We start from the raw sequence: 72,089 nt of genomic DNA, 5'->3' as shown, positions 1-72,089 counted from the left end.
GTCAGGGGTGGAGGGGTGGGTAGATACCTGAAGAAATAAAAGCCAAAAGGTTTCCTAATTTGATAAAAATTATCAACTCACAGATCTAAGACACTAAGGTGGTAGAATCAATGAATTAAAGGCCTTAGTGAAGCTAGATTACTGGACTAAGAACATTAAAATGAGTCAGAAAGACAGGGGGTAATCAGAGTAGGATGCTTGACACTGACATTATAGAAGGGTGAAATTAAAAAAACTTCTCATTATATTTTTATTGTTTTTGTTTAATCATTCCCTTACAATATTTTGTACCATTTCTTTCATTGCAAATATATGGCACTTAACTAATCTGGGGTTACAGTCAATAAATTTTTTACATGTGATAACTGTGATTCGAAAGATGATTTCCTTTTGCTTATCTCTAAATAGCTTCCTTTACATTTTGATGGGTAATTTGAATATCCAATAACTGTAAACAAATTTGAGTTCAGCTATTTATAACTTCTACTATTTAAGTTCAGTATAATCTTCAATGTAGCTCATTCCATCAACTTTGATTGTTTTACTTTATAATATCTGACTACTAATTATGTGTCAGGTACTGTTTTAAATATTACAAGTATTAATTCATTTAATCTTTATAACTACTCTCTGCGTTTGGTGATATTATTATCACTTTATAGATGAAAAAAACTGTACACTATAACCTGAGATTAGGTTAGGTTATTTCCCTAAGATTATAGACAATAAGTGGCAGAGCTGGGGTTCAAATGCAAGCAGTTTATTCCGGTTAGAGCCTCATTCTTTTCTTTTTTTTTCTTTTTTAAGATTTTATTATTTTTTTAAAGTAATCTCTACACCCAACATGGGGCTTGAACTCCTGACCCCAAGGATCAAGAGTCGCATGCTCTTGTGAACGAGCCAGCCAGGTGCCCCTGTTACAGCCTTATTCTTAACTATTCCTTGGGTGTTTCCTGAATGAGTAATGGAGGAACTTGCAACCTATGGGCAGAATACAACCCCTGACTTAATTTCACTAAAAAAAAAAAAAAAAAAAAAAGGCAGGAAAAAAAAATCCATGATTATAAAAATTCAGTGGTAATCATCTAAAAACCACAACGCAGAAGCACCACTACATGAAAGACATATTTATCTTTAAACATGGTGCAAAAGAGAACACTTTTCCAAAAAGCTAAACATCTTCTTCCAGTGAAATGAGAAATTTCAAACTAAACTTCCCTTTAAAACCTTTAGGTTTCTTTTATAGAGGAAAAAAATGTTTAAACAAATTCTGAGAGTGCCTAAATTTTTAGAAATGCAAGCAGCTAATTTTAAGGAAAAAAACAGCAACAAAACTTACAGGACTGGTGAAAGAGTCTGAACTTATTTGGAGGGCTTCATCATTCCTTTGTTCCATTTACTCATTCAACAAATATCTTGATTGCCTAATGTACTTGAAGAATTATGCTAGTCATTGGGACTTACAAATGAAAGTCTTCAAGGAAATCACACTCTAATATAGCATTTCTTAAATTGTGATTAATGGACTCCTAGAAGGGTCCCAAGATATATTTTTGTGGCTCAAAAGTATAACAATAAATTCTTCATTTTGTTTTTGTTTTAAAAAATTAAGTAAGATATTAACACAAGCAGAGTCTGGATCATTTGCATGACCTTATAACCAAGCACTAGCCATAAAGAAAAATTTGGGTAAACTGTACAATATTAAAAATAAGAACTTTTGAATATTAAAAATAAGAACTTTTGTTCCTTAAAAGATACCATTAAGGAGGTGAAAAAGCTGCCCACAGAGTGGAAGAAATTATTTCTAATACATATATCCAAGAAAGGCTCTTATCCAAATTATGTAAAGATTCCTAAAAATCAGTAAGAGAGGAAAAACAATCCAATCCAATTCCTGGCACAACACTTGAACAGACCCTCCACAAAGCCAATATCTAAATGGCCAATAACCATATGAAAAAGTACCCATCATCATTAATCATCATGGAAATACATATTAAAACCTCAATGAAATATCACTACACACAAAACGCTAAAATTGAAAAGAATGACAATACCAAGTATTAGAGAAAATTTAGAGAAACCCGAACTCTCATCCTTCTGGTGAGTGTAAACTCGTATAACTGTTTTAGGAAACTACTTAGCAGTATCCACGAAAGCTAAACATATGTATGTCATGTGGCACACTAACTTCACTTCTGGGTAGTCTTCCAACGGAACTGCATACATACATCTACCAAAGACCCATACAAGAAAGCGCATTGTATCTCTATTCTCAAGAGTAAAAAACTATTAACAACCCAAATGTCCATCAACAATAAGATGAATAAACTGTGAAATATTCCTAATAGTGGCATACTATACAGCAACAAAAATTTAACATGTAGTAATATAGAGGAACCTCACAGACATAATGTTGAGCAAAAAAGTCACAAGAGTACACACTAGTTCATGAACAGAGAAAGCACATCTACAGTTACTAGAAGTCAGCATAGTGATTACCCTGGGCTTGGGGGTTCCAAATTAGAGACTAGGACAGGGCAAGAGTGAGGGGGCTTTTAGGGGTACTGTTAATATTCTATTTCTAGATATGGGTGCTGATTATACAGGTATGTTTGCTTTATAAAAAATGTATCCAGCTACACATGTATGATTTATAGGCATTTCTGTCTATAGGTCATATTTCAATAAATCTTGCTTTAAAAATTGTTATGCTAGTGCTGTTCATTTAAATATTACTGAGTTTTTAGTGTTGTATTTAATTGGTAACTATCTTTTAATTGTTAAAGAATTCTGAGTTTAAGGAATTTATAGTTGGTTTTACATCTAAACATGTTAAAAATGTAATAGCTTCCTCCCTTCTTTCCTTCCTTCCTGAATAACTCAGTCCGAAAGCCAGTGTCAATGAGATTTCTCACTGTCAGAGAAAGAAGTCACATTATATGGAAAGGGAAAAGGACAGAAATGAGTTTACTGGAATTGGAAGGACTGCGGTGAACTCACTGATGTCTACAGAATACAGAAACGAGCACAGGGTGTGTGCATGCGCACACATGCACGTGGGGGCATGTGTGTCCCAGCTCCGCCCAACGCGGGCCTCGGAGGAACAATACCCCAGTAGCAATTAGCATACCTAGCATCCAGATTCTGATTTCTCAATACCATACTCCATGAAAAGGTTCCTTGGAGAAAATGTTAATTCCAAGGTTGGGGCAGAGATGATCCTGGAACACCTTTTTGTGTCAGAAAGTAAGAAAGTATTGGGGCACCTGGGTGGCACAGCGGTTAAGCGTCTGCCTTCGGCTCAGGGTGTGATCCCAGCGTTCTGGGATCGAGCCCCACATCAGGCTCCTCCACTAGGATCCTGCTTCTTCCTCTCCCACTCCCCCTGCTTGTGTTCCCTCTCCCGCTGGCTGTCTGTCTCTATCTCTGTCAAATAAATAAATAAAATCTTTAAAAAAAAAAAAAAGTAAGAAAGTATTTAAGCAAAAAAAATACAGTAACGGATTATAACACATTAAATAAAATTCTTTAGCTGGGGGGAAAGGTAGCCACTGGCTATTGGCATGATTACATTCAACTTCTAAATGATCACCTATAAATTAATTGAAGGAAAAATTAGAACAGTCTAACAGGAAGCCTCCACAACAGTCCATACAAGCAATACATGACGAGCCCTACACGGAGGCAAGGTGCTGCTGGTGAGATGTTCATGAAGCGTTTTGTAAGAATTACAACTTAGCCATTCACCAACCATGTGACCTGGAGTAAGTTACTTCAACTCTCTGTGCTTCAGTTTCATCTAAGTCAAATGGATTTAACAAAGTTATCTACGTGCAAGGGTTATTACAGGATTTAATAAGACATCTAAAATGCTGAGAGACATGAATGAAATAATTAAACATGATATAAGTGCTGGCTATCTTTATTACATTGGGGACACCTACCATAACTACTATTCCTTCTAATTCTCCTACAGTGACAGGATTTGGTGGTAGTTAGATATAGGAATGAGAGAAAGCTGAAAATGACTCAACAAAAGCAATATTAAGGCACTAAGCTCTTAAATGACTTATCAGTCACTCCCCCTCACTGGTACTCCCCAATATAATTCAAAATACAAAGGATATTAATTTTAGAATTTAGATTAGAGGTCCAATATAGATTAATAAATAGGTCTAAAACATTTTCTTTAAAAAAATCATATATAACCCCACACACACTTTTTTCTCATTTTTTTTTAATGGGACTAGGGTACCTAAACATGTGTTTGTTCTTTCTACGGCACTCAGATTTCTGACTTGAGTGAGTAACTGACAGAACGCTGACCATAGAAGAAATGCCAGGGGAGGAATGCACTTGAGCTGAATGATTTGGAAGAAATGGTAGGTTGTTTGGGATGTACAGTCCAATAAAAGCAAATGCTGAAGTTCTAACTCAACTCTTGGCCTCATTTCTTTTTTCTTGTGTTCACTGTTCCTCTTTATTTTAAATAAGGTAAAAGTATATACTACTAAATTGTTCTTTACTTAATGTCTCCCCCACAAGGCTGAGGGAAAAAAAAAGCATCAGTGTGAAGTTTCTCAGAAACAAGAGGATAGGATGAAAACAGTAAGAAAAAAAAAGATGATAGAAAAATAGGTGAACAGGGGCGCCTGGGTGGACAGCGGTTAAGCGTCTGCCTTCGGCTCAGGGCGTGATCCCAGCGTTGTGGGATTGAGCCCCACATCAGGCTCCTCCGCTATGAGCCTGCTTCTTCCTCTCCCACTCCCCCTGCTTGTGTTCCCTCTCTCACTGGCTATCTCTATCTCTGTCGAATAAATAAATAAAATCTTTAAAAAAAAAAAAAAAGAAAGAAAGAAAAATAGGTGAACAAAGGCTTACCTCCCTTTCCTACTCTAATCAATACAAAGAAATCAGGATCTCTTAATAGAACATGTTGGTTACTCAGGACCAATAAAATACGTTCAGCTGTATCTATAAAGTACCCCTTAATGGAATAATCAGTTCTAAAACAAATTGAAGGTCAAATCCTACGATCTCTTATCTATAGCCATGGTGATTACTTCAAAGAAAAACAAGCATGCATTACAAAGAAAGCAAAGTTTAATTTTCTGTAATATGTTTGGGGTGGGGGGATGTTATAGTGCAGTAATGAAAAATGCCATATAGGGGCGCCTGGGTGGCACAGCGGTTAAGCATCTGCCTTCGGCTCAGGGCGTGATCCCGGCGTTATGGGATCGAGCCCCACATCAGGCTCCTCCGCTGTGAGCCTGCTTCTTCCTCTCCCACTCCCCCTGCTTGTGTTCCCTCTCTCACTGGCTATCTCTATCTCTGTCGAATAAATAAATAAAATCTTTAAAAAAAAAAAAAAAGAAAGAAAGAAAAATAGGTGAACAAAGGCTTACCTCCCTTTCCTACTCTAATCAATACAAAGAAATCAGGATCTCTTAATAGAACATGTTGGTTACTCAGGACCAATAAAATACGTTCAGCTGTATCTATAAAGTACCCCTTAATGGAATAATCAGTTCTAAAACAAATTGAAGGTCAAATCCTACGATCTCTTATCTATAGCCATGGTGATTACTTCAAAGAAAAACAAGCATGCATTACAAAGAAAGCAAAGTTTAATTTTTTGTAATATGTTTGGGGTGGGGGATGTTATAGTGCAGTAATGAAAAATGCCATATAAATCTTTCTAGAATATGTTATTTAAAAAGTTCTGCACACTTCTGTTGAAATTCAAGAGTGGTTTTTCAAACAATGGGTTCATCTGTAACAATTCCATTTTATTTAATCCCAAGAAAAAGGTAGGTACATAATTCCTTGTGTGCACATATAAAATGTGATACCATGCTAAAAAAATTAGTAATGCTTAAACACAGGAGAGTAAACAAAAACAGAAAAGTCCACTAGCTTGCAAAATGTACTTAGAATCATTTTTAAATTACTCAATTTACAACAAAATAACACAAATACTGACCGATTGGTTTGCCCTGAAATGTCCAGAAATCCCTACATAACATATGGGACAAAACATATGACATCAAACTGTAGAAGCAATCCTATGACAACAATTTATGATATCAAATGTTGCATTTGGGGGCGCCTGGCTGGCTCAGTCAGTGGAGCGAGCAACTCTTGATCTCAGGCTGTGAGTTCGAGCCCCATAGTGGGTGTAGAGCTTACAAAAAAAAAAAAAAAAGAAAAAAAACCCAAACAATCTTAAAACAAACAAACAAACTTGCATTTGGAAGAAAACAGAAAATTTAGTTATTATTACTGTACATGTTCTTGTAACATCCTTGTGATGACAAAGGAACAAGAAAAGTTAAAGGACAAGTTGAGGCAAGGCCAAAAATAATGATATGGACACAATTAGTAGCAATTACTTTTATCACCTGCACACTTTCATGCCTGTAACATTCTGACTGCATCACAGGGAGGTTGTATGATTTAAGATGTGCATCTGTTCCCTCTGTGAAGTTCCTATCCTATTGATTATGGATTTTATCCAATGATGGCGTTCTAATTACTTTACAAAAGGAATCCAATTCGTGTATTTTGTGTCTTCCGTGTAAATCATGAGGCTATTTGAATGTGTGGGTTCCTATATAGTCTATGACCCACTAGCATTCCCAGTTATGGGATTTTAAACCCACATCTGCAATCCCCATTAACCAAAAGAACCACAAAACTCCAGTATATATTTGAATCCTGGCAATTCTCACTAGGTTCCAGCCACACCACCCTTTTAAACGTGTTCCTCAAGTAAGCCAAGCTCACCACAGCACCTCAAGACCTTTGCCTAGAATAGAGTGCAGATCACTCAGGTCTACCATCAATGTCACCTCCCAGAGGCCTTCCTAAACCAACCTAAGAAGACCGCCTTTACCCCATTCCTCTCTGCAGATCTGAAGCCAAGGGCTTAAGCGTATAGATTTAATTTGGCTTTGAGATTGAAATTCTTAATGTAGACTAACAGGACTTTTTTTCTAAAAAACCAGAAAGCTAGGAGACGGGGTTGAAATGTCATCAAGTGGCAGGGAAGGAAAATTCAACAGAACACAGTTGAAAGCAGTATTGAGGGGAAAAAGATAAAATTATTTTGTTGTAAATAAGTAAAATAGTGCCCCCATCTTCTGAACACTCTTGATTATACTGTTTCCATCATAGCTCTCATTTCTACAAAAACTACCCAATGTGTTACTTCTTTAGTGTCAGTATTTACAAGTCTGAATATAAGCCCCAAAGACCAGGGACCTTGTCTGTCATATCCACTAGTCTACCATACTTAGACTAGTATCCAGCACAGAATAAATGCCTACATATTTGTAGAGTGAACAAACCCCATTACAAAGATCACACATCCAGGGCATCACCTGTACTACATGCATCATGACCAATGTTCTAACCCGAGTTGTCACCTGGTCACTTGTGTAGAGTCCATCAGGCACCAACTCACTCTCCATCTCCTACACCGAGGCACAAGTCAGAAGGCTTTCTGTGACACAACTGGGTTCACCAGGACACCTAGCAAAATATCCAATAAGAAACACCTGTCTTTATCTCTCTTCTCCACCCTTCTTCTCTGCCCCCAAGAAGGATGTCTAGTGTCCTCTTGATACCCTCCTGCAGTCTAAAATTTCCCTTTTCTAACCCACTGATAAACGATTGATGTCTCAAAGTTTATCCTAAACTGTCACTTCCTGTCAGAGCATTAATAAACATCACTGCCAGATTATTAACTGCTCATTTATTTTCACAGAACATGAACAAGGCTCACATCGGTATTTATCACAGACTTATAGTAACTAATTTAGTCCACCAACATACATAACCCTGAGTTCCTTTTCTCCCTAGGCCATGCAGAATGTAACCATGTCTAAAGGACGGGGCACTGGAGGGGCGCCTGGGTGGCACAGCGGTTAAGCGTCTGCCTTCGGCTCAGGGCGTGATCCCGGCGTTACGGGATCGAGCCCCACATCAGGCTCCTCTGCTGGGAGCCCTGCTTCTTCCTCTCCCACTCCCCCTGCTTGTGTTCCCTCTCTCGCTGGCTGTCCTATCTCTGTCAAATAAATAAATAAAATCTTTTAAAAAATAAAAAAATAAATAAATAAATAAATAAATAAATAAAAAATAAAGGACGGGGCACTGGAGGGAGGGCAGGTGGCTCGAAGGATCATGTGCCTCTCACACGCCCATTTGGAAGGGCAATTCCCCTCAACTCAATGAAAAATGACAAGGTAGCTTCTAAATAAGGCTCTCACTTATGTTCAAATAGAAATTAAAAAGAATCACTCAGTTGTGTATCTTATCCATTTACTGACAACATTCACATCCATAGTTTTTTGCCAAGCATGTTCCTGACTTAATGCCTCTATGCTGGCCGCTCCTGTTCCCTCTACCTGGAAATCTTCTCCAAAATATGTACATGGCATGTGCCCTTGCTTCATTCAGGTCTCACATCAAATGTCACCTCCTCAGAGGCCTTCCCCTATCAACCCATCAAAAATAACATTGATCCCTCTCTACCCTTACCCTAATTGTTTTTTTTCATAGAATATCTGACCTATTTATTTTTGGTAAATAAACATGTATGTTTATTTGCCTCTCTCCCCAACAGAAAAATATACGTGGGCAGGAATTTGCCTAAATCACCAGGTAGAATTAGAAAATGCTGAATACTTCTTGAATGAATTGATTTTCCAGAGACTTACTGACTCCCTGTTAAGGTTCCAATGAACACGGTGTCCCTGGCACAAATGCCCCTCATTCATGACCACCCCACGAGTCAAGATTTTAAATACACATAAAATAAAAGTAATGCTAAGTAATGGGTTTTATGAGGAAGAGCCAAGAATAAATTGAGGGCTTCACAAGATCTCCGCTCACATATTTTTCAAATATTCCTCATCATCTACAGGACTTTATTTCAAACTCCTTTGCCTTGTATTGAAGACCTTTCACAGCCCAGGACTTTCCCTCATCCTCTTGTTTCCTCGCGTTTCCCCTATTCTGGGCCACTGGGCTCCAACAATTTCAAGGAACACCATTCACCAGCATGCAACACAGCAGGCAGTCCTGCTTCCAGCACAGCCAAACCAATCTCCTCTCCATTCCCACCAAACTTTACCCTAATCACCACCTATAAAAAGTCTACTCTGTCTTCAAAATCCAACTCCAATGCTTGATCAATCCACCAGAAATGATCTCCCCAATCTGTGAAGGACCACACAAGTGTTAACACTCCTTACGTTCTTGCCTTGGAAAAAATCATTAGTGCCTTTTAATCTCCTGTAGTATATGGTGAATTCCCAAAGAGGATAGATGTTTTACACATCATTGTATCATTCACGGTGCCTAGTACATATGTGTCTAATGAATCATTTTAATAATGAATTCTAGAGACACTTTAAATCACTCCTTTATTATTTCCATTTTCTTTCCTCTCAAAAAATAAAAAAGTTTCCTCCAGGAATGGTAGCGTGCCTATTTCTGTTTCAAGTCTGGATTCTCTAATGGATTGGCTTCTATACTTCTCCCTTCTCTTCCCCTCTCTCTAGATCTAATTGCAAGGGAACAGAATCAGAAATTCCTCCTTTAACCAATCAACACTCATTTAATGAATATCTACAATGCACAGATACCGCACTAGACTTCTTTTTTTTTTTTTTAAAGATTTTATTTATTTATTTGACAGAGATAGAGACAGACAGCCAGCGAGAGAGGGAACACAAGCAGGGGGAGTGGGAGAGGAAGAAGCAGGCTCACAGCAGAGGAGCCTGATGTGGGGCTCGAACCCATAACACCGGGATTACGCCCTGAGCCAAAGGCAGACGCTTAACCGCTGTGCCACCCAGGCGCCCCTAGACTTCTCTTCTGAAGCAACTATTACTCACTCACGGAGCACCTACCGTGAGTGATCACCACACTTGATAGTTAAGGCATCAAAAGATCAATAAAATAAAGACCCCGCAATAATGGAGCTTACAATCCTGAAAGGGAGTTAGATATGCAAATAGACTATGCAACTAATATATAAGGCATAAAGCAAGTGCTAAAAGAATGTGATGCGGTGCTCTGGCTGTACACAGCAGGCAACAAGTTCAAATGAGAGCACTAAGAAGGGAGGAATATGGGCTGGATCTTACTGACTAAACAGATTTTAAGAGGCCAGTACTGAGATAGTGGTATACTAGTGAACCAACAAGAAACCAGGCAGGTAGAAGTAGGGGTGTGTGAGAGAAAAAGGGGGAGAAGGGGACAGAGAGGAAAGAGAGCAGGAGGGGGCAGGGGAGGCAGACAGAGAGATATTAGGGAGAAGACCCAACTGGAAAGATATCAAAGAATTTGAACCATCAAAGGTATCTGAGCAGGAAAGTGATACGGTCAGAACTGTATTTTGGTCCAGAGCTCAGATCAGAGTTAAGAGATAAAAATAGTGAAATCATGGGAGTTAGGACTGCCCCAGAAACAGAAGTACAAAGATAGAATAGGGCCGAAGATTAACTCCTGAGAATAATCACACTGGGGAGGACAGGAGGGAGGTCAGTGAAAAACACTGGTGATTTGAGAGAGAGGACACGACAGAGAGAATCTCATAAAAATCAAAAGGGAAGCAGAGATACTCATCAATAATATCGGAGAAAAATCTCATTTGGCAATCAGGAAGTTGCCACTGCTCTCAAAACTAGCAGCTTCGCTTTAAGTAGGTGGGGGTCAGGGGAGTAGAGTCACGGTAAGTTAAGCAAGAAGGTGAAGAACTATAAAGGCAGCAAGTGGGGGCTGCCTTTCAAACAACCTGGGGAATGAATGGCAAGAGGAAAAAGGGTCAAAGTTTTATATGAGGAAATACATGAACCTTTTTACTCCACGGAAGCCAGAATAAGGGGACTGAAACAAAATAACAGGGAATGTGCTGCCAGGTCCTGCAGGTGAAATGAAGGCTGAAGAACAAGCCAGGAAGCAACACAGCAGGTGCCTTGAAAAAGAGAATATAGGGAAACTGGAAGAATGTGTGGTACTGACCACAGTGAAGGGCACTCCAAATACCTACATACAGTATTGGCTAAGAATTAAATGGGGTTGAGACTCAGTGAAATAAGATTTAAACAACTGCTATTTGGGATAGGATACTCAACTAGAAATGAAGAAAATAGCACTTAGGGCCTAGATACTGCCAAAGCAAAGGAACCAGAATTATATGTTAAAAAAAACAAACTTAAAGTAGTAATACTAAAAGGTTTGGGGAGATATAACTCCCCCCCCCAAGCAACTGATAACTGTTCACGACAAAATATACAACACAAATCTTTGTATATTAGATTTCCAAAATCTAGTCATAGTCCACTTGCTTTAAATAGACAATACAATCATTATTATATCAAATTCCAATATTAAAAATGTAGGTGGTTTTTACTGCTTTGCCCTCTGACTTGTAAGTTTCCTATCAAAGTTCTGAATCTTGTTATCTTTCATAACATATTAGCTATCCCTCCAAACTGTCATCCAGAAACTCAATAAACTTAACTCCACCCAAGTTACTGGCAAATAGGAAGAAAACTTATTTTTTCAGCAGGACACTACAGGCCTACTTCAGGGTTGATGATTTATCACTTCAGGTACAGCTGTTTATGATCATGAATCCAGTTCTAACTATATTCTCATCTAGCCCACGTTTCTCCATTTTGACCACAGGACACGATAATTCTGTCAAATATACTCTGGTGAAACCTAATTGCACAATGTCTAAGGCATTTCTCTTATGAACCGGTCTATTAGTCCTGTCAAAAAAGCAAACAAGGCTAATCTGACCACATCCCACTCAGCTCTATCTTTACTCAAGGTACCACCAGACCTGAATTTAAGTGATCCTACGAATTATGTTATGGGTCTACCCTGGCAGGGTCTCACTACATTTCTCCAAAACAACAAACTTTTCACTTTTTAATTAGCTGCTTCTTTAAGTATTAACATGAGACAACCCCCCACCCTACTCCCAATACGGAAAGAAAAAAGAAAAAAAGAAAAAGATTTTTCTGGCCAACTTGAACATGTAAACCTTCGGAGATACAGATAGAAGAATCAAATGCCTATGTATAATGTCCATTATATGATGTTAGTTATATGCATTTAAAATCACATACTACGTAAAATAACATTCAGAAAGTATTTCTCCCCCTTTCGATACTTCATAAAACAATCTGAAAATTTTTCAGTGTATCTTTGGCATCTGTCTTCATGTTCACTAGAGTGAATGAGTCCTTCACCTGTTTTTTTCAAAGCATTATCACCTTCCTTTATTTTATAAAAGTCGTCTGAGTTACAGAACTTTTTGAATCCTTGTGAACTTTTTAACCTAAGTCCTAAATGCCCACTTTCTATATATTCAAGCAGATTTTTCCTTCTATAGCTGTAAATTGGATGCACAGATTCATAATCTCTACAAAGTAAGCACTCACTGGTATTTACTCAAGCAGCTTCAAACATGCACCTTCTCCAGACAATCCTTTGTAAGGCTTCCTAGGGCGTGAAATAAAGTGACTTGATCTTCTCTGAGAGAGAATTCTTGCGGGAATAAGACCTTGCTTAACATCCAAGTAATCAAGTCCAAAAAAAAAAAAATCACAAAACAATCATGAACCCAATTATTTCTTAAACACATTTTGACAAGTAACATTAGCTACTGCTTATGTAAACATGTGGGAAGCACTAACAGGAGTCTTCAGAAGGTAAACAAGTTTTCTTTCTGAATCTATTAGAACTTTGCTATCCTGTTCTAAGAGAGTAGGATGGCTTACTCCATTCCCATGAATTCGTTTTCTCAGAGAAAGTAGCAGTAGTCAGTAGTCAGTCTGGTTATTTGCATGCATCGTGCACTAATTCAGTGCTTTAGGCATTTTACATACGTTGACTCGATCTTAACAATGCTCCTACGAGATAGATGCTATTGATAACGCCGTATTATTGATAAGGACACCTGGGCACGGAGAAGTTAAGAAACTTGCCCAAAGTGACACAGCTTCTAAGTGGCAGACTGAGTTTCGTTCTAGGCCCCTCCCCCTTTTAAAAGAAGATATATTGCCTCTTAAATTAGTAAAATTTGGTCTGCATTTCATAAGACAGTCCCATCTGTTAGGCAGTTAGTACTGGTGGTGTAAGAAGACATAAGTGAGGTTCCAGCATATTTCAACGTATTTTCCATTATTTTCTATTATGCATGTGCCATGTGTTCCTCATTCTCCTCCCAGCTTTCTGAGGGCAGCGAATACGCCCCTCTGGGCCTGCATCTCCCTTGCCATCCCACAGATCCAAAACTAATTTCAACCATTGTCTTGGATCCGGTAACTTTGCGGAGCGCTTCCTCGGCACTCAGCGGACTGTGCGCTGCACCGGGGCTGCGGAGCAGTTTCCCAAGGAAAAACATGAAAAATGGGAACTCAGGAATGGGAGGACAGGAGCGAAGGTGCAGCGAGCAGAAAAGGAAGGGCGCGAGCGGGATGGAAGGCACCGCTTGCTGTCTGACCCGGAATTTCGTGCACACAAGAGGAGGCCAACAGAGATTAAGAAGGCGGGGGTCAGTCGGGCCGTTGAGACCGACTGGACAGCATTCTCTCGGATTTCCCGTTCACGCGTCTTGGGCTCTCGCCGCACCGTAGACCCCCAGGGTACCGCGGCACGCGGGGCCGGCGCACAGCACCACCACGCGCCCGCGGCCCCGGCCCACAGAGGCTCCCCAGCCAGCCGCGTTCGCCGCCTGCCCTCGGCCGGGCCCTGCATACCCCGGGCCGGCCGGAGGACGGACAGCCGGAGCCTCCCGACCCCAAGGCCACAGACCAGCGTTCCGGTCCCCGGAGGCCGCCTCCCCGGCCTCCCCCGAGGCGGACAACCCCCAAGCACTCCCACACTTGGCCGCCGAACCCGAACCGGGCCTCTCCCGAAGCGCCAGAGCCGGCGGGCGCGAAGTCCAAGCCGGGCTGGACGGAGGGTCTTACCTTTAACAGATTCGACGTCGCCATGTTCCTGCAACTTCGCCTCTCGCGAGACGGCGCGAGATTTCGTAGCGCTCCGGGCCAGGCCACAGGCGGAGGCCCGGCTTCCCAGCAGGGCCGAGTGGCCCGCCGGCCTGCACTGGGGGTGTGCTGGGCGCCGCGGAGGCGTGCCAACAGCGCTGACCTCGTCCCAGGCACCTGGAGCTTCCTCGCTCTTTCCGCCTACATGGTCACCGGCGTTTCCCCACACCAGAGAGCTCATGCACACGCTCGGGCAGTCGGCAGCGGCGAACGGGGAGGAGATAGCGGGAGCCGACCTGAATTGGAAGAGGAAGCATCGACTCCGCGAGCCTCCCCAGTCTTTCGGATTAGCCTTTGTGGTTGCACCCGCGGAGGCCACCCGCAACGAATTTAGCTCGGCTTAGGCCCGGCAGCTCAGGTTCCGCGGCCGCATCACGTGACGCGGCGGGCGGGGGCGCGCTCGGGAGCGAGCGTGGGAGCAGGGACGCCTCGGTGGGTCGGGAGGCTGCGGAGAGGGCGGCAGCGCGCCCTCTGCTGGCGGGACTGGATTCCCTGGTCCCCCCCACCCCCACCCCAAATCCCGGGACTGGGTGTGCTGGGGAGCGCCGTGATCCCGAAGGAGACGCTTGTGACAGCTCGGCTTGGGTCCGGCAGCTCAGTCAGTAAGAACTGGCACATCGAAGGCGTCCAATAAATGTTTGTTGAATGACTGCATGAATCAGTGGAGGCGCAAAAGTGTTAATATTTGCAGTCCAGAGTGCCTGGCGCCAAAATAATCCATGCAAGGTTGTTCAGACAATGAATATTAATCTTGGATTTCCTGAAGGCACATGATCCTAGAAGGTACTCACCGTAAACCCCCAAGCTTAGCCCTTCAGACCACTAACCACTGGCCCGGGGAAGAGAATCTAACACAGTAGAAATGATGGTGTACCTGGTATTATACTATGCATGTGTACAAACCATATCCGTTCCTACATTCATTATATTTTTTAAAGATTTTATTTATTTGAGAGAGAGCATGAGCAGGGGGAGGGTCAGAGGGATAGGGAGACTCCCCCTGAGCAGGGAGCCCCATGTGGGACTCCATCCCAGGACCCCGGTATTATGAACTGAGCCAAAGGCAGATGCTTAACCAACTGAGCTACCCAGGTGCCCTATATTCATATTTTAGGGAGAAAAAATCATAAGATCTCTGGAGGAAAATGCAGCCCGGAAGGGGCATGAAGTTTGTACTTTGCAAAGAGTGACCCCAGCAGGTGTCACCGTCACCATCACCAAGAAGATGGCATTTGAGCAAAGACGTGAAGGAGATGGGGGGCGAGGCCAGGCTGTGTGTAGAGGAGCATTCCAGCCAGGGGGAAGCCGGGGTGGCAGGTTGCCCAGAGAGTGAGAATAGCAGTGAGAAGGTTGGTGTGTGGACAGCAGAGAGGGGAAGGAGAGCCTAAGATCATTCAGGGCCTTGTGGACCACTGTGATTAAGGACGGGCTCTGATTCTGGGGGAGGTGAGCAATCACCTTGGGCTTCTGAACAGAGACCAGCATGACCAAACTCCTGCCTCCACGTGCTCCCTCTACTGTGTAAATAGTAAACAAGCAGAAGGGTAATGTAGGGAGCTTCCCTAATGTCTTCTTAAATTGACTCAACAACCATGCCACCTAGGCGTCCCCACTTTACAAATGCTTTATTAGAGCGATCTAGGCACGATTAAACAGTGACTGGGTAACAGACCAAGGACTCAGAGCCACTGTGCCTGGGATATCCTGGCCAAGTGTTAGCAGAGGGCTGATCCTCCATTATCGGAGGTTATCTGACTTGCAGGGTGATCTGGCCAACGTCACTCAACTGGGTCAGAGAAAAGGCCTCGTCCAGGACAAACTTGATGTAATTACGGTTCCCTTTTCCAGGGAAACTGGATTTTCTCTTCAACCCCAGGCCAACTCCACTGCTTAATTTAAGGTGTAAATTGATTACATTATCGTCAACCTGATGTATCTTTAAAAAAGATGACAGATTGGTAAAGTAATTGCATTGATTAATGGCTAACACTGCTTTAGAATCCAATTAAGTATTTCATACTTGTTTGAGTGCCTATTATGTACTAGGCACCGGAAATATAGGATTAAATGAGGCAAAGAACACCCGTGCCATCTTGAAGCTTATCGTCTCATAAAGGAGCTGGATATTAAGTGTAGTTACACAAATTAATTGTTACCTAATTGAGGGCATCTGGCTGGCTCAGTCAGTGGAGCCTGCAATTCTTGATCTTGGGGTTGTGAGTTCGAGCCCCACTTTGGGTATAGAGGTTACTTAATAAAATCTTTTAAAAAGTTGCTTAATTGTGGTTGTGATAAATAGCGCAAAGGAAAAACACTGTGCACTTCAGAGCATATGGTAGGGAGGGACACTAATACCCTAACTGCCACCATTGCCATGTCCACAGCATGGACCCTATGACTGCTCTTCAAAACTCAGCTGCAGGGGCGCCTGGGTGGCTCAGTCGTTGAGCGTCTGCCTTGGGCTCAGGGTGTGATCCCGACGTTCCGGGATTGAGCCCCACATCAGGCTCCTCTGCTGGGAGCCTGCTTCTTCCTCTCCCACTCCCCCTGCTTATTCCCTCTCTCGCTGGCTGTCTCTCTCTCTCTGTCAGATAAATAAATAAAATCTTTAGGAAAAAAACAAAACAAAACTCAGCTGCAAACATCCCACTGACTAACAGGATATTTCATCCCCCCCTCACTTGTCGCGGCAACACTTCTACAAGCTGTCCCCATCTTCCCGTGAACTCTCCTTACCACGGGCTCCACCACTTCCTTGTTGCCTAGCATTCCCCGTTTTCACTGTCTTCCCCTTCCTATTTTGATTTGATGGCCCATCATTAGAGAAATGTTTAAATATTTTAAATGCTTAAATATTTCATTTATTTTAAAATAGAGATCACAAGCACGTGGTACAAAATTCAGAATGTGCTAAAAGGAACACAGCTAAAAGTAAGCCTCCTTCCTGGAGTCATGTTCTAGACTGTGGTAGAGATTTGGGTTATTCAGGTGTATGTATTTGTCAAAACTTAGCTGTGTGCCCTTAAGGTTTTTGCATCACATTCAAAAGGAAAAAATAGTAAATGGTTTGAAATTTGGTTAATGGTATTCATGCTGAAGGCTTTAGGAGTAAGTGAGGATGTGTTTACAGTTTACTTTGAAATGTTTTCAAAATAACATGGTTTGGGGCTCCTGGTGGCTCAGCCTGTGAAGCGACTGCCTTCAGCTCAGGTCATGATCCCAGGGTCCTGGGATCAAACCCCACGTTGGGCTCCTTGCTCAGTGGAGAGTGTGCTTCTCCCTCTCCCTCTACCCCTCCCCTCCACTCGTGCTCTCTCTCTCAAATAAATAAATAAAATCTTAAAAAATATATATAACAGGGATTGATGGTTGCATGGAAAGGTTGACCAAGCAAGTATAATAAAATGTTAATGACAGCATCTAGGTGGTGGGTATACTAGTGTTCAATGTGTAAAATATCTCAGCTTGTCTATACGTTTGAAATTTTTCATAATTAAATGTTGGAGGAAATTTTTTTTTAATAGGCCTCCCTTCCTCCACAGTCCCCCAGCCCACCCATGATCCCTCATTCAGAGACAAACACAGTTACCAATTTCTTGTGGAACCCTAGGACATTCTGTGTCCACGCAAGCATTTGTGTACGTGTTCCCTTTTCTCTCCCCACAAATGATGGCGTCCTAGTTATACTCTCTTATGTCTTTTTCCCCCACTCAGTTGTATGATATAAATTACTGAAAAATACGTTCCTGCTCTTTTTTTTTCTCATACTTCTTGACAGACATTCAAACAATTATTGCCAGGCTCTAATGCAGCCATTGCCCCCAGCGTGTTTAGGATTATTCCTTCAAAATTAGGCTCTTGCATTCCCTTTTAAACATAATAGCTATAAAGTCAAAGCTTTTGATTTGTAGGAAGCAAAAAACAAAAAGTTTCTGCACATAAAAAAGATAACATGTAAAGTTTAATCGATCTATTGATTGATAAGAGAATTGGTGAAAACCTGGAGGGACACCAAGAGTTTACAAGATTTTGGAGCAAGAGAGGGAGGAGAGAAACAGACCCAAGAGGAGGGGGATGGCCATGGGCTTCCCAGATCTCTGTACAGCACCTGGAGAAAAAAAGTCCACCTCAAGACTGCTTGCACCCCCCCACCCCCGCCCAGCACCAGGAAGACCCATGGGAGCCAACCCTAAGCCTAAGCCAAACTTGAATTTAACCATAGCCCGATATCCATTTCTATTCTTATCCCTAAGCCAGAAGATCCTTCCTCACTCTGCCGGGGACTGTCACACATCACCAGTGCTGAGCCATCTGTTAGCTGTCTTTCTTCGGAAGGCTATGTCAGAGGGAGCTGCCTTCTCCATATTGCTTATAAGACAGTTGTCCCCCGCTCGGCCCATGGCACTACTTTATATGGGTGACTCCCTCTTCCATGGCCCCAAACACTTCTAAGCTCCATGCCCACCTCCAGGAAGTGGGGCCCTGGACAAGATGCGTGGCCAGGGACTGGGGTTGGGGGGTGGGGGAGGAAATGAAAACCCTGCTAGCAGCTGTGTGAAACTAAGGAGAACCATCCTGAGATTTTCACATGGGACCAGGTCAGGGGGGAAACTTCCACAGCCCCCTTTCTACATGTCACATGATCACTTTTCTTGCAAGTGTCTTCAACAAAACTTGTCCCTTTCCCCGTCCATCAAACATAAGTAACCCAGTCACAACCTTGAATAAACCCTTCCATCTTTTTCACGCCTACACCCAAGGAGTGAAACAACACCAGAGAAAAGCCTGGAACCAAGGTCAGTGGTTTCTCTCTAAACTCCCAGACTTAGACCGCGAATGAGCATTGAACACAAGCCAATAATCCTGGCGTGTGTTTCTCCAGTGGGCTCGCTCTTCCACCCCATTCCCTGGTACACCCATTCATTTCAGACCTCCTCAGTGCATTACCTCCATCCAGACTTCACTGCAAACATAAACAGCAGCTTTCTTTTCTTCCCGCAGCCCATCTTCAAACCTCTGTCCCCGCATTTGTAATTCATCTCCCCGGTTGCAGTATACTGGCTGGGCCCCTGCTCCAGCTCAGTACCATTGCTTCTGCTCTCACTCTGGGTCCTGTCCCAAGAACTCCCTTCCTCCAGCAGGCTTTTACCTCGCCTGTTGTCTGGTGTTCCCCTCTCTCCCATATCGTTCCCACCCCCATAAAAAACCCCACTCGTCAGCATCTATCACCTTAGAAGAAATGAATCCCTGCTTTGACTCTCTTGCCAATTCTGATGGTCACCGCCCTGGTCTTACTGCTCAGCCCGTCTCAGTCCCAATCTCCACCCTCCCGGTCCCGAAGCACTTTCCTCACTTGGCCTCCACGACACCAAATCCTCCCCGGGTCTGTCTCTCTCACCGTGATCTGCCTTCAGGGGCGTCATGAACCTCGAGTCCCAGGCTCCCTGCTTAGCGGGAGGGAGTCTGCTTCTCCCTCTGACCCTCCCCCCTTTCATGCTCTCTCTCTCAAATAAATAAATAAATAAATAAATAAATAAATAAATAAATAAAATCTTTTAAAAAATAGCATCTGCATCATAGGGGAGTTTTTCTTTTTCATGGAGTTATTTTAAAGATTAAATATGGGGGCGCCTGAGTGGCTCAGTGGGTTAAGCCTCCGACTCTGGGTTTGGGCTCAGTCATGATCTCAGAGTTGTGGGATCGAGCCCTCGGTGGACTCCCCGCCGGGCAGAGTCTGTCTGTCCCTCTCCCTCTGCCCCTCCCCCGCTCGAGCGCGTGTGCAAGCACACACAGTCCCTCTCCCAGATGAGTAAAATATTCAAGAAAAAATTAGAAATAAAGACTAAATATGATAAGGCGTGTAGAGCATAATGTATCACACACGTGAGCAGTCCTGCGCAGTAAGAGCTCTACGTACAGCACGTCAGGCCCTGTGCGCTTTACAAAGATGAGGGCTCGCACTGCTGCAAGTCTTCCCTCCTCGTGGAGACTCGCGCAGCATTTAAACTTCACGTCTGGCTGATTCAATCTGGTAGGAGGGAACAAACGAAGATGCAGAAGGTGGAAGGGGGGAAGCTGCCAGAACCATTGTCCTGATGAGGAGCGGGGATGGCGGTGGCCAGGAGCAGCAACCGTCCCACGCAGCAGCCGGAGGGGCACGACGCCTAGATGGGCTGTTGGAAGTGAACGTTCTCTTCTGATGGCTCTGCTGCCCAAGTTGCAAGCCTGACAGGGAGGGCATTGTGAGAAAAGAAGGTGGGGAATTATGATTTGCGATGGAGGGGGAGTGAAGGGACTGAGGAAGTGCATTGTGACTTCTCTTCTCGGCAGCCCCAAGGACGCCCTTGAGACGACTGGTCCTGAATTTTAGTTGAGACTGCTCAGCATAACTGAGGAAACTAAGACTCGGCAGGAGTAGGTGATGTGCCCACGGTCCCGCAGCTTGTGAGTGGCAGGATCTGTTTGGTTTTAAACCCACATTCAGCTGCTCAGATGCAAAGAGCGAATGGGTAGAGAACGCGATGGGACCAAGGCTGGGGCTGTGCTGAGGGAAGATGATGCAGGAAGTTGAGCACACATGTGAAAGAGTAAGTGTGATGATTGACCGTGGGAGTAAAGCTGAATCGGGATGGGGGACGGTGAAGAATAGTGATGAGACAGAAGGATCAAAGAACTGGGATTCTAAGGATTGTTGGAGTCAAGACACAATAGGGGACCGAGTTGATAGGAAAGATATGAGCAGGTGGTTGGGGGTGAAATAGAGCTCAGGCTGTGAGTGGTTGCAGGAGAGTGGGGAGTTGAGGTAGGGTGGAGGACAGGATCCCTGGGAAAGAGGAAGGTAGGGAACTGAGAAGCCAGGCATTCCTGATGCTTTTGGGATCCTAGTCACATTCCTTAACCCACTTCTGATTTCAGCAGCATTTATGGTGGAAAGAATTTCAATCTCCCCCTGATAGCTTCCCACTTGAAAAGGGCACCTCTCTTCTCTGCTTTCACTTCAGGGTCTTCTCCCAGACCCCAGGAGCCTACTAGGTTCACAAGCAAATGTAGCAAGTATGAGGAAGATAATGCTTCAAGGAAAACCTTCAACCAGTAGGGTCAGAAGCCAGTGAGTAAGTGACCCAGCCTCCAGTGCTTTGGTAGACAACGTTGTGGGGCACTCAGGAGGCTTCCCAGAGGTCTCAGTGGACTTGAGTCTCTGGGGTTCATGGTAGTGGCCTTGATGCCACACGTTTACAGAGGCTTTTCCGCCTTCCCTATCTTATTCTCCTTGCTCCGTAGTTCCTGATTCCTGGATCATCTCCCAAATAAACCACTGGTATGTCCAGTCCTTGTTTCAGGAGAAATCTTACTAAAACAGCAGAGTGTTAGTAATCTTATGTTAATATTGAAATCACTAAGAATTATGACAGGGGTCATGTTGGAGAGAATGATAGTGAGTCAGCACTTTAAGGAATGAGAGTATGACCTCAGGGGTCGATACATGATGGCGACAAGGAGAGTTCATGGATGGATAGTCCATTGACACCCAACTCAAAACAGAGTGTTTCTAGGAAGGAAGTGAGAAGATGATTTGGAACTGGGAATGGGAGGCAGAGAAGACCAGCACAGGAGCTCCAGGCCCAGGGTACATCAACCATCTTGTGAGAGACGCAGGAGAGGCAGTGACTTCAGGGCTGAATCAAGCTTCACGGAGAATAAGAAAGTAAAGAGAAGAGTTTGAGGGTATAGAGGATTTTACTGCCTGTCCAGAGGCTTGGAGGTTGGGGAAATGGGAGATGAAATCAGATGGGGTAAGTGCCCAGGGGTAACCTTCTTGTGGATACAGACATAACAAGGGTAAAGTCATAATGAGGTTGGTTTTAATAGTGTAAGAGCAGATAGTGGAGGTGTGTCAGGCAGTAGGGCTGGGTGGGGATCTTGCCAGAAACACACAGAGTTCTAGGGTCCCCTCTCCTCTGTTACAGTTGAAAGTGTGGAAGCTGGGGAACGGCGCTCCTACTCCATTCAAATCCAGAGGATTCTTGGGAATTCTATTTCTCTCTCTCTCTCTCTCTCTCTTTTTTTTTTTTTTTTTTTTAAAGATTTTAAAGTAATCTCTACACCCAGTACGGGGCTTGAACTCACAACCCTGAGATAAAGAGTAGCACACACTCCACCAACTGAGCCCGTCAGGGGCCCCAGGGATTCTCTTGATTCTTATTAGAAGGAGGAGGGAACCCAGGGAGAAAGACAGGTTTAACCAAAGTACTGAGAATTCTGGGGAACAAATTTTAATAACTAGTCTTAAGCTGGTGTTCTCAAAGCAACCGATGAATTGTCACCATTCTTTCCAGCTTCTTCATTAACAATTGTTAGCTAACACCTGAAGCTTATGCTTTAATTGTGTTTTCTAGACAAAGATGAATTAAATAATATGGGGTTTATGATATTTTATTTATATAATGGAAAATAACCCCAAATCCTGAAAAACAGAAAAAGTGTCTAAAGATGAAAAATATTGCAAAACAACACTGTGAGACCCCAGAATTGTCAATTCTTGAAAAACCAGTGATTGGGTATACGATTTCTGGAGCAAACAGATATTTTAACCAACTTGATGGGTTGACCAACTTGTATCCTATGAATGTGCTTGGAGTCAAGTTATTTTCCACCATAGTAGCTAGTGTTGGTGATTGACACTAGATCCAAGTCTTCAGATTTGGAATTTAATGTTCCTCTTGTCTGAAGGATGATTTCACAGAAAAATATCAACGGAAATAGCTCAAGGCATGTTTTGCTTGAACTGTGGGGTTGAGTCTTCACTTCTAGACCTGATTCTTCCTACCTTCTCTGAGGCTGCCTCACCAAAGACTCAGACTCTAGATCTTCTTTGCACCTGTCACATCCGCAGATCTCTCCTTACTCTCACGATATACCCTAACTCTTCTTCTCGTAAGAGAGTAGCGGTTAACCTGCAGATGGCTCCAAGTTTTCTGACATTTTTGCTGGACTTGTTTGTTCCGGTGCCCAAGTCAACCTCATCCTCTTCCCCTTCCTCTCCCACTGAATATTCCCCAGAATGAATAGTTCCCCAGCAGGTAGAAATCTTCCTTCTTGGAAAAAGAAGACTGACAGGTTTGAAGTCTGGGCTCCTTAACTTTGCAGTCTGGTGCCCTCCAGCGACCACTGTTGGAGTTGCAGCCGCTGGGATGGGGAGTGTTCAACGCTCTGTCTCACGGCTCCCTCTAGTGGCACATCAGTTAACTACAGGAGCAGGAGATGCCGTTTGAGACGAAGTTGATCTGGGGCTTAAGGGGGATTTCAAAGAACCTGGAAAAAAACACACACACACACCCTAATACTTCTAATACTTGTTTCATTATCTATAATTACACAGGCAATTATTCACTTTCCCAGTACCAGAAAAAACAAGAAACTTTATCTTGCCTAATTAGCGCTAAGTGGAAAAAACAAATTAACAGCTGTTGGCCAATTATAACATTTTTATTCATGCTATCACTTGGAGACCTCATCTAATTAGAATTTTATTTTACAATTCTATAATAGTACTTTTACTCAAGCTAGTATCATTCAAAAGCCTTATCCAATTTATTTTTAAATTCTCTGTTTAGACAGTTGACAAGATAAGGATGAATGATGAAAATAATATCTTAGTAATAGAATTTACAGACTTTCTACATGAAACTCAATTTCCTGATTGAATTAAACCCGAAGTAAATTGTCAGAGAATTTTTCTGTGCCAAAGCAATCCAGTTGTTGGAGCATGAAGGATGTGTCTGCTTTATTTTGCTTAATAAATTACTTATGACTTATGAAATTAAAACAACCCCAGGCTTCGCAAGACTAGGCAATGAAGTCACATCAGTATATTTTTTAAGTTCACTTCTTTTAGTAATCCCTACACCCAACGTGGGGCTCAAACTCACAGCCCCAAGATCAAGAGTCACGTGCTCTTCTGACTGAGCCAGCCAAGCACCCCAGTGTCATATCAAAATATCAAAACCACACTTTTGCCACCTTGTCCACCAACCTCCGCTTCTCCCCTTCACTCTTTCTGTTTTGTTTTATTCTGTTAGTCTCCAGGGCATCCTTCAAAATGCTCAGGATCAATGCAGCTCGTACTTGGCTTCACTTAGCCCCGTCATTTACAATATATTGATGAATTCAGATAATACAGTTAGAAACTAATTCTGAGCCAACGGACGACACACATAAGGGGACGAGTAGGGCATAAAATATTTACACTATAGTCTAAAGCTGTGCTGGAGAATATGTCTTGAAAGGGAGGCCCAATGTCTTTTTTCTTCCCTCTTCTCTCTGAATAGAACTCACCCGCTCAATTGTCGATGGGGTGGCTGGAATAGGACAGCCCTCCTTCGACTGGTGCAATTTACAAGGTACCATAGCTGGAGCCCATCCACTGGACACACGCAAGAGTCAGCTCAGACTGGCAGGGACATCTGGTTACACTTACCTTTGATATGGTTTCCCCTAAACTAATTTGTATATTTGATAAAATGCTGATAAAATGCTTACCTGATTTTGTTTGTTTGTTTACAGAAACATGACAAGCCAATTGAAAATGTATTTGGAAGAAATATGTGGAAGAATGGCAAAAAAAAAAAAAAAACTAAAAAAAGGAGAAAAAAACCAAAAAATAAATTAAAAAAAAGGAGGACTTGCTCAACTACATATCAACCCATATTACATTTACTTTTTCTTTTTCAAGATTTTATTTATTTATTTGAGAGAGAGGGAGAGAGAGCATGAGAGCAGGGTGAGGGGCAGAGGGAGAAGCAGACTCCCCACTGAGCAGGGGGCCCGATGTGGGACTCGATCCCAGGACCCTGAGATCATGACCTGAGATGAAGACAGATGCTTAACCGACTGAGCCACCCAGGTGCCTCCTGACTTTGCAATTCATCTGCAACATTGACTTTTCTTGATTTTACAGCAGGTGGCCTCCAGACTCAAGCTGGCATTCTGGTTCTCCTGCCAACCGATCCTGCGGATTCTGGACTTGTCAGACGCCATAATCTAATGGCCAAATTGCCCATAATGAATCTCTTCGATATCTATGTCTTATTGGTTCTCTGGAACTAATTCACTAATACAATGGCTCTGCTTCTAGAAGATGGGCAGCCAGTGGAACACGTCACTCTATACCATCAAAAAAAAATCAAGGATGTATGATGAGGAGGGCAGCCACTCCCAAAAAAAGTCCCACATTCCCAGAACCTATTGCCTTTAGAAGAAGTTGGGTCCCCAGAAGGAAGGACCCCACAACATCTCAGCGAGTGGGCATAGTGATGATTTCTCCTGTTCTTTGCCAAAGAGACTTACAGTCATTTACTTTGGTAACTATGCACTTGGGAAAGGGGAATACCCACATATTTCAAGGACCATTTGACACAGGGTACAAGTTGACTTTGAGATTCAGAGACCTAAAGTGTCATCATGGTCCCACTGTTAAAATGGGGACATATGGGAACCAGGTATTAAATGATACACTTGACTGGTTCCAGCTCTCAGTGGGTCCACTGCATCTACAGACCCACCTGGTGGTCCTCTCCCCCGTCCTCCAATGCAGAATCGAAACAGACATGCCTGGTACCTTACCCGCCATACCGGGGAATCAGCCTGTGAACTAAATAAAAGCTAGAATAGTGGGGAAGGCCAAAGTCTCTGCCCCGGCAGTAGAAGAAATATATCCTGAGGGAAATGGTGGAAATTAAGGCTATTCTTAAAGATTTCTAGAATTCAGGGGTGATAATCTTCATCACATCTCCATGTGATTCACCAGTCTTGCCCTCATTTTGGAGGACAGTAGACAACCAAACCCAACCAACTGCAGCACCAACAGGTCCACATTGTGGTGCAAGTGACTGTACTACGTGGACCCCAAATCGGCAGACCCTCTGCCGTTGGTGGTTAGGAAAGACGTATGGCAGAGTCTACGGGGAGACCCAATGGGAGAAGCACAAGCAGCCCCTCGGGTCCCTGATCACAGTCATTCCATCTAGAGCAGAGAATTATATGCCTTTTTATTTTATTATTATTTTACATTTTTACAAGATCGTATTTATTCATTTGGGGGGGCGAGAATCTGAAGCAGACTCCCCACTGAGCGCGGAGCCACACATGGGGCTCGATCTCACAATCCGTGAGATCGTAACCTGAGCCAAAATCACGTGTCGGTTGTAACCGGCTGAGCCACCCAGGCGCCGCTCTATGCTTTTTAAAAACAACTCTGGCATAACACTGGGCACTGGCAGAGGTGAAGAGCCTGACCATGCAGCAGCAAGCGTCCATGCGGCCATGACTCCCCTTCCTGAGTTGGTTTCCTTGAAAGCCGCCAAGCACAGCCACACTCCTTTAGAAGACAGACGTGGACTATCCAGGGCTGAGCACTGGGTGTGGTGCTGGGGATCCCCTAGGCAGGGGCCCACCAGGCCCCCACTGCAGGATAATTGCACTGAACCTTTTCCATCTTGGAAGGTGCCGGGGTTTGCTCTTACTGGAATAGATGCATAGTCTGGATACGGTGTTACCTTCATCGTCCGCAGTGCTTTCGGCTGCACTGCCAACCCTGAACTCACAGGATGCCTTATCCCGCCGATGGCATCCCCACAGCACCGTGTCTGATCAAGAAACCAATTTCACAGCTAAGGCAGTACCGCAGGAGGCCCAGGATTCTGGAATCATTTGGTTCTACCACCTACTTTATGACCAGAAGCAGCTGGCCTAACTGAAAGGTGAACTAGCTTACTGAAGGCTCAGGTACAGCGCCATGTAGGAGCTAAAGCCTGAAGTATGGGGTTCTGTCTCACACAGGGCAGTATGCACTCTGGATCAGGGACTGCTCTATGCTCCAGGCGCCACTACAGCCTGAAAACACATGTCTGGGAATCATGGAATCGAAACAGGAGTTTTGTGGGGTTTTTTAAAGATTTATTTGAGAGCAAGAGCGTGAGCAAACACGAATGGGGGGGAGGGACAGAGGAGAGAATCCGCACCCAGACTCCGCACTGAGTTCAGAGCCTGATTTAGGGCTCAACCCCAGGACGCATGAGATCACGACCCATGAGATCAGGACCTGAACTGAAACAAAGAGTCAGATGCTTAACCAACTGAGCCACCCAGGCGCCCCAAAAATACAAATTTTTCTTACTGTCATTCGAACTCATAGACTTAAAAATATTTAATGCTATTTTACTCCACTATTTTTCATTTTGATGCTCACATTATTCCAGCTTTGGCCTTTCCAGGTTTGCTTCTATGTTCTTTTGGTACGTCCATAGTATTCTTGAATTGCTTCCTTACCTTCTGGTGTGACAAGATGTCCAGGCTCATTGTGCTCATTTCTTGCTCCAGACCTAGAAGTAGCCATTTCACCAAAGAGCCCTGGTGCCTTTTCTTTTGAAAGGGAAATAGTATTGAGAGACCACACAGTCTGGGCGCTGATGGGCATGGGAGGGGCTTATAGCAATTGGGTTAGTCACTCTGACACCCTATTTTAAAACGTCAATAAATGATTCGGGGTGCCTGGCTGGCTTAGTCGGTGCAGCATATGACTTATTTTATTTTATTTTATTTATTTATTTGAACGAGAGTGATGGAGAGACAGAGGGGGAGAGTGAGCATGAGCCCAGGTAGGAGAGGCAGAGGGAGAGGGAGAAGCAGACTCCCCTCTGAGCAGGGAGCCCCACATGGGGCTCGATCCCAAGATCCCAGGATCACCACCCGAGCAGACAGCAGATGCTCAACTGACTGGGCCACCCAGGTGCCCCTAGCATGTGAGTCTTGATCTGGGAATCCTGAGTTCGAGCCCCACGTGGGGTGCAGAGATTACTTAAAATTGTAAAAATAAAAAAACTTCCAGGGGGGTCTGGCTGCCTCAGTCGGTTAAGCATCTGACTATTGATCTCGGCTCGGGTCTTGACCTCAGGGCTGTGAGTTTGAGCCCCACATTGGGCTCCGTGCTGGGCATGGAGCCTACTTAAAAAACTAAGCTAATAAAAAACTCAACAAATGAAAGTGTGGTATTAGCTCAATAATAGACAATCAGTGGAACTGAAGTCTGGAAACAGATTCTGTACAGACACAGAGAAGCTAAACTATAGAAAAGTAAATCTTTTGTGATAAAGATGTTAATTCAAATGTTTGGAGAAAGGAACACAGGACATTGGAACAACAGACTATTCAGAAAAAATTCCTACGTCACACCATGTTCAAATAAATTCTGACATATAAAAGTGGTAACATAAAAAGCAAAACGTACGACAGTGTTCTGTAATTTGGGGCTAGGGAAGAAGTTCCCAATCAAGACATAAATCCTAGAAGACAGGAAGAAAAATGAAAACTTTAAACAGAAGATAACTTACACAAGCTAGTCCTGGCTGTAAGAGAATAATCTCAAAACACAAAACAAAGTGTTTCTGTCCATATTATAGAAAATAGTCGTAAAAAAATCAATAAGAAAAATTCTAATAATCCAACTGAAAATTGGCAAAGGATATTAATACATAGTTCAGCAAGGAAATACAAATGATCAATAAATTTATGAATGCAGCTTAGCCTCAGAACAGAAAAATGCAAATTAAAGAGAATATTTTTTTAAAAAATAAAATAAAATGAGAATATTTTTGCCCATCATTTGTCAATTTGTACTACCGTAAAAACATGCCATCGGAAGGAAGCCAGTCACAAAAGACCATGTATTATTTGATTCCATTTATATAAAATGTCCAAGTACAGGCAAAGAGAGACACAAAGTAGATTCCGTGGTTGTTTAAGACTCAGGTGGTGTGAAGTGGGAGGGTGTTGGGAGCGATCACTAAAGGGTGTGGGGATTTCTTTTCAAGGTGACAAGAGTGTTCTAAAACTGTGGTGATCGCTGCACATTTCGGAGTATGTGAAAAACCACCTAATGATACATCTTACATGGGTGAATTGTACGGTACGTGAATTCTATGTCAATAAAGCCATTTCCAAAAAATCTTTTAAAAAACAACGCTACCGATAATCATTTCATACATAACTAAGAAGCCCAGTCCCTTGGCCCAGGTCCTGTTCTGGTGATGACTGTTTCTAGCGCAGCTAGGGCAAGACACGAAGGCTACACTTATTTGAGCCCCTGTCCATTGGGTCAGATGCTGTCGGGGAGCGCCAGCCATCCCCAAGACCTGTATCATCTTCTGTTTGTCCTGCTAAAGCGTGCTCCCCTGATTCTAAGAATGAGACCATTTCGGAGAGTCATGACCCTTTGCAATGATCTGTAAGACTGCCATTATCAACAATTAGTTTCCAGGACACCTTGGGGATTAAAACTGGCTTCCTGGCAATTCGGTGGTTGCAAGAATACCACTAAAAACAAAAATAAAAGGTGACATTTATTAGGTACTTACTACGAGCCAAGCATTGTAAATATTTTACATGTGTAACTGGTTTTCTGTGCAGAAGCTATGAAATCTTTTTCCGTGTGATCGAACAGCTCGATTCAAAATTTAATGCGCTCTTGCTATGTGCAAGGTTGAAGTATGACAAAGATGAACTAACTAGAGAAAAGTCACAAATTCTGAATTATCTGTTAAGGCATAATAAAAGACCATGATCCTTTTTCGAAATTCTGAAACCCAAAAGGCTCTGAAAATCTGCAATTCTCTTGATAACTCATTTGGCAGCCAAAAAAAAAAAAAAAAAATCTGACCTCAATTGATGACAGGTCATTTATAGACATTTTTCAGTGTATATATTCATACATTTTGCTGTACGTATATAAATGTTTGATTATGGGGTTCTGCCCCACACTTCACCAGGGCATTATGTAATATAGATGGGATTTCAGATCTGATTCTTATTTGCATTTCATTTGTAAATACACACACATGGACATGTTTAATTGCATTAAATAGTTGCTTCTGTTTTGAAAGCACCACTAAAGATGGATAATATAACAGTCCTGTGACGACCACAGTTCTCGTTCTCATTCTTTTTATTCATTATTTAAAATCAAATAACACTAATAACATACTTCAAAAAATGTATACCATGTCTTTCTTCCATTGGCTGTCATTCTAAAAAAAAAAAAAACTGGCAAGAGGATTGTAGCAAAACATGTTTGTTTCTCCATGGAATGTAGAAATTAAAACCACGTATATGGAATCCACATTTAATAGGATTAATTCAACATAATCATCATTAATTACTAGTCACCAAAGAGCACATCGACAATGCTTTAGGCACTATTTAAAAAAAAAACAAAAAAATTTTCCAGAGAGACGTAACAATAAGGAGCACTAATTTAAAATACAATCTTTAAAAGTTTTCTTTTCTCTTCATTTATTCTATATCATGATTATGCGTAGGAAGTGAATCAGAGTCTGTAATGATTGATATAGATTGTCACAGCTCAACATTCATGTGTCTACTTTCATCAGTGATTAGGATTATAGGAATACCAAGTCACGTAGCAGTTCGTCCACGTTGGGGAGAAAAGTTTGTTAGTTATCTTAAGATCAGGTGAAGATTGGTTGCTCAGGAAAGTTTAGTGAAAACAGTGGGATTTAGAAAAATTTTGTAGCAGAGATGGCTATTTATCAGCTGTGGAATTTCCAAGAGCTAGCTTATTGTTGGGAATGTATTCTATATTAAAATACAAAGGATCTAACTTTAAAGCTTTTATAGTCTTTCTTCTTCTTCTTTTTTTTTTCCCTTAAAGATTACATATTTCCTTTGCATTTCCAGCTTAATCTCTCCAGGCAGTTACTGGGCAACAAATGAATTAGCTTCCGGAATGGGTCTTTAGTCTTCCAAATCCATGTCACTGTCAGACCTAAAGAAATTATTCAAATACAGTGCACTCTTTGATGTCAGTGGAAGCTTTGTACTTGATTGAAACAAAGGCAATATAAAATCAAAAGCACTCTTAAAAGGATTTTATTAATCTATAGATTCAGTTTTTGAATACTGTAAAGTTGGATAAATAGATTTGGGAAACTTATCTTAACAATAATAAAGGCTGCTTTGGTTGCCACTAAAAAAAATCACGGAGGACTTGGAGGCTTTTGGAAACCTAGTGTAAACTCTCAAAGAAATCTTGATTGCTACTCTTACATATAGAAAGACGACATTTAAAAGCATTCTGTTTATAAAATCATTTTGGCTTAAGCTTACCATTCAATGAACCATCACTTTACCACGTGCACTGAAAGTGTTAACGCAACTCAAGATGAAAAGTGTTTGTCAGGGACAAGTGTATTATATGATCAGATAGTTTTTCATTTCTTCTTTATCATATTTATTTAAAATATTTAGTAACTAGCAACATCATCCATTAGTTTTGAATTTTAAGTTTAAGTAGGTTTAAATTTAAATTAAGTAAATTTTAAATTAAATAATTTCAATTATAACTGATTCAAGTATATATGACTTGTAAGACACTTAGTCAAAACGTTTTGCCTGGAGAAAATATTTTTACTATTTTGGCGTGATTATCCATCTTCTCCATAATTATGTATAAGAAAATAGGTCAGTTATTTTATATGTATATATATACATGGATAAAAATATCTGGCTAAGGTTATACAGACGTTTGGCAATCTTGCATAAGAACTCAGATCTTTGTAGTTATTTTTCATTTTAGTATTGTTACACCACAAGCAACTCTTCTATAACCTCAAAATGCCATGGCCCAGTTTTAGTATTTTGTGGATTCAGCTAGATCATATTTTCCCTTTGCTTTACCACACACACACACACACACACACACACCCCTGACACAGCAGGGTAATGGGAAAGAACCCTGACCAGGCAGAGTTCTAGGCTTGCTTCTGCTTTTGTGCAACCTTGGTGCAGTATCAATTTTGGGGGGCCCTGCATTTTCATCTGTTTCTTATGACTCTCTGGCACTATTCTAAATCTTGGAACACATCATACCCTCTAGGCCAAATATTAGTCTTACCCCAATGTTAGTATTATAAAGGGCATCCACTGAAAGTTAAATCATATTTTATAGCTTAGCTGTTTCTTTACAAGTAGGCACAGGGGGGCATACTTTAAATTGTTGTTAGATACTCAGTTTCTGAGTTGGTGCTATTTTGGACTGATGGAAAATTGTAATACAAGATTTAAAATTGTAGCAGTAAAAACAGATGACTTCACATTTGGGGGGGACAGCTATTCTCATCTGATCAATTACAGTTTGAACTCACTCGATTGAAATTAATACAAGGGTATCAAGAAAATGTTGACAACAGAACTATTCACAATCTTACACTGATGTTACAATTTATATTCTTCTCTCCATAAGCACTATTAAAAATACTTCCATGAACCTAGAAAATGTACAAGTATTTAAAATATAATTAAATAACTACTTCAAAGACGCACAAAAACCACATTCAAACAGGACTTCTGATTGAATTAAGTCTCCCGTGATTTCCCTCCCTATCTTTTCCACCTTGGAGGAGCGGTGTTTCCGAGCAAGAGGGCAGAGGGCATACCTGAAATCAAGAGATCCCCCAGGTCCCTGAAAGCATGCACCTTTCTGCTCCCTCTGCAGAATGTGGGGACGAGGGGAAAGAACATGAGAAAACAAAATTCTCAACCGTTGTAAATATAATAGTATGCCCGCAAGCCGCTGATACAACACTCATATTTGCATCATGCTTTCTCTATTTACGAAGCTTTTTCACATGACACACTTGATTCTCAAAATAATTCCATGAAGCACAATAAATGGGGCTATTAGCCTCATTTTACAGTTAAGAGCAATGATGCTTAATGAGGGTAAGTGACTCACTCATGCTTTACTGGTACAGCAAAGGCAAGCTTAGGACCCAGGTTTTCTGGTTTCTCATTAAATATTCTTTCTACTATATCACTTTGGTTTTCAAACAAATGGAGCTACTATTTTAACAGTAAAACCCATGATTTCAAAAAGGGGGCTGCATTTGGTGCCCCGTTGTGATTAGGGAAGCATAACAGAACAGAAATGTAGGTTATAAAATATTTGGCTTTGTGATCAAATATTCCAGGAGGATAATTTAATCAATAAGTTAAAAATTAGAAAACTCAGAAGTCACTTTATAGCCCTAACTCATTATTCTCTCTTTAATTTTACTGAAATACAATTTGAATGCTAAATACATCGAACGTCTAACCAATCTTCCTTGCCCAAAAATCTTTCCTGTACATTTCTTGTACAAGAAATGGGGAAATTCAGAAACTTACTTGGACAGAGCGATCACTAAAAATATTCCATATTTACCTATGTTGATAATTTTGACAATAGTTCAAGGTAAACTGCATTTACTTTCTCTGAAAATGTCTGTATTATATAAATCAATTTGTTTCTCTTGTCTAAATAAGGACAATATACTCTAACATCAAAACATTTGCTGATGAATGGTCCTTCATTTTATTTTTATAAATATTCGCAATAAAATATTTTGTTTGGATCCTTAGTTATCTTTACAAAACATAAAATTATCAAGAACAATAAATCAGAGAACAAAAGTGAGTATAAAACTTATTTTCTTATGTTTGGGCAAATTAAGGGAGGATAGCTATTTTAAAGAATGGTTAAAAACGCGGTACCTTCTACAAGGAATTGTTACTTTAGTCCTAGTTGATGACGCCTCTGAGATTATTGACTTTGTAAGCAAACAATGCACTTTTAAACCCACTTCACTCTTCAGCATTAACAAATTAACTCATGAGAATGTAATGCCAGATAAAATCTTTTCGATCAGACTACATGTGTACAAAAAAACCCATTTCAAACTGTCAAGAAAAATGAGTAATATTGATATACGTGGACATTCAGGTCAGCTATATGCTAACAAAGTGAGAATGGGAGTAATTCTGTAGACACTCACGTTTCAAGAAGAAGTTGTCTGCTTTGCCTGATAATTGAGCAAAATACCCAACTGGTAGTGTAGCAGGTGAGCATAGGACTAGCTCTGAATTAAATACCTCACAAAAGAGCGTTAGCACGGGCTCGAAACTGTTTCTCAAATGCTTTCGCTGCACCGTTCTGCCGTTAACGTTGGCATTTATCCTGAGATGACACCCAACCTGTTCATGTGAGTTCTTTGGCCTGTTTGAACTCAGCAGAAGCACTCTTTCCTGGGCTTTACCGCTTCCTCGGAAGAATGCACAGTATTTGGGACAAAACCACTTTTAACCCCTTCCCAGCCGTCTTGAATACAAATTTCCCCCCTTTTAATAAGTTCATAAATGTCTCTTGTCAAGATCGTGAAGGACTCCTCGACATTGGTGGCATCCTTTGCAGACGTTTCTATATACTTCATGCCACAGTCTGCGGACAGTTTTTCGGCTTCTTCCCTTGTCACCTGACGTCGTGAAGCCAAGTCACACTTGTGTCCCACCAGCAGAAACACAATCCGAAACGGCTGCACGTGCATTTTTGCCTCTTCTAGCCAATCTTTCACGTGTTCGAAAGATCGTCGGTTGGTGATGTCAAACACTAAAAATCCACCAACTGAGTTGCGGTAGTAAGATCGAGTTATTGATCTGAAAATAAGTAGAAAAACAGGTTGTCAAAGGACACGTTGTTCTTTCAAACAATGTAGCACCGTGATAAAACGTGACGGTAACTTGATGTGACTTAACCCAAATTTATAAATCAAATATGACATGTTTTAAGTGGATAAAAATATTCTGAAGCTAATGGCGAGCTGGTTTCATCCACTGACAGAACAGTAGTGTCGTTTCTTAGACAAAAGGACTTAACAGTGTATGTCGTCTCACACTTAGGATGATTTGTTTTTATTTTCAAGTATCTGAGAGAGTAATTATTACATTACTGGGATTAAAAATAGGCATATAGAAATTTTTGGTGAAGGGCAAAGGTTGCCCCGTTGCAGGGAGGCCCAGCCAAAGGAAGAACCATCTGGAGACCGGAGGGAAGATGTTGGGTATCTACCCTTCTCTTTGTCTCCGCCAGACCGTGGCTTAGTAGCAGCTGTGTTCCTGGTTTTGGTCATGGTTCCTGCTGGGTAAGCGCCTTTCTTGTGGGTTCCACTGGGTTCGGGTAATCCCATTCTCTTTCCTGTCTCTTTTGGCCAGGTGGTGAATGGCTTCTCATCATTGCTAACTCCAAATGCCTCACCATCCTTTGTTGACGCCCTTCACCTTGTCCACATTTCCAGAAATGGTCACTTCATTAAACTTTCCGTTAACTCTTCAAGTGTGCTGCTTGTTTCCTGACTGAATCATGACACAAGGTGGCAAGGCCATACTGTTTTACATTTCTTGCCTTTACTATGTTATTGTTTCTACCTAGAATGTATTCTACCCTTTTCTGCCTAGCAAACTCCTATTTCTCCTTCAAGAATCAGTTCAAAAATCACATATATGAGAAGCCTTCCCTGCCATTGGCCTCTTGTTCTGCACCCCTCTTAGGGAATCCTCTTAGAATTCCATGGAGCCTTTGGCATAATGCCATTATGATTGTGTCCGTTTTCACAATGTGCTGATTAGATTGGTTGGTATGTCTTCCACTCAATTCAAGGCGCCTCGAGGGTCATGTTTTCTCTAAGTATCTAACAATCATACTGCCTGGCAGAAGACAGATGTCACTTAATATTTGTTATACTGGATTGATCAATCTTATTGGAGAGGGGAAGTACTAAGTGTTGTATGAGGCAGAGATGGCATGTGTCTCAGTTTCTAAGCTGTCAATGATCTTGAGCATTGAGATGATCCTAAACTAAGCCCATCTGACCCCCAGAGATCTTTGTGGGAGGTCAGTAGGGCACCTGGTACACTCCCACCTCTTGTAGACCTTCATTATCCTTACTGCTGAAATCACAGCTCAGTTCAGTGACCCGACACCGCAAGCACACTTGCTGTGGAAGTGTGAAGAAAGTACTTCACTTCTTTTTTTCTTTCCCTTTCGTTTGCTTCCCTGCTTCTCCTCAGAATTCTTTTTTTTCCCAAGATTTTATCTATTTATTTGAGAGAGAGAGAAAGAGAGAGAGCACAAGGAGGGGGAGTAGCAGGCAGAGGGAGAGGGAGAAGCAGGCTCCCTGCTGAGCAAGGAGCCTGACGTGGAACTCGATCCAAGGATCCTAGGATCATGACCCGACCTGAAGGCAGATGCTTAAACAACTGAGCCACCCAGGTGCCCCAGAATTCTTTTTTTTTAAAGATTTATTTACCTTAGAGAGAGCGAGAGTGCATGAGAGAGGGGGAGGGGCAGAGGGAGAGGGAGAGAACCCCCAGCAGACTCCCCTGACTCGGGGCTCGATCTCATGACCCTGAGATCACGACCTGAGCCGAAATCAAGAATTGGATGCTTAACCAACTGGGCCACCCAGGCGCCTCCTCCTCAGAATTCTTAGTAGAGAGATTCTCAAGTGACTATTTTAGGAATGTTTTCTCAAGGACTACTGTATTACACAGCCACCGACAATAAGAAAAATCTCCCACTATCTTTGGCAGGCTTCAACTAATGTAGTTCATTTAAGTTGCTGCTTTTTTTAAAAAAATTGAGGGATAATTTGTTATTGCTTTGCTACTTATCTTTATATGTGTGAATTTAGGCAGATGTGCAGTGCCTTTTAAAACACAATTAAGGCTATGTTATTAGACTGAAAGCTTAATTTACTCAGCACCAAGTTTGCATTACTTTTATTCCCCCTCCTATTGAATCTACCATTAGTTTAATTTATAAAGACATGCTTTTGTGGTTGAGCACTCAATGCTGAAATGCTGGTATATTAGGCAGAGGCATATCTTACAGTGTGGAAAATGCCATGTTTTCTAGCCCTTTGTATTTAGTTTTGCAAACACATTGGGAATACAGTTGGCAAATTAATCTACAGAACGTAATTAGAGCCAAGTATACACCATGTACACTACAAGACAGCCCTTATTAATGATTAGTTGGAATAAATGGTCTCAATATGACATCGGTCATTTTCTATACAATAACTTGATCTTCAGTTTCTCTGTGTGGGTATGGATATGAGGTTTAGAATCCTGATACGGTTAGGCTTCAGATTCAGATAGGGTTGTCCCAGGGGGGTAGGTTTCCCCTAAAACAGTTGGGCATCCCTGCTGTCAATTATTTAGGGGACAAGCCAGGCCCACAGACCGAAAACTGGAACTTGAAAGGCAGGTCTTACAGAAGGGTAAGAGGAGCATCTGTCTTTCTTTGGACCTGCTCTCCTGGGTCACACTTAGGTCTCCAGAAGTTCTCGGAAGTGTTGTAAGAAGTAGGGTACAGATCCTAGAAGAACTATATAGGTCAGCCTCCCTACCGAATACCAGAGTTGATGATGAGTACAAATTCTTTGTAAGCAACAACATCACTTTAACTATTTCCTTCTGAGCTTTGCAAGTCTCATGGAATGAACGGATGATTTAAAGAAAGGGAAAAAATATTAGGGGAGTGGGAAGTGTAAGGAAAGAAGAGAAGGAAGGGAGAGAGAATTGAATGGATTCCAATCTGGTCTCAGGTGTGTTATGGGAAAATTAAGAGTTATGAGGTTACCCTCTGGCAAGACCAGAGAGGGGATACAGCACCCCCTAAATCCAGCATGATGCTGGTATAATGGGGAAGGTGAATCATGGGTGATAGCTTCAGGGATACAAGTTCTCAGCAGACCCTTGTCCCTCCCAAGTAGATCTGTTTTTTGGTTTTCTTTTTTTTAAGATTTTATTTTTGGGGCGTCTGGGTGGCTCAGTCAGTTGAGCGTCTGCCTTCAGCTCAGGTCATGATCCCAGGGTCCTGGGATCGAGCCCCACTTTGGGGTCCCTGCTCAGTGGGGAGTCTGCCTCTCCCCCAGCTCATGCTCTCTCTCTCAAATAAAGTCCTTAAAAAAAAAAGATTTTATTTTTGAGTAATCTCTACATCCGACGTAGGGCTCAAAGTCACAACCCTGAGATCAAGAGTGGTACAGTCTACTGACTGAGCCAGTTGGCATCCCAATCTGGTTCTGAGTATGAAAGAAACCTACTGGGTCTTTTACACCTTGAAAGCACACTGTTAGCAATTCCTATCCCATATTCAAAGACTAGTCTCCTGGCAGAATGTTTTCCCCGCCTCCTCGCCTCTACTGAGCCCTGCTGTATGTAATTGCATTTCCTGATCGCACGGCTTCCCCTGCAGCGTGCTCAGGCTGCTCATTCTATAGGCGGCTTCTGCTTCCCCAGTGCCACTTCCAGATAATTCTCTCCCAAACCCTGTCGTGAAAAACAAAACAAAACAAAAAACCGGAAAAAAAAAAAAGGGAAAAACCCCCAAACTCCACTGCTCCTTTGAGGCGTAGGCCATCTGGCTCTATCATCTACTGTCATCGGCCAAGTGCTTGGTCATCCTCCATGTGCTGAAGACTTTAGCACTTTGCTTTGTGTTTCTTTCCATCTCAATGCCTGTCATTCTGCTCACTCATTTGGATGGGCTGTCTGCTGACATCCCTGTTACTCCACTTCCTTGTGCTAATGAACTATCCCCTCCACTCTGCCTTTCTCATCTCCTTTTCATCAGCAGAGATTCACCACTTCCAAACCTGTGGATTTACAGCCTACTTTTTGATCAAAATCTCGCAGCCTGCAGCCTATTTTTAGTGACAATTTTAAAATTTTATCCACATTTGTAATCTACTGAGTAATTCTATTACTTTCTACCCAGTACATTAATACCCTCCTATATTTACCTCCTTCCTTGTTCTGTGAGACATCACTATAATTGGTCTCTTGGAAATTTCTAAGTTCCCAAGCTATACTCATCGGGGAAAACTCTATCTCTGGATCAGTCCAGCACGCCACTGAATGTTTCTGGGGAAAATCACTCAGCCAGGCAGCCTGGTGTCCCTGTGAATTAATTATAACCAATCCCAAGTAGACACTCAACACTGCCAAGGAACACTGCTGGTATCAGGAGAAACTCCTCTCCCCTCTCCCTTACACTTAGACCTCTACTATAGAAAGAAATAGGATTTCCCTCTCAACCCTTTTCTCTCCGCAAAAGAGAACTGGAGGAACACTTCACTCCTTTTATGGAATACCCCCATTGAAGGAAAAATGGCGGTCGCTCGGGTAGAATCTGTTTCTCAGGTTGGTGGGCAGAACTAACCGTGTTCAAGGTTAGTAACTCTTGCAAATACTTCCATCCTTCTCCACCTCTTTCCACTTTCTGAATTCAGGATATTGGTTTGCTAATTGTGAAAGGTAGGCAGGTGCCATGTCTATGCTCGTCACTCGATATCCAGTGATTCTCAAGTGCCTGGCACACAGTGGGCACTCAATACATTCTTAGTGAGGGAATAAGTGGTTGATTTGGTAAAGCCATGAACACAGCATAGGCGAAACAGGGAAATGGCAGCGAGAATGAGGAAGTTTGAGGGAAAGATACTAGCAGTGCAAAAAAAGAAAGGTGCCCAATATTAAGATCTATCAGCAGTGTGTTATACTCTCACACCAAGGTCACTGAGATTCTATGAGCATGTCAGTGGCTAGAGAAGAGTGGGTAAATCAAAGAGAGATATGATTGATAAATAGATAGATAGATAGATATCATCCTAAACACATATCCCATGAAAATACAGTCAGTAATTTCTGTGAAGTTTCTTGGGGGAGGATGGTCCCTTAATCTGAGGCATCATGTTAAAACCTATCCAGAGATAAGCTGTGGTATTTTATGCCCCCTACCTAAAAGAAAAAAGCCTAATACTTGGTGGGCCTTTTTGCATCATGGAGGACACTTGTATAGTATTTGAATGTACTTCTCTGACCCACTAAGTGGGAGAACCAAAGGCTACCAGCTTAATGGGGCTGAAAGCAAAGGTCCCTTCACCTAGTCCAACCAAGCTCCAATGCAAGCAGCTTGGCTACATGGCCTATGGTCCGTCAGATCTAACGGTGCCTTCCAGAAGTGTCCATAGCAGACTGGGATGCTCTGTCAAGCCTGGAGAAGGTTCCACTGGACAATTACAGGAGTGGCATTTTGGAATAAAGGTGTGCTCTCTTTGTCAAGAGCTATTATTCTTTTGAGAAATAGTTCTTGGTGTTACAAGCTGGCTTTGATAGAGACTAAATGCTTGGAACGCCAAGCGACTATACAATCTGAGCGCTCATTGAGAGCTAGGTGTTCTCTGTTTCACCAGGCTGGAACTTTGCCACCAAGCAGAAGCTGTATATATGGGCAAGACGGGGGTGGAACCTGAGGGGACCCAGAGTAACAAGGCTCACACACCCAGCACGCCTACTTCTGCAGGACCCTCTCAACCTGCAGCCTTATCGGGATTTCCCCGTAACTAAAGAGGAGAAAACTCACGCCTGCCTTACAGATGGCTGTGCACGGTCGTATGCTGGCATTGGTCAGCCCCACTCAGTAGTGCGCTTGAAGGCTCATGGAAAATAGAGTCCCTCCCATTTGTGGACTTCTAGTGGTACTTTTTCCAGAGAAAGAGATGGAAAGATGTAGGTAACGGTCTACACCAATTCATAAGCAGAGGCTAAGGGTTTAGAACGGTGGAAAAAGCAAGATCGGAGTTCTGATAAGGTCTGGGGAGAGGTATGCTGATGGGTCTAGAGCATGAGAAGACCTGTGTTCTATGTGAACCCTCCCCCCCACCCAACCTCCCTCTGTGGAGAGTTCCTAATAACTGGTGAAACAAAATATCCTGTCATGCAATTATCAGTCTGTATTTTTACCCCAGTCTGGACTCAAAGTGATCATGGCAGAGAGATGGAGGCTGTGACTGGGCTCAACAAAGACACTCTCTTCCCTGGACTGTCACTGTTCAATAGTGCACTTTCCAGCAGCGACGTCAGATATGGTACCTTTCTCTGGGGGGACCATCATGGAGGGGACACTGATGTGTCCCCACTGTAACAGACGTTGAATCTGGACTCAAACCATGCTGGCACCACCATCCATGAACTTATAGAATCCCTTATATATAGATGTGGCGTTCCACACTTTGCTACGGACCAACAATTTCACTCAGCAGAGGCAGAGACAGGGAAATGGCTGATGCCACGGGATTCGTTGATCTTACCATGTCAGTATCATCTGGAGGCATCTGGCCCTATGAAACTGTGGAATGGGTTAAGATTCAGTTACACCTACATCCAGGAGGTAACAGCTTGGAAGATTTTGGGTGGATGATTCAGGATGTACATGTTTTAAACTAGTGAGGGACAGAGTAGGAGGTAGTTTTCCTCATAAACAGATGCTGTGGTTTGGGAGACAAAGGGTGGAAGTGGGGTGATGGTGCCTCTCACAATTACACTTAATGAGTCACTACAATTTTTTGTTGCTTCTAATCCCCGTGACTCTGAATTCTGCTGATGTAAAGGTTTTGGTATCCCAGGGAGAAATGCTTTCACGAGACAACCCTGGGATGCTTCCTACTGAGTTAGCTAAGACCGTCAGTGGGTCATCTGGGGCTTCTTATGGCAGTGGGCTGCCAGGTGACAAAGGGGCGACAAATTGGCCTCCTGTGGTTCTTGTTGCCCAGAACTCCTGGGATCTTGATTCATTCCAAGCCTGGTCCGTCCAGTTTCCAGTCAAGGCTCTGTGTCTCAGATGTGCTTCCAGAAACTTCTGTTTCGTGTAGATTTACATTTCCTCAAGCTGGTTTTGGTGGTGGCAACCAAACACCAGACAGATAGAGTCCACATATATTTTGCAAGAGAAGAATGACATAAAACAAAGTCACAAACGTCTTATAACCTTCAATGTCGTTTCGCGAGGCCGAAACGCATTCTTTTTTGAAATTATTGTGGTAAAAATATGAGCTCCACCTCTTATTTTTGAAGTGTAAGCACAATGCTGTACACCCCATCTCTAGAACTTTCTCATGTTGCATGACTGAAACTTCATGCCCAGTGAACTGCAACTCACTTCCTTCTCCCTGCTCCCAGCCCCTGGCAACCACTCTTCTTTCTGACTCCCTCTGTCTGATCACTTTAGATGCCTCATATACGTAGAATCATGCAGTATCTGTCCTTCTGTAACTGGCTATTTTCATGTAGCATAACGTCCTCAAAATTCACCCACGTTGTTGCATGTAACAGAATTTCCTTTTTTTTTTAAATGACTGAATACTATTCAATTGTACGTATATACCACATTTTCTCTTAACCATTCATCTGCACAGTTGATTTTTTAAAAAAGATTTTATTTATCCATTTGAGAGTGAGAGAGAGCACACAAGCAGGGGGAATGGGAGAGGGAGAAGCGGACTCCCTGCGGAGCAGGGTGTCAGACGCAGGGCTCCATCCCAGGATCCTGGGATCATGACCTGAGCCAAAGGCAGATGCTAACCGACTGAGCCCCCCAGATGCCCCTGCAAAGTTGATTCTTACAGTATTTTTGCTTTAGAAAAGAAAAATGGCCAACTAATTTATGTTAATCCTCCTCTTAATTTTTTTTCCTGAAACAATATGCAGACAAGTGATACTGAGAGAACCGGGGTTTGCTTGCATTTACAACGAATTACTTAATACAGGAGCAATGCAATCAAGTGTGAATGATAAGCCTTGGGGAATCTGGAATTTTTTTGACCCAAATGACATGACTACTGAGATTCTAAAAAATGTAAATAGCTTCAATTAAACAGTTACCTAGTTTCCTGGAGGACACTGAAAACAAGATGCTGCTCTCCCATGAAGGACAAAAATCCACAGGTCTTAGAATGCACATGATTATTTATATTATATTTACTTAATATAAAATTTCATCTGAAAGTGGCCAGATTACCTAAATCTTATGTGCTGTTAATATGAAATTCGTTGGATGTGCACAGGTCCCTTAAAAAAGCAGCAAGATATAGAGCCCTTGCTGACTTGCTTCGGTCAAACAAACCAGATGTTCCACCCTGGAAATGCCCTTCCCATGGCTTTGCCAATTATAAAGTAGGCGTTTAGAGGACAGAAGCACTTCGATGCCAAAGGCTGCTGGCAGCGGACAGTGTATGAATGCATTAGCCTCGGGAGCACTCCCCACCATGACATGACATTCCGGCCGCCCTGCTGGGAACAGTCATTGTGTCGATGCTGTATTTACCTGCTTCACTTGCCTTGTGATCCAGACCCTTAGGACTGCTTTCAAGAGACGAAAACACAGGTTTCTCCTCTCCTTTTATTATTACTGATTCTAACAGGCCCTCTCTGCCCTGAGACTCTGAAACTTGGACTCATAACTTAAGATACCTTTCTTTATACACACCAACATTAAAACTCTTCTTCTTTGTGTGATCCCAGGGTCTTGGCATTAAAAAATCAAGTCTGTGGTTGCAGCCCAGCTACATCTTTGACAAGACCTAATGGGCCATGTTTTCTTTGTACGTAACTCCCACGACCACCTTCTATTTCCTTCTTTGACAGATCACCACTTGATGATAGTGAGGTCTTCCCACGTCCTAGCACGCTCTATTCACCTCTTACCTTCTATTTTCCTCCACAGCACTTAACACTGAGAGCCCACATAATTTTTAAAGCTTTTCTGGTTATAACCTGACTCCTCCCATTATCGGATAAGCTCCACAAAAACAAGGATTATTGTCAGTTTTTCTGGAATGCTGTATCCCCAGTGTCTACCACGGAACTGGGCACGATGAGTCCTGGCAATATTTGTAAAGGAATACATAAACAGCTGAGCAAGTTCATACTGTCGGACTGTGCCCAGGCAGCATGCAAATGCCGAGCAAATGGGAGAATAACAGAGAAATACCAAAAAGCTTTTCTCCTTTCGATGTTTATGTAGTAGGGATTTGTGAAGCTAAAAGGAGAGAAATGGGCTGAATAACTGCATATACTTATAAGCATATAGGTGAAATCAACCACATTTTCTAAAGAACTGCTGTTTTAAAGTTGGTAGTAATTCAGGGGCACCTGGGTAGCTCAGTCGTTAAGCATCTGCCTTTGGCTCAGGGCGTGATCCCAGTGTTCTGGGATCGAGCCCCACATCAGGCTCCTCTGTTTGGTAGTAATTCAAATTGTACTTAGCAGTGGATTCTGGAAGGGAGAACAGGTCATGTGTGAAAATCGAACAGTTTGTTCGGAAATCAATGGGAACTGTTTCTAGCTTTGCTAATTGTCTGCAAGGTGATAATGAAAGGATGCTTATTTTCTACTCCGTATGTTACCAGAAAATGTATAAAAAACTTCAGCAGGCACTCCAATGCTTTCTGGCATCCTTCTGCCAAATAAAAATACGACAATGACCATCTTCTCATGATTATTTTATGTTCCATATAACACAGTGCATTACGTGATCTAACAATTAAAGAATAGTTTTTCTTGGGTTTTAAGTCTCCCACCATTTTTGTAACTTAAGTCTGTTTCCACACGACTTTCTCTGTGCTGCTCCATTTCACGTGCTTTTGTGTACCTCTCCACATCGCGGAATTTATACACTGGTGTGTAGCCTTCTCTCCTTTTTTTCTGTCTCTGAAGTTATGCAGCTTTTATTTTCAAGTCATTTGAACAGATTATGCACATGTTCTTTTCCTTCTTTTTCTTTTTTCAAAAAAGATTTTACTTATTTATTTGAGACGGAGAGAGCAAGAGAGAGCACACGTGCAGATGGTGGGGGATGAGCAAAGGGAGAGGGAGAGAAGCAGACTCCCCAGTGAGCACAGAGCCTGACTTGGGGCTCGATCCCATGACCTTGAGATCATGACCTGAGCCGGAACCAAGAGTTGGACGCTCAACTGACTGAGCCACCCAGGCACCCCTGAGTTTGTGCTTTTATCAAAGTGACATGCGCACTTACCGCACATCCTTACTTTCCCCCACTCCCCAACTGCCAGTATCATTACGTCATAATTTTAGACAGATCATTTCTTGGCATCTGGGTTATTCTGATCATGGACATTCTTTTCATTGCTAAGCCCTGAAGTAAACTGTGACTTCTTCTCCTTTCCTGCACAATCTTTTCTAAGGTTAATAATTATCTTGTGTATTCGTAAAGATGGGCCAGGCTTGCTGTAGTGACAGACCCCCCAGCTGTGGATGGGAGGAATGATAAAGAATCTGGGCTGATTTTTATTTTTTTTAAAGATTTTATTTATTTATTCGACAGAGATAGAGACAGCCAGCGAGAGAGGGAACACAAGCAGGGGGAGTGGGAGAGGAAGAAGCAGACTCATAGTGGAGGAGCCTGATGTGGGGCTCGATCCCAGAACGCCGGGATCACGCCCTGAGCCGAAGGCAGACGCTTAACCGCTGTGCCACCCAGGCGCCCCTGGGCTGATTTTTAAAACCAGCATGTTCTACTTCTGCTCAAATCCACTGGCCACAATTAGTCACGTGATTCTGTCTCTGTCAGAGGAAGGGGAATACATGCCTCCCACGTGTCCTGAAGTAAAGAAGCACCTGATAGGAGTGAGCACGAAAGTCTCCACCACATCTTTTTCTTTGTGCTAAGCTCAATAATCCCATTTCAGACACTCTGCCAATTGTGTCCTTCCAAGGAGCTCTCATTAGCCTTTCTGTCTTTCCCGCTGTCCTGAGCAGGTCTCTGCCCCGGCCCTCTGCCCCGCTACTGAAAGCAGAGGGGCCACGCTGCAGTCTCCCCTCACCACCTTCCTGGACACGACCTCTGCCTGTCTTCAGAGGGAGCTTCCTGTTCCTTGTATCCGTGTTCTGCACTCCTGGTTTCCTCCCTCACGTGTGTGTGCTGAGCACACATGCTTAAGCAGCTTCCTTACAAAGACACAGGGGGTGAGATTTCGAAATCTTGCACATATGATTTATTCTGCTCTCCCGGGTGAATGACAGTCGAGTCAGACATAGAATTCTCCCAGAATTTCGCAGTCTCTCCATTGCCTTCTGCTTCTACTGTTGTTTTCAGGAAGTCTGAAACCATCATGATTCCTGATTTGTTTCCTCCCCTCTGAACATCTGTCTGTAGGAACTTCTCTGTGGTGTGAGTGTTCTAGAATTTCATGACGATGTCCCTTCATCTAATGTGTTAGGCCCTTCCCATCTGAAAATGAAGTCTTGGAAGATTTTCTTGAATTGCTTCAGTGAGGATTTCTCCCCTGTTTTTTCTGTTCTCTCTGGAACACCTGTTACTTATGTATCGAAACTTTCTGGACTATTTTCTAATTTTTAATAAAATCTTTTCCTCTCTATTTTCTTTCTATTTTTGAGTGCTTTTTTTTCTACTGTGTTTCTAAAAGCTCTTTTGTTCTCAAAATATTCCTCTAAAAAAACAGTATCCTGTTCTTCTTTTGATTGTAATATTTTCCCATTATCTCTATGAGGAAATTAAAGAGAGTTTTATTTTGTTAACATTCCCTTCCCCCTTATTAAATTTGTTTCTCTGGTTGCTTTGGTCTCTGTTTGTTTTGGTCTCTAGGTTTTATATTACAGATTTCCTAATATTTCTTTCTTTTTTTTTTTTTAAGATTTTATTTATTTGAGAGAGAGCATGAGTGGGGCAGGGCAGAGGGAGAGGGAGCAGACTCCCTGCTGAGCAGGGAGCCGACTTGGGGACAGGGGGCTCGATCCCAGGACCCTGAAATCATGACCTGAGCTGAAGGCAGACACTAAATCAACTGAGCCACCCAGGCGCCCCCCTAATATTTCTTGCAATCTTGCATTGAGACCAAAAATCCCCACTGCCAAAAAATCAGTCTGGATCACTTAGTTGCAGGAACTCTCATGTTGGTATCTTAAGTTTCTCCTTTTGGGCTGGTCAGATTCTTCAGAAATGCTTTCACCAATGTTTGAAGGGGGGTGCGGGCCTGCCGGCCAGCACCCTAGAAACTGAGCAGGGGAGGGGGGGAGAGAACCAGACTGTATTAGTATCCAACATGCATGCATTTGCTTAATGCCCTTACTTTTAATAAGCCAGCCCAACTAGTTCTTCCAAATGAAGGCTTTAATTCTTTTCCAAGAATAAATTCCCAGTTTTGGCAATGTGGGGGGAGAGGAAGTTACCTGGTGTGAGCAAAGGTGGTGGGGATGTGAGAATCCAAACTTTCTTAACCAGACTGACAATCAGTGATCCTTATTTTCGCACTCCTACTTCTGGAAGTATCTGGTGCCAACCATTTCCTGAATCTCTGGGGCATTGATGGTATATACTGGGTTGGCTGTTAGCTTTTTTCCATCAATTGCTTAGAAGCAGTTTTCTTAAATCTGCTTACTCATTGGCCATCCTCCCTTCTGCTTTCCTGCTTCCAAAATTTTGTTGCTATTGTCTCCTTACCTAAGTCTCCTTGTTTGAGGGTTTAGGGTCCCAAAACAAAACTATCCTCACTTTGGTGAGATTTCAGGAAAAAAGGCTAGAATCGATACAGGTGTTCAATCTGCTATTATTACTGGAAGCCACTTCTCTTTCTACTGCAGTTTGTCCTTTTGCCACTTCTCTCTCACACATCCTTCATGTCCCAGCATAAAGGACAAGCGTCTTTGGGATACATCCTCTGACACGAGCCCTCGCCCGAGGCACAGGGGACGATTCCTTCCTTGGTTCTGCCCCTGGAACTTATTCTAGTACTTGCCAGCCCTTAATGCAAGTATTCGATTATTATCTTTCCAGCCACAGTCTGTGCGCAAGACCACTGTCTCCCAGGGTCGATTCTCCCTGCCCTCCTTTAGTGACAGAACTCCCAAGTTTGGGCTGGCACCTAGCAACTCAGAGAGAGCCTGTATCCCCCAGCTCTCCCGCAGTCCTCTGTGGTCATGTCACGAAATCCGGATTAATGGGACATGAGATGTAGTGCGTGCGGGCTGCAATCCGCCTCCTTGGAGAAGCCGTTTGTGGTAGGCTTCCTCCTCCTCTTTCCTGCTCACTGGGAGACGGCAAAGACTGAAGAATCCTGGAAGCTGGTCCTGAGGCAGAGCCACCCTGGAAGCCCGGAACCGTTCACTCTCTATCACGGGAGGAGCAACAAAGTCCTGCAGTATTTACAGAGCCGTATTTGGGCAGCCTCTCAGTTACAGCAGCATAGTCTGCACCCAGTAGAGGGACAGCATGGACCTTGAAAGTGAGATCTTACTTATTTTTTTAAAAAAATCTATTTATTCATTTTAGAGAGAGAGAGAGAGAACAAGTGGGAAGGGCAGAAAGAGAGGGAGAGAATCTCAAGCAGACTGCCCCCTGAGCACAGAGCCCTATGCAGGACTCGCTCCCACGACCCCGAGATCATGACCTGAGCTGGAACCAAGAGTCAGATGTTTAACCGACTGAGCCACCCAGGCACCCCTATATCTTACTTATTTTTATATCTATTACTACATCTAGTGCTTAACATACAGTTAAGCTAAATCAGTGTCTGGATTTCCACAAGTAAATCATCCTGGTTGATTTCAACTTCTCCAGGAAAAAGGGGACAGTGCTTAAGGCTTGGAAAGCTACTCAGCAGCACTTACGACATTTGAGGACACCAGAGCCAGTATTTGCCGGTAGCTTTGGGCAATATCCGACTCCTCTCCTTGTCTAACAAGGTGGGATGCTTCACACAAGTCTGTCCACTGCAGCAGCTGGGCTCACTCCTGCCACTGAGAATAGCAGTGCAGTCATGGAGTACTGCATGGAGGAGGGGGTGCAACCACAGCTGTTTGCTGTCAGTGATCAGTACTGCTACTGTGTGTAATGCTACTTCCACCTTGTTTTCTGAATACGGCAGTAAAATACCGGTTTGGTGGAGCGGGTAACTAACGTGGGTGTATAGAAGACGGGGGAGGTGACTGTGTGCAAACAGAATACTTTTCAGGACAGAAACTGCACGATGTGCCCGTAAAACTCTCTTCGATCACGACAGGACCCCTGGTGCAGCAAAAAGAGCACTGAACACAGAGTTATGAGAACAGGGTCCTTTTAGCAAACCACCGAGTTGCTAAAACCTCTGGGGCAAGTTGAAGCCGTTCTGGACATTAACTGTATTGTTAACAACTGGGACTGCTGTTACTGGATCACCTGTCTCTTCTTTCCTGGTCCCGCGGCTACCGTTATTTATGGACTAAAATGGCCAGCATGTCGACCAGAGTGCGGCTGACCCCTGCAGCATTTTTTTTTTTAAGATTTTATTTATTTATTTGAGAGAGAGAGCGAGCACAAGAAGGGGGAACAGAAGAGGCAGAGGGAGAAGCAGGCTCCCCGCAGAGAGCCTGATGTGGGGCTCAATCCCAGGACCCTGACATCATGACTTGAGCTGAAGGCAGATGCTTCATTGGCTGAGCCCCCCAGGTACCCCTCTGCAGCGTCTTTCTCATGTCTGTCCCCCTCACTTTCTCACTGATTTTCTTTGCTGCCAGTGGTCCTCTGCTATACAACGAGAGTTGTATCTTCCCTTTCACTTGTAATTCTCTTTTCAGAGTGTATTCACCTATTCTATCAAATCGGTCTTAAATTTCACCTCATATCTGCTTCATTAACATTTGCTTTTCCATAGCCTTTCTACAGTAGCCCTTTTATATCTAAAAAATCCAAAATTAAGATGTTTCATCTATTTGCTCCTTCACGTTTCTTCCAGTTTCTCTAGTGACTCTAACTGGGAGGTTCTGTGCTTAAGAAGAGTGCTGAAGATCCTGTGTGATCTCAGTAAAAGTGTGACAAGGGGCTAGAAAATCAACCTCTTAATTTAGACGGATGGGACACAAATTGAGGGACTTTCAAGGGCTACTGGATCTTTTCCTGAAACATCAAGAGTTTTAAAGGGGAAATCTGATTAAATCATACCCAGGAGCACCAGCAAAAGGGACATGGGGAAATCACATGAAAGAAGAAACCCTGAGAGATTCTTAAATATATTCTTAAAATTTAAGGAATTGCCTATACTTTTTTTTTTGAAATATTGTTTCCTAAAGTGCTCTACGTACCTACCTACCTACCAGTTTCTAAAATGCTCTGTGTAAGGACGCCTATTACTATATCCATGTATTAAAAGCTCTGAGAAATCCTGCAATAGCCTAACATTTCCCAAACTATTGGATCCAGGAAAACTCTTCTCAAATTACACCTATTAACATCACTCTGAAAAGCACCCTCGTTGAAGAAAAACAAGAGGCAATGCCTAGAATTTAAGAAATTACAATCTTTGTTCATCATGCCGGGAAGTTCTTAATATCTATCTAACTCCTGTTTGGAGTATTCTTTCTTATCTTTTCTCAGAGAGGGTTCAGTGTGGGACCCACACCATTCTTTTGTATTTCTGAGGCAGGAATCTGTTATTAAGGCTGTCCCTAAGCCTTATCTATGCAAGGCTGTAGCCCACTAAGTCCCACAAAAAGGAAATACATTTAGAAAGACTTAAAAATCAGAAGAAAAACCACTTTTAACATTCTTAGTACAGCAAGAAAATTTAAAAAGAAACTATGACCAATCATACAAAAATGAAGGAAAAAAAAAAACTGGCATAGGGTGCCTGGCTGGCCGTGTCAGAAGAGCATACGACACTTGATCTCAGGGGCTGTGAGTTCGAGCCCCACACTGGGAGTAGAGATTATTAAAAAAATCAAATAAACTTAAAAAAAAAAAAAAGGTATGGGGAAAGATCATATTTTGCCAAGAAAAGTCACTGACGACCTTTTGAGCATGGCTTGACAAAGACCTTTCACACGTGACTTCCAAAGCACTCACCACGTCAGTGAAGTAGAAACAAGCCTAACCTGACTTCAGTATGTTTTGGCACTTTAGTATTTCTGATGGTTTCTATATCCTTGCTATTGATACCAGTCGGTGGTTTTAAAGACTTACTGACACTAATACAGTAAATTTGACTTAGCAAGTTGTTCCTAAACTAAAAATGAGCGGCTACCATAGGAAGGAAAACAGGAAAACTTCACTACATTTCAAGAATGTTTAGGAGAACACTGTTAAGATTTCAAGCCAAACTAAAATAATATACCAGCCAGCCACCAACGTTTACTTAGACATGCTCACATACAGAACTGATCACCTGTATTCTGAAACTCTTTCACGGCCTAAACTAGAAATACCCTTGTATATTTAGAACATATTTTCACCTATGTTTCATGTTTCTCTGCAACTTTTGAAGGTCAGACCAGTACTTTATTACATAGAGTGATTCCTTTCAGGAAACAATGGCTTTTACCCTAATAAGATGCTTCGTGATAAGCCAGGTAGAATGTGTGGGGTTGCAATTTTTATTTATTTTTAATTTTTTAAAGATTTTATTTATTTATTTGAGAGAGTGTGAGAGAGCGAGCACAAGCAGGGGGAGGGGCAAAGGGAGAAGGAGGCTCCCTGCCGAACCCCCCAGCCCCCGACATGGGGCTCAATCCCAGGATCCTGGGATCATGACCTGAGCTGAAGGCAGACGCTGAACTGACTGAGCCACCCAGGCGCCCATGGGGGTAGCAATTTTTAAAGTGAACTTTCTGGAATTATATATTATCAGAATTGATGAAAACTGACTGACATTTAGAGATTTATTAAAATCATAAAGTATAAACTATGCAGGAACTTCGCTTCAGAAAGAATTAAAATATCTTATTAAAGCAATATCTGATGTTCCCTGGTGTGTGTGTACCTCAGGGTCACTTGGGTGGCTCACCTTTTCCATGGCTTGACAGGGCAGACTGGAAGAAAGAAGATTCCCCCTAAGTCAGCCAGGACAAGAATAACCAACATAGTAAATAGTCCTCGGCCATTCCAAGAAGTCCTCTTTAAACTTTTAAGTAACATGGCTATGAAGGGTAAATCAGAAATCTTTATCTGCTAGCCAAACTGACTAACGATGGCTGGAAACTTCCTCTCTCTCTCACAGACTGAGCAAAGCACGTTTCTTCAATTGACAGCTTTACTGTGGTAATCTCTGTACTCACAACATCATCTCTAACTTTTTTTCCTAACCTGGCTCTGAAAGCTGAATGGGGAGCCAGTGTCAGAATAGGCGGTCATCAGTGTAGCAAAACGAGAGGGCATTCCAGCCCCACCAGCCACACTGTCTAGAACTCTGCCACAGGAGAGGCGTCAAGATGAAGCGGCATTCCCTCGCCAAGCGGCCATCCTCTTTTAGAATCTAAATACTCCTGGCAAGACCCTTATTAAGCTGTTTTCAACCATTAATAGTTGTGTGTCTGTCTCTGAAGCAGAGATGGACTATTTAGGGATGTGAGGGAAAAACGGAAGAGAATAGGTCAAGGTCTCGGTGGCCAAAACACAGAAGGAAAGAAAACTGGGAAAGCCCCAAAGAGTCGCCAAAAATGAGTCCTGTCTACTTTGTAATTTGGCCCGGGGCCCTGAGACATTTGGGAATATTTAGTTTACTTCAGGAGGTATAATACCTTCCTATATCAACAAGGCATTGAGGTTGTGGCCAAATCAATTGAATTATGGAAAAAAAAGAAATTAAGAAAGACAATTATATATTTTTCAAATTACAGTTTCTTGACTATGCTGACGACACAGTCACTCAAAATGGGCTGAATGCCCCGAGGGGACAAGGACAATAATCTTTACAGGATAAAAATATGTCTGGCTACACGTGTCATCTCTTCACATCCTGCTACACTTGGGAGAAATGATGCTGGCTCATTTTTACATACCATGTTACCCTGAAACACCACAAAATAGATTCTCTGGGGAATGACTGCTCACTTCCTTCTGTGAATTTCTCTTTTCCAAAAAGTAGACCCTTACAGATAGATTTGGGTTGTATGACCCATAAATACATACCTCATGTATTTGTATCTGTATTACATGTATAATATACATATTATATGCATATTATATGTATATATATATCTGATATATATGTATTTCTATCTGTACTATATGTGTAGGTATCTTACAATTTGACTGTGGGGAAGCTGATTCACTGGTAGTCAATGAGTAGCAGATGAAATTGTCAAGTAGCCCAGGAGACTATTTTCCTCCCAGAATCTGAGTAAGAGGCTGAGACACTGAGACAACTGGGAGCTGATGGTGTTGGAGAAGAACCAGGGGGCAAACCCACAGACTCTCACTGTTGGAGTTCCCATACTTGACACCTGCATGTTCCACAAGCTTCTGTCATTCATGAGATCTGGATCCTTTATCATTTATCCCCTCTTACCTAAACTAATTTGGCTAGATTTCTGTTATTTACAACACAAATAATTTTTTTAAAGATTTTATTTAGTTATTTGAGAGAGTGTGTGTGCAGAAGCAGGGGGAGGGGCAGAGGGAGGAGGCTCCCCACTGAGCAGGGCTCCTGATGTGGGGCTCGATCCCAGGACCCTGAAATCATGACCTGAGCCAAAGGCAGGCACTTCACCAACTGAGCAATCCAGGGGCCCCTTACAACACAAATAACTTTAAACAAGACATTATTTTATCTGATGACTCAACACAAACAGAGCATCGCTTTTACTATTTCTAAAAACCTGGACCAACAGGAGACTACAATGATTATGGCACTTAATTATGGACAATTTCCCCTCTGTGATGTATGCAGTTATGAACCCACCGATCCAGAATCAGAAAATCTTTTTCTACTGAAGACTATGAACTGCAGTCAAGAGGGCAGGAATAAAAAACAAAACAAAACAATTCAGTTTAGGCATTTAAAACATTCTCTTAAGGGGCACCTGGGGTGGCTCAGTCAGTTAAGCATCTGAGTTGGTTTTGCCTCAGATCATGATCTCATGGTTCATGGGATCAAGCCCCGTATGGGCTCCTCGCTCAGCAGGGAGTCTGCTTGAGGATTCCCTCTCTCCATCTCCCTCTGCCCCTCCTCCCACTCATGCTCTCTCTCTCTCAAATAAATAAATAGATAAATCTTTAAAATAAATAAATAAAAAGTTCTCTTAAGCAGAAACAGAAAATGTTCATCTTACTTGCTTTTAAAATTAAAAACAAAGAACATAAGTTAAGCCACTTTTATTTTTTTTATCTTTTTAAAATTAAAATTCAATTAGTTAACATATAATGTATTATTGGTTTCAGAGGCAAATTGAGCCGCTTTTAAACATTAACTTCATATGAATGTTTTGAAGGGGCAAGAGGAAGCAGAGACAGGAAGGGAGCCAGGGGACAGAGGAAATGGAATGAGAGAGTAAGAGACACACTGAGATGAGAAGGAAGGAGAGAAAAAGATGGAGGGTGGGAGGAAACGGAGGAGGGACAGACAGAAGAGAGGGGTAACAGAAAAATAAAAATAAAAATAAGCCGCGGAAGGAGAGGCAGGACACAAGAGGAAGAGAAAGAGTCACAGTAGAAGAGGAGCTAAAAAGAGATGACGAGGCAGGCAGAGGGCTAGAGAGAGGCCCAGAACGTTTAGTGTGTTAGGTAGAGGTTACTGTCAGACGCTGGGGGCCAGTGGAGGGCAGGCTGTCCCCTAGAGAGCACTGACCACCTAGCACCCTTTGTAAAGGAACTTTAGAAGCTCCTCCATTGCTCTGCACCTCAGGATTCTGCTCCGAGGATGCGACCACAGCCACTCACCAGTGGAGCTTCTCTTGGGTTATACTCCTTCCAACATGAGTTAGCACAGATGTCTACATTTTAAAAATAAAATTTGAGACACGATGGTTTAATCAAAGTTAAACGGGCTTCCTTGCTGCAAGACTTCTGAGAGCCTTTGATACCAACTTGTAAGAGAGTGGAATATACATGGAATATAGGGATTCCCAAATTTACCTGGTCACAGAATTCATTTTTAAAAAGAATCACAAGGGATAACTGTTCTGCAGGACACACTGTGAGAAGCACTGTACCCGGAGGATCCTATTCTCTTTATAGCTGAGCTTTATAATCACTTGCTCTAACTGTAACACCCCAAAGATCAGACAACAAGAAATAAAAGGCAAAATCTGGTTTAAAGCCTTGAAGTTTCCTATTCCTACAGCCAACATTGCTATTTCTTTTCTTTTTTTTTTAAAGATTTATTTATTTATTTATTTATTTATTTATTTATTTATTTGACAGAGATAGAGACAGCCAGTGAGAGAGGGAACACAAGCAGGGGGAGTGGGAGAGGAAGAAGCAGGCTCATAGCGGAGGAGCCTGATGTGGGGCTCGATCCCATAACGCCAGGATCACACCCTGAGCCGAAGGCAGACGCTTAACCGCTGTGCCACCCAGGCGCCCCAACATTGCTATTTCTTTTTCTCGTTTTATCATCATATTGCTCTAAGCGCTTTCCATGGGAAGTTCAAAATTTATATTCTTCTATTTGATGCTCTCCATACTCTAGCACCTTCTAATATTTATCCTTATTTATGCTGTGCTATATGATATTCTTGCTTCCTTTCCGGCTAAACTTTGTCCACGTGATAATTAAATTTTGGAAGTGTGTGTGGGGGACACCTGGGTGGCTCAGTTGGTTAAGCATCTGCCTTCAGCTCAGCTCATGATCCCAGAGCTCTGAGACTGAGTCCCACATATGGCTCCCTACTCACCGGGGAGTCTGCTTCTCCCTCTGCCTCTGGCTCCTCCCCCCACTCGAGCTCGTGCTCTCTCAAATAAATAAATAAATAAATAAATAAATAAATAAATAAAATCTTTAAAAAAAACATTGAAAGTGGTGTTTTTTAGTTTCCCTGCAAAGCCCACAATGCCAGATCCACCTTTCCTTCTTCATGGGCACATGGTAGCCCAGCCTAACTGTGGTCTTGTAACTAATTTCTTCTCAGCGAACTTATTGCTGAAGTGATCTGTTCCGCAGTGGTTTCACTTGCTTGAAAGGAGCATTGTTGGGATGCCTGGGTGGCCCAGTCAGTGGAGCGAGCAACTCTTGATCTTGGGGTTGTGAATTCAAGCCCCATATTAGGCATGGGGACTACTTAAAAAAAAAAAAAAAAAAAAAGGAACATTGCTTGATTTAGAGCTATTCTTCTTCCTTCCCCTGTGCAGGAACACAGTGTTCACGAAGATGATGATAATATCTTAGGGTTGGCAGAAAATTAAAAAGGACGGTACTTGAATGATGGCTCAGAGCAGAGTCCCTCCACCAACACGGACCAATTACCTTGAGACTATCACACATAGAGAAATAAATTTTCATCTTTAACGAAGGGACTGTAATTTTGACTCTCTTTAAGACAGTAATTTGACATCCTCATTAACACAGAGTGTTAATAAAAACATTACAATTTAAGGTATGCTCACATATACATTATTTTTGTAAGCATTTTTCACTTTGATTTTGTTCCTTCTCACTTTTTGCAGGTAATTATTGTCTTCTAGCATGTGTTAATCTGAACATTGAAAATTAATGCTTTATGTGTCAATTATATCTCAAGCTGGGGGGGAGGGAGAAAACAAAAAACTAAGGCTAAGTATGGTCATAATTACCAGCTAATTATTTTGTTCTTTTTTTTTTTTTTTTTAAAGATTTTATTTATTTATTCGACAGAGAGAGAGACAGCCAGCGAGAGAGGGAACACAAGCAGGGGGAGTGGGAGAGGAAGAAACAGGCTCCTAGCAGAGGAGCCTGATGTGGGGCTCGATCCCATAACGCCGGGATCACGCCCTGAGCCGAAGGCAGACGCTTAACCGCTGTGCCACCCAGGCGCCCCTAATTATTTTGTTCTGTTTTCTTAATGCTTTCAAGCTACACCCTGAGTTATCTAAAGTAGATTCCTTTTTGTTAATTTATATCCAATCAATAATAAACCTTGAGGGGCGCCTGGGTGGCACAGCGGTTAAGCCTCTGCCTTCGGCTCAGGGCGTGATCCCGGCGTTATGGGATCGAGCCCCACATCAGGCTCTTCCTGTATGAGCCTGCTTCTTCCTCTCCCACTCCCCCTGCTTGTGTTCCCTCTCTCGCTGGCTGTCTCTATCTCTGTTGAATAAAGAAATTAAAAAATCTTTAAAAAAAAATAATAATAATAAACCTTGAAATATAAAATTTCCCATGAATTCCTAATGATATGATATGGCTAATATCGTCATGAACTACAGTACCTTTCTATGAAATAAAATGTGTAAGGATATCTACTACTCAAAATGCATCTATTTTCTTAGATAAAGATACAGAATGATTTAACAATGATTGTTTCAAATGCAATTTTATGGAGAAACATTTTGCTAAACAGAAGAGCAAGTATTTGGAGGTAACTACTGAAATATGTATGTATTTATGAATATATCTTTGGTAAAGAGCCAGACAAAATAAAGCATGACTCATTGTCAGTAAACATTCCCTAAATGTCCTTGTATTATTATGGGAGAGGTACTGTCTGGTTTTAATAATGTATATACAACGAATTACTATTTACATGTGCTTAAAGGCATTAAAAAACAATGATCTATTCAGCAGAAAGGACTTTAAAATCCAACAAATTAATTATCCTTAACTTTCTTGTCAATAAGTTGAGGGGCTACTTGTTAGGAAATAATTAAATACAATAAGATTTTACTACTTATGTTTCTTGTAGTTGCAACTCATTAGTTTTTAGAAGTTCAAGGCATAAAGAATATGTTTTTATTATATTCATTTCAGAGGGTAGAGCAAAAGGTATTAATAAATGCTTTTTTGGAGGGGACCACAAAATATCTAAAGTTTCATCTCTGATTGAGATGACAAGGGAAGGAATTTGCAATCAATCTGACAATGGTAAAACTGGAAGGAATCTTAAGAGATCATAATGACCCCATTTTACAGATGAGGAATCATACGTTTGAAACCCTGTTTTAACTAAAAGAGGCTTCTTGAAAAGAAAAAAACAAATTCTTCATGGAATTCTAAGCCTTGTACAATTCAAAGCGTTAAGAGGAAGTTTTAACATCTCTCTGAAGGGCTGTCCTTATCATCTTTCCACTTCATACACGGGAGAAAACTAAGGTATGAGCAAACTAAGCAGTTTCCTTATCATCTGTCTGAATCCGCGTGTAGCTGGGAATGGAAGCCAGAACTTTCAAAGTTGGAGCATCCTCACTCACAGGGGGAGGCTGGCTCATTGGGAAGGGATGCTGGCTGGGGCTGGTGAGGGGAAGCCATGTTTGGGAAGTCCCCTCACGGACTACTGCATTTCTCAAGCGAACACTTGAAGATTGCAAAATGCTTGCTGAAGTGAGTTTCAGGTGACAATGCAATCTTAAAACAACAACAACCACCCAAAACATTACAGTGTATCAGATTTCCTACCTTCCTCTAAAAAAAGTGTCCTCAAATCCTAGAACTTTAAAATATGCTTTATTAGCTGTTGGGTCTTAAACACCCATGGAAATGCGTACGAATTACTTAGTTTGTATTTGCGTAACATGAGTTGTCTTTGCAAAATCCTTCCTTCAGGGTCTCAGGGAACATTTAGAAAGAGACTTCATTGGGATCCCTCCTTCTCTATTCAGAACGCATTTTCTTATATATTAGCACCCTGGAACGTTAAGCACCCATTACAAATACCATAAAGGAAAAGTTCGTGACAAAATCTCAGTGAACCACCAAGGATGACAAACTTCTAAAGACAACTCAGCCCTTACTAAGCAAAACAAGGAGCCTCCGCGCTGTGCCTGTGTCCCCGATGTCCTGATGTTCCATCCAGCTGCTACCTGAGACACATTCCCACGGGTCACATGGCCCAGCATTTCTGATGACCACATTCGGGGCTGTGAGGCGTTCCAACCATTACCGCATCCCCCTCCCTCTCTGAACCGTGCCCAATGAGCTCATGCAGCAGGCTGGGCTGGAGCAGCGCTCGCCGTCAAGCCGGAGGGATCAATCATCACCAACGTGGGAACCCCACTTTGTAGTTCTCCCGGGCGGCACGGAGCGGGGTGCAGAAGGGGCGCTCGGAGGAGGGTGGCCGGGTCAGGGTGTGCGCAGCAAGGGGCGCCGAGTTTGGGGAGCAGGCAGCAGGGCGAGGGGTACCGAAGAGATGGGGATCCCAGCACCCGCAGGGGCAGAGAGCGCGGGGCCGGAGGGGGTCCGCGGGGAGGGGGGCCGGTTGAGGCGGGAAAGGAAAGGCGCAGGAAATGGGCGCCAAAGAAAGAAGTGAGAAATTGCGGAGGAGGAAGTCGTCCCTGGAAGAGGAGGGGCAAAGGGGAAGCGAGGATGGAGTGTTTGCACTTTCGAGAGGGAAGGGCCGGAGCCTCCTCCGAGCCGGGCGGGGGCGGCCGACCGCGGGGGAAGCGGCGGTCCCTGGGGTGCCCCGGGGTCCCGGCGGCCCTACCTGAAGCGCTCCTGCCCCGCCGTGTCCCACAGCTGCAGCTTGATCCGCTTGCCCGGCTCGATCTCCAGCAGGCGGGAGAAGAAGTCCACGCCGACCGTGGGGTCGCAGGCGGGGGAGCGCAGCCCGGGGAAGCGGCCCTGGGTGAAGCGGTGCAGGAGGCACGACTTGCCCACCGTGGAGTCCCCGATTACGATGAGGCGGAACTGGTAGATCCAAATGGTCTCCATCGCTCACGTGCCCCTGCGGCTCGGGGCCCGCCCCCCCCGTCCTGCCGCCGCGGGGCAAGTTTGGCGGCGGGAACTGTCCCTTCAGCCCCTCCCGGGCGTCCGCCCGCCGGCTTCCAGCATATTCCTGCGACTGCGGCCGCCGCCTGGTCCCCGCCCTCTCTGGAGGGAGGGGCGGGACCCGGCCAGGCCGGGGGCGGGGCCTCGGGCCAGTGGGCGGGGCGGGGGCCGCAGCTCGGGTGGGGGTGGGGGGGACCGCCCGGGCTGGCTGCGCGCGACTTCCGCCCCCGCCCTCGGTAAATCTCTCTCCCCCAACGCTCACTGGGCGCCGCCGGGTAGGTGGGTGTGGTGAGGTGACGTGACGGCTGCGGCAGCCAATGAAAATGAACCAAGGCCTCCACCGCCAGGGTCAGCCAATGAAAAGTGAGAATCGTTTTCTTGAGGGCGAGAGGGCGGGCTTGTCGGAGTAGGGGTGGGCTTCTGCAAGTCAAGGAGGCGGGCACGGGAGTCAGTGGTGTTGAGACTCCCTCTGCGGACGGTAGCGGCCCTGGGAGCTCTGCCCCTTCCCAGTCTGCTGCAGGTTCCAGCTGACGACGTCCTGCTATGTGGCCTTGCTCCGCGCCGCATCCGACGCGCTCAAGGTGAAGGAGCGAAGAACAGAATCGAGATAAATTTGCAGAGCAAGTTCTGGATGCTTCTAGCAAGCGCTTTGGCCATTGCTCCTGCCACCGGGTATCCTCCTCGCTGCTTTCAGTGCCACAGAAGAGGGAGAAGAATGCCTGAGATCCCGCCATCCTCTGGGGGCCTTCCAGCCCGGAGGAGAGGAGGGGGAAAAAAGTGCAATGTTGAGATGCTCAAGAAAGCTCCTATTCTTCTGGGTCTGCGTTCTGTAAATCGGAAAAAATCCTAAAGGGGTCTCCACCTCCCCGAGTCAGGTCGGGGAGCCAAATATAAATAAAGCACACCTGGATTCTGATGCGGTCTTAATGCTTTTTTTTTAAATTTTATTTATTTATTTGACAGAGAGCCTGCGAGAGAGGGAACACAGCAGGGGTAGTGGGAGAGGAAGCAGGCTCCCAGCGGAGGAGCCTGATGTGGGACTCGATCCCACGACGCCGGGATCACGCCCTGAGCCAAAGGCAGACGCTTAAGGACTGCGCTACCCGTGTGCCCCGCGGTTTTAGTGCTTCTTAATGCCTATCTTAAAATTGGGGAGTAGTGAATTCAAGGTCTAGCTTTTAAAACTTCCAACAGTTTTAAAGTGTTTTTTTGCCAAAATAAGAGTTTTTGACAATCCCACTTTTTTCACGCCCGCATGCAAACCTATTGTTATTCATCCTTAACTTCCTTTCTTGTTTTGGAGACAAAGTTATCGCTTTCAATATCGCATTTAATTCCCTGTCACACAAAGGATTTTGGACTTTTTTCCAATAGTTGATCTTTTTGTCATGCCATTTATAGCTCTGATCTCCTCTCCGATCGTTTGGGCTCAGTCTACAAACATGCTCAAGTAGACACAATCCTAAAGCCAGACAAAGCCTCTCCACCTTATGGTTCTTCAGATTTTTGCTCCATTATTCTCCTTTTCAAACATGAGGAAGGAGGGGGCGCCTGGGTGGTTCAGTTATTAAGCGTCTGCCTTCGACTCAGGGCGTGATCCCAGGGTCCTGGGATTGAGCCCCGCCTCGGGCTCCCTGCTCTGCTGGGAGCCTGCTTCTTCCTCTCCCACTTCCCCTGCTTGTATTCCCTCTCGCTGACTGTCTCTCTGTCAAATAAATAAATAAAATCTTAAAAAAAAATGAGTAAAGAACCATCTGTAGTCGTTTCCCACCAACCCAATTAGTCTTCCACAGCCTTCTCCGTACCTAATGAAATTGCTTTAAAAAAAAAAAAAGATTTTATTTTTAAGTAATCTCTACATCCAACCTGAGGCTTGAACTCACAGCCTGGAGATCAAGAGTCCCTCGCTCCACTGACTAAGCCAGCCAGGTGCCCCTCTGAAACTGCTTTTGAGAGGTCGTCAGGAATTTTATATCAAATCCCTCCTAACCCCCCATCTATCTTAAGTTGTCATTCTTCTTCACCTCCCTGTGGCTTTTGTTGATTATAATCTTTTGTTAAAAGCTGACTGGGGGGACAACTGGGTGGCCCAGTTGATGAAGCTCAGGTCATGATCCCAGGGTCTTGGGATTGAGTCCTGCATCGGGCTCCTTGCTCATCAGGAAGCCTGTTTCTCCTCCTGCCTGACACTCCCCCCGCTTGTGCTCTCTCTCTTTCTCTGACAAATAAATAAAATCTAAAATTAAAAACAATAAAAAATTTTTTAAAAAAGCTGATTGGGTGACCCAGCTCCTACCTATAGTCCTCTTCTAGTCTTCTAGGTAAGGATGGCAAGGTGACAGAGTTCTGACCAATAAGACTTAAGTAGGGCTTTTGGTAAAGCTTTTGCTTTTCTGGTAAGGGTCCAGCAGCCATACTGCCCTTCACTCTTTCTCTTGTGCTTTTCCTTCCTGTCTGGAAGGTTTAACAACCATCTTGTGACTGTAGAGATGAAGGCTAGATGCTAAAGATGGTGGTAGAAGAGAGCGGAAGAGCTTGAGTTCTTCATGGAATCCTGGATCTGTTTGTTGTACCAGCTCTGAACATCCTGTTGTTTGAGACAAATAAGTTAATCCCTGTTTAAGACCCTGATGGTGGGGTTTTCTGTAAGGATAACCTGGATACTTTAATTTCTTGGCTTTTCCAAAAGCATTCTCTCCTAGTCTCCTGTATTTTTAAACCTTATTTACTGACATCTGTTTCCTAAATATTAATGTTCCTAAGAGAACCATTTTTCTCTCTTTGCCCTGTCCTCCTTTTTTCCTTTACTTTGAGCTGCTTCTGATGACGTCCTCAACTCCAGTGACTTCAGTTACTCCCTTACCCAAACCATGTGTCCTCCCCTCTGTCTTCTACTGACCTCTTCCCTTAGGTGTTGGATACACATTTCAGACTCAACACATCTGTGTTGGTTAGGATTCTCTGAAACAAACTCCAGTTAGGATGATATAAAAAGACAAATGCACTTATCATAAGGATACAGAGGTATTTTTACACAATCCACGGGCAGGAATGCAGATGGTGTTGTAAAGGGATTGGTACAAGGAAAGGGAAAACTGTAAGGAACACAGGCAGCGTAGGTCTCTGTCCCTCTCCTATTTACTTCCTTCTAACATCTGCTCACTTCTTACCTCTCTGCAAACCAGCTTTGTTTCCTGCTTCATCCATATGGAAAACTATAGTTGCTGCAAGTTCATGTTTGATATCTAGACACATACAGAGACCAATTTCCATTTTTCTCCAGAGACAATCTAGTTTGGAACAGATGTTTATACCAAAGATATACAGCCAGTGAGACAGGAACATGTAGCAAGCCAATCCCTCTGGATGGAGTATATGGGGTATTAGTGGTTCTGGAGAAAGGATTGGTCAGTGGCTCCCCTTTGTGCCAAAAATATATTCTTTATAATGTCCAAAAGTGAAATCATATTTCTTTTTTTTTCTTAAGATTTTATTTATTTACTGGACAGAGAGAGAGCACAAGCAGGGGGAACTACAGGCAGAGGGGGAGGGAGAAACAGACTCCCCAGGAGCAGGGAGCCCGATGTGGGACTCGATCCCAGGACCCTGGGATTACGACCTGAGTTGAAGGCAGACACTTAACCAAATGAGCCACCCAGGGGTCCCTGAAACCATATTTCTTGCTATGTTTTCTTTTCCTATACTTTACAGGTGGGTTGATGTCTTTAGTGTCTATTCTAGCTTCCTAGACCAGTGAGAGCTTATGGTGCTGAATCTGGGGGCTAGGGGTCTGTGTTGTGGATAAGGGAGGGATGGACTTGGTCTAAAGGCAGCAGAATGTAGAGCTAAGGATAATCTAATATGTAGCATCCTGGACAAAACTAAAATGGAAAGGAAAGTAGTAGGCCAAGTGAAGCCTCTTACAGGGACTAGGTAGATAGAGCAGACCATAGCTACAAGCCAACTGAATGGAAACCAGGGAAGAAACCAAAGAGGGGTCTGAGTGGGAGGTCAGAAGCATAGTTAGATAACATTAGCCAGAGGAAGAGGCACGGGGCTTTCTGTAAGGTTCCTGGCCTCAGGAGAGCTCTAATAAGGATCTAAGGTCTAAGGTAGTTCAAACACAACGTTCGGTTGATTAAGATGGAATAACAGCTTCATCCATCTTGGACTCTTCTCTCCTTTGGCATTTTCAGCCAATCATTAAACCTGTGTACTTTTGCCTCAGCAATATCTTTCAGTTTTATGACCTTTTCCGGACTTCCCACTGTCAATGTCTTTGTTCGGTCTCTTATCACTTCAGTCGGTACTGCTCAAAATCTCTGTGTTAGTTTCCCAGGGCTGTGCTAACAAAGGGCCACTAGCCGAATGGCTTAAAGGAGCAGAAATTTATTGTATCCGAGGCTAGAAGTCCAGCGTGTTCCAGGCTTGATTCCTTCTTCAGGCTGTGAGGGAGAATCCATTCTAGGCCCCTTTCCCAGCTCCTGGTGGCTTCTTCCTGGGCAATCTTTGGCTTTCCTTGGCATGTAGGTGTACCAGTCCAGTCTTCCACTGTGACATGGCATTTTTCCTGTGTCTCTTCACAAAGTCTTCCTTCTGTGCATGCATGTCTGTGTCTGTGTCCAAATTTCCCCCTATGAGGACACCAGTCATATTGGACTAGGGCCCACCATAATGACCTCATTTTAGTTTGAGCATCTGTGAAGACTGTTTCCAAATAAGGCACGTTCTGAAGTACGAGAGGTTAGGACTTCTTTGTATCTTTCTTGAGGGATATGATTCAATCCGTGACAGTCTCCCATTATTTCAACATTGCTTCTAGAATTATGATATTGAACACCCTTGATGACTCATTCACCCTAGGATAAGGTCTGAATACCTAATCATGTAATACACATCCAATCCTAATGTGGCCTCTGTGATCTAGTCAGTGACCCCGCTATTCAGGCTGGACTTTTTCTCCACCCCCCTACCCCCCTGTGCTATTGTGTCCTCTCCTTATATCCTTTTCAACCTTCATCTGGTCAGCAAATTTCTACTCATCTTTCAAGGCCCCGAACAAATATTATCTCCCCTTTGTAATCTTTCTAAACCACTTATATCCCCAAGGAGAATTGATTGTTCACTCATCTGTGTTCCTACAGCAGTTAAGCAAAGAGTACTCTGTACTTCTATGATATCTCCTATCTTCCATAATATATCTCATATTGAATTATGGCTCTTGGTTTGATTGCCTGGCTAGATTGTAAGTTCCTCAAGGCAGTTATTAATTCATTGTTATTTCCCCAGCACACACAACACTGGCACAATAGTGGTGCTCTGTAAATGCTCACTGAGTGGAAATGAACTGTTAACTATCATTCTCTACGACCCTGAACTTCTATATATGTGCAGTGCACATAACCCGATGAGCTTCATGATGAACTGAAATTGAATAATTTTATGATCCCTAAGATCTGCCTTTGAATAATCCATGAACAATTACAATTTTAAGTCTATTTGGATTATGCTGAGTACAAATTATTTTATTTTATTTTATTTTAAAAGATTTTATTTATTTATTTGACAGAGAGACACAGCAAGAGAGGGAACACAAGCAGGGGGAGTGGGAGAGGGAGAAGCACGCTTCCTGCTGAGCAGGGAGCCCGATGTAGGGTTTGATCCCAGGACCCTGGGATCATGACCTGAGCCGAAGGCAGACGCTTAACCAACTGAGCCACCCAGGTGCCCCACAAATAATATTTTAATTAGAAGTGTTTATAGAAGTTTTAGCTTAGAAATAAGGCACATAGGGACGCCTGGGTGGCTAGTCAGTGAAGCGTCTGCCTTCGACTCAGGTCATGGGTCCTGGGATCGAGCCCTGAGTCCGGCTCCCTGCTCAGCAGGGAGTCTGCTTCTTCCTCTGCCCCTCCCCACTCATGCTCTCTCTCTCTCTCAGATAAATAAATAAAATCTTTTAAAAAAAAGATTATTGTTTCACTAGACTTTTCAATAATATGTGTGAATGTGAGTGTGTGTGTGTACCTACATGCATGTGTGCTAGGTCAAGATGTAAAATTTATTTCTTTTGAAACAAAGTAAAACATTTCAGGGGCACCTCGGTGGCTCAGTGGGTTAAGCCTCAGATCCTGGATCTCAAGATCATGAGTTCAAGCCCCGCAGTGGACTTCACACTTGCACTCCACAGAGCCTACATAAAAACAAACAAATAAACCAAAGTAAAACATTTCATAAAGATTTTGTTTATTTGAGAGAGAGAGTGATGGAGAGAGAGAATGAGCACGAGTGGGGGAGGAACAGAAGGAGAGGAAGAAGCAGAGGCAGAGGGAGAAGCAGATTCCCAGCCGAGCAGGGACTCCAGGATCGTGACCTGAGCTGAAGGCAGGCGCCCAACTGACTGAGCCACCCATGCGCCCCTGTTTGGTTTCTTAAATCCCACATATGATAGAAATCATATGGTATTTGTCTTTCTCTGACTGACATATTTCACTCAGCATAAATCCTCTAGCTCTGTCCATGTTGTTGCAAATGGCAAGATTTCATTCTTTCTGATGGCTGAATAATATTCCATTGTATATGTATATACCACATCTTCTTTATCCATTCATCAGACAATGGACTTTGGACTCTCTCCATAGTTTGGCTACTGTTGATAATGCTGCTATAAACATCCGGGTCCCCGTGCCCCTTCGAATTAGTATTTTTGTATCCTCTGGATAAATACCCAGTAGTGCAATTGCTGGGTTGTAAGGTAGCTCTATTTTTAACTTTTTGAGGCACCTCCATACTGTTTTCCAGAGTGGCTGCACCAGCTTGCATGTCCACCAACAGTGTTAGAGGGTTCCCCTTTCTCCACATCCTCGCCAACACCTGTTGTTTCCTGTGTTGTTAATTTTAGCTATTCTGACAGGTGTGAGACCATATCTCATTGTGGTTTGGTTTGTATTTCCCTGGTGAGTGATGTCGAGCATCTTTTCATGTGTCTGTTGGCCAACTGGATGTCTTCTTTGGACAAACATCTCATTCTTGATTCCACTCTTTGTCATTTCCCCCATAAGCAAATTCCATAGGCTGTATATTCAAAATATATCGATTCTAACCATTTCTCTCCACTTCCTCCTCTGCCACCATGATCTGAGTTGCCGTCACCTCTGGTCTGGATTACTGTAATAGTCTCTAGTTAGGTCTTGCCCTGCTAGTACTATTGCTATTTTCCACCTAGCAGCTGCTAGGTGATCCTGCAAGATTAAAGTCAGATCTTGTCACTTCCATGCTCAGGAACTTCTAATGGCTTCTTACGTCACAGGGAAAGTCACATTCCTTGGTCTCTCATTACCTCTTGGGCCTCATCTTCCACCTTCCCTTCCATATCTTCACATTATCCTGGCTTCCTTGATGTTTCTCAAACATGAGAGGCAGGCTGCCACCTCAGCGCCTTTGTACCTGCTGTTCCCTCTGGAAGGGGTCTTTCCTTTTGTCTTTGCAAGCCCTGCTCTCTCACCTCATTCAAGCTCCACTTGAATGTCTTCATAAGCTTTCCTTCCCTACTGTATGCAAAACTGTACCCCAACCCCCTTCTTGGCTTTATTTTTCTCCATAGCACTTATCATCACATAGCATGATATGCATTTCACTTATTTATTTAGTTTACTGTCTGCTGCCCGCAAGAGAATGTAAGCTCCCTATGGGTAGGGATTTTGTTTTGGATTGTTTAATTCACAGTTGTATCCCAGTGCCTAGCACAGTGCTTGAATTATAATAGACAATCAATAAATATATGTTGGGGGGCGCCTGGGTGGCACAGCGGTTAAGCGTCTGCCTTCGGCTCAGGGCATGATCCCGGCGTTATGGGATCGAGCCCCACATCAGGCTCCTCTGCTATGAGCCTGCTTCTTCCTCTCCCACTCCCCCTGCTTGTGTTCCCTCTCTCGCTGGCTGTTTCTATCTCTGTCAAATAAATAAATAAAATCTTTAAAAAAAAATAAATATATGTTGGATAAATTTAAGGTTCCCATAAGTTTCCCACTAGAAGACAAAATCAGGGTGACTTATAAAGGATCTTTGTTTTCTTTTTCAAGATTGTGTTTTTAAGTAATCTCTACACCCAACATGGGGCTCAAACTTACAACCCCAAGATCAAGAGTTGCCTGCTCTACTGACTGAGCCAGCCAGGCGCCCCTCGTAAGGGATCTTTAAATTGAAAAGATAGTGGCATTTGATTTCAGACATGAAGACTGAAGACTTTGGGTGGGTATTAAAGAAAAATATTTCTGGGTATGGAGAATAGACACAGGGTGTTATCAGTTACAATTTTGTATTTATAAATTGAGTGTTGCCTAATCTTTTCCTACCAAGGATTAGTTTTGATAATAAATTTGCTGTCAAAGCTAGCTATTTTTCTAGTGGTTCTACCAGGGAGTCATGACACAGATGACTGAGGGTCCGTATGAAGTGATCAACATCCTCACTAAACTCAATCCCTGCTCCTCAAGATCAGGGGCTGAAGACACTGGAACGAACGTTCTGATTTGAACTGCTTAGCTAGTCTCATTCAACGGTCTTATGAGACTGGTGGAGACAAATAGAGTTTTTCCAAGTTTATGCATAGGGCCGGCTGAAATAATTGCATAAAATTAGAAGTCAGCTTGAAGTGTAACCAATGTGCAATTCCACTCTCAGTCTCCAGTACAGTGAGGTCATATAAACATCCGGGACTTTAAATGACCTGAATAAACATGAGGAGGGAGATAAAAGGTTCTGAATGGACAGAGTTTAAACCTGCAATGGCGACGGCGGGGCGGGGTGGTGGGAATCCTAAATAACTACATTAGGTCATTAAGTGGAATGGAGACTCGAAATCAAAGGAAGCTGAATTGTAGAAAGAGAAAGTTACAATTCATATGCATGCCTAAAGCCGTAGACCGAAGATATCTTGCTTGCTAAAAGAGGAAGGACTGATCAAAATGATAACCAATATGTAAGAGTGATTTATTTTTTTAAAAGATTTTATTTACTTATTTTTGCTAGAGAGAGAGAGCCAGAGAGAGCTCGTGCAAGCAAGAGGGGCGTGCAGAGGGAGAAGCAGGCTTCCCACCAAGCAGGGAATCCCATGCGGACTCTATCCCAGGACCCTGAGATAATGACCTGAGCCTAAACCAAAAGGCCCCAGCTCACCTGACTGTGCCACTCAGGTACCCCAGTTGGTTGTAGTCTTGTAACAGTGCCTATTTGTCTCCATTGCTTCAGAAGTCATTCAGGTTGACCAAATTCTGGTCAATTCTACCTTGTATATATCTTTCAAATCTTTCTACAGATTTGCTTTCCCCAATACTGTTGCCCAGATTTTGACCCTTCTCGTCTCTTATCAAAGTTGTTACAAGCTCAATTCCTCTGGTTTTGTCTAACTTCAAAAGATCTTCAAGAATCTTTCTAACATATAGAATAATCTAATCATATTATTATACCTAGCTCAAACTATTCCAAATACCCCAGGTGTATATATATATATATATATATATATATATATATATATATATATACACACATTGCTAAAAGAATAACATTTAACTTATGAGGACGGCATAAAAGATATGCTTTGGTACCATTGGATTTTCCTTCACCTTCTACTTTCTATTTGCTTTTACGTTATTATGCTATAGGGAGCTCCTGAAATGCCATGATCTGGCTCAACACCATATACTTTGCTTCCATTAGCGTTAGCATTAGATTAGGCTGTAAGTGATGGAAAACACCAAAATAACAAAACAACAATGGCTTAAATAAGATGGAAATGTATTGCTCCTTCATGTAAAAGATGTATGAAGTTGGGCTGTCTAGGACCAAGGGGGCAGCTTTACAAAGGTAGAGACCCAGGCAGTAACCATACTGTCCTTCTGCCGTGCTCCATGTGTGGCTTTCACCTCCAAAACCATCATGGAAACATCAGCATCATATTCACATTCTCGCAAGCTGGAAGAAGGAGGTGTGAAGTGCTCCTCCTCTCAGTGATGCTTAGTGAACCTCAGAACTTTAGTGAAAGCTATTTTAAAAGAGAATCTCTCTGGGGCAACTGGGTGGCTCAGTCAGTTAAGCGTCTGCCTGCAGCTTGGATCATGATCTCAGGGTCCTGGGATCGAGTCCCACATTGGGCTCCTTGCTCAGCGGGGAATCTGCCTCTCCCTCTGCCTCCGCCTGCTGCTCCCCCTGCTTGTGTGTTCTCTCTCGCTTGCTATCTCTCTCTCTCTCTCTGTGTCAAATAAATAAATAAATAAATAAAATCTTTTAAGAGAGAGAGAGAGAGAGAATCTCTCTTTCAGTTGGAGTTTTGAGGCTAGTGAATTCAGCCTTGCCCTCATGAGGAGAGTGCCTGCCTGAGGTTGGAATCAATATAGAGGAAGCAGAGCTCTTAAACCCAGAAAAGAAACTGAGTTCTTTTGACATCATCTGATAGCTAGCATCAAGCTATAGCTAAAGCAAGATATACCCTTGTATTTTTTTTTTAAAGATTTCTTTATTTGAGAGAGAGGGAGAGAGAGAGAGAGCGTGCGCGCGCACGTGCACATGAGCGGGGAAGGAGCAGAAGGACAGAGAGAGAAATCCTCAAGCAAACTCCCCACTGAGCGCCAAGCCTGAGGTGGGTCTAGATTCTAGGACCCTGAGATCATGACCTGAGCTGAAATCAAGAGCTGATGCTTAACTGACTGAGCCACCCAGGCGCCCCTACCCTTGGATTTTTACATTACATGTGTGATCATAAATTTAGGCCATGGTACCTACGGTGGATAAGGAAGAAAGTGAAGACAACACTTGGAAGGATAGACTGAAATGGTGGTGGTGTCCATGGACAGCTGCTCTTTTTTTTTTTTTTTTTTAAAGATTTTATTTATTTATTCGACAGAGATAGAGACAGCCAGCGAGAGAGGGAACACAAGCAGGGGGAGTGGGAGAGGAAGAAGCAGGCTCATAGCGGAGGAGCCTGATGTGGGGGCTCGATCCCATAACGCCAGGATCACGCCCTGAGCCGAAGGCAGACGCTTAACTGCTGTGCCACCCAGGCGCCCCTGGACAGCTGCTCTTAATGAGACGAAGAATGTGGCCACACCCTCCTTGGGTAAAGAGGGTGGATGTGCAGCAAAGAGGTTCAGATGTTAGATCTGTGAGTTTGGAAGTAAGTGTAACCATTTCTGGTGATGATATTCAGGACGTGAGCCTGGAAAGTAGGTACATCAGGTGGAGTAGATGAAGAATGTCCACAAAGAGGAGGAGGTCAAGAAAGTGAGAGGCCAGTGAACTTGTTTCATATCAGTGCCCTTTGGTGTAGGCCAATGACATCATGTCTGAGTTTAATTTAGCAAGAACAGAATAATCAGGGGCTGAAGTCTACTTCTCTTCTGGTTTGGTCTTTCCTAGGGATAGATCTTAGCATGAACTGGGGGAATAGCCCATTCAGGCAATCTTCCAGAAATATGATGTCTTACTTTGGATAAATACTGTAAGTTCAATGTCATTCTCAATGCCAGGTACCTGCAGTGTAGTTCAAGGTAGATTCATAAATATTAATAGTGATCTGGGCTGGGGATAGGATTGACAGCCTCTTTTGAGGGCAGAAAAGTCTTAGAAGGGCATGGAGATAAGTCAAAGGAATATTCTTGAGTACAGCCTAGATTCTCCTCAGGCAGTACTTTTGAATTTGTTCTAGCACAGAGATGCAAGGGTCTTCAAGTCCCCAAAGGTCAATGTAAGGAAGCATGACTTTAGGAGATTAACCTGGAAAAATTTTACATCAGATGAAGCTACATGTCTATTTCAACCATTCAAAATGAAAATCCATGTCGGCAACTCAATGAGTAACTTGTCTAAGTTTATACTTGATGAGCAAGTTAAACATTGATATCTGTCTTTCAAGGGTAAGAATTTATTGTTAGAGCAGTTGACTTTTTGAAGCATTTCTTGTCTGAAAATACAGAACAGAGCAGTTATGCTAAAAAATTTAAAAGTGATTCACGTTTAAGATGGTTATTGTTTAGTTTGTTTTGTTTGGTTTTACAGCTACAGACCTGTAATCTACTCATCCAAGAGCATTATCTTAAAGCACAAATTTAAAAAGAGAGGGGATGGAACATAGTTTGTCTTTACTCCAGTGGAAATTACCATCTGATTTATCAAAAGACCATTTCTACCAGTGAAAAGGTTACTCAGAAATGAAGAAATATAAATGGCCAGTAAGCACTGAAAAAATGCCCCACCTCAGTAGTAATCAAAGAGATGCAAATTAAATCAATGATACCTCTCAAACTGGTAGTTTTGCTGAAAGTGACTAACTTGGTGATGGATCACTTTAGTTTTTCCTTACCTCATGTTTCCCATCACTGGAAATTAAATGACTCAAAGGTTAGGGTATAAATCATCACAATGAATTTCAAGATCATTAAAGAAAGCAGTTTTGTTGGAATTTCTGAACTGTGAATGTAAAAGCAAATTTTCCTCTGATTGGAGACCTAAGACATTTAGAAAATTTTTCTCTACACAAATACTCAGAAACCAATACTGTTTAGGGAGAGCAAAGAGAAAGAATTGGCTCCCTTCCAATTCTAAACCTTCTCCCATGCCAGTCATTTCTGACTGGAAGTCCACCAAAGAGGGTTCAGGACCTATTCACGTTATC

The 72,089-nt window shown here is 42.9% G+C and overlaps 1 protein-coding gene across 1 annotated transcript; it reads right to left on the bottom strand.

The window, feature by feature from the left end:
* Positions 1 to 30,060: 30,060 nt before the first annotated feature.
* RAB39A (RAB39A, member RAS oncogene family) lies at positions 30,061 to 59,508 on the bottom strand. Its single transcript, XM_011237172.3, has 2 exons — positions 59,142 to 59,508; positions 30,061 to 34,622 (listed from the first exon to the last, which is right to left on the bottom strand). Exons 1-2 carry the CDS (start codon positions 59,366 to 59,368, stop codon positions 34,196 to 34,198), a joined length of 654 nt encoding a protein of 217 aa, XP_011235474.2. The 5' UTR covers positions 59,369 to 59,508; the 3' UTR covers positions 30,061 to 34,195.
* Positions 59,509 to 72,089: the final 12,581 nt, after the last annotated feature.

The sequence above is a fragment of the Ailuropoda melanoleuca genome, chromosome 8, assembly GCF_002007445.2.
Source record: "Ailuropoda melanoleuca isolate Jingjing chromosome 8, ASM200744v2, whole genome shotgun sequence".
NCBI lineage: Eukaryota > Metazoa > Chordata > Mammalia > Carnivora > Ursidae > Ailuropoda > Ailuropoda melanoleuca.
The sequence above is the reverse complement of the archived record's forward strand: the minus strand, read 5'-3'. Positions and strand labels throughout refer to the sequence as shown.

Excerpts from the sequence above, each read along its gene's own strand:
- RAB39A (XM_011237172.3), bottom strand. The coding sequence starts at position 59,368 with ATGGAGACCATTTGGATCTACCAGTTCCGCCTCATCGTAATCGGGGAC. Across the intron at positions 34,623-59,141 it reads GCGGGGCAGGAGCGCTTCAG|ATCAATAACTCGATCTTACT; the intron begins GTAGGGCCGCCG and ends ACTTATTTTCAG.